This window comes from Siniperca chuatsi, linkage group LG18, assembly GCF_020085105.1.
Source record: "Siniperca chuatsi isolate FFG_IHB_CAS linkage group LG18, ASM2008510v1, whole genome shotgun sequence".
Taxonomy (NCBI): domain Eukaryota; kingdom Metazoa; phylum Chordata; class Actinopteri; order Centrarchiformes; family Sinipercidae; genus Siniperca; species Siniperca chuatsi.
The window spans coordinates 13,982,987-14,042,050 of record NC_058059.1 but is presented as its reverse complement, the minus strand read 5'-3'; the positions used below and the strand labels follow the sequence as shown (position 1 = coordinate 14,042,050).

General features: G+C 41.0%; 4 protein-coding genes across 6 annotated transcripts; all 4 read right to left on the bottom strand.

The window, feature by feature from the left end:
• Positions 1 to 696: 696 nt before the first annotated feature.
• Positions 697 to 6,429, bottom strand: LOC122866044 (protein-lysine 6-oxidase-like). The gene is made up of 7 exons (XM_044175167.1): positions 5,531 to 6,429; positions 5,114 to 5,222; positions 4,514 to 4,651; positions 3,095 to 3,251; positions 1,618 to 1,713; positions 1,314 to 1,429; positions 697 to 1,218 (listed from the first exon to the last, which is right to left on the bottom strand). Exons 1-7 carry the CDS (start codon positions 6,174 to 6,176, stop codon positions 1,212 to 1,214), a joined length of 1,269 nt encoding a protein of 422 aa, XP_044031102.1. The 5' UTR covers positions 6,177 to 6,429; the 3' UTR covers positions 697 to 1,211.
• A 9,695-nt stretch (positions 6,430 to 16,124) lies between these two features.
• On the bottom strand, positions 16,125 to 24,951 carry LOC122866042 (eosinophil peroxidase-like). The gene is made up of 16 exons (XM_044175163.1): positions 24,671 to 24,951; positions 24,486 to 24,551; positions 24,270 to 24,357; positions 23,884 to 24,059; positions 23,533 to 23,665; positions 23,078 to 23,207; positions 22,780 to 22,986; positions 22,325 to 22,688; positions 21,631 to 21,791; positions 21,261 to 21,519; positions 21,007 to 21,177; positions 20,670 to 20,907; positions 20,022 to 20,239; positions 19,825 to 19,862; positions 17,501 to 17,542; positions 16,125 to 17,044 (listed from the first exon to the last, which is right to left on the bottom strand). The coding sequence occupies exons 1-16, from the start codon at positions 24,741 to 24,743 to the stop codon at positions 17,036 to 17,038; spliced, it is 2,373 nt and encodes a 790-aa protein (XP_044031098.1). The 5' UTR covers positions 24,744 to 24,951; the 3' UTR covers positions 16,125 to 17,035.
• Positions 16,125 to 54,277, bottom strand: LOC122866043 (eosinophil peroxidase-like). Of its 3 annotated transcripts, none has more exons than XM_044175166.1 (14): positions 54,184 to 54,277; positions 53,999 to 54,064; positions 53,782 to 53,869; positions 53,396 to 53,571; positions 53,036 to 53,168; positions 52,682 to 52,811; positions 52,384 to 52,590; positions 51,929 to 52,292; positions 51,222 to 51,382; positions 50,852 to 51,110; positions 50,598 to 50,768; positions 50,258 to 50,495; positions 49,331 to 49,523; positions 16,125 to 17,044 (listed from the first exon to the last, which is right to left on the bottom strand). In XM_044175166.1, the coding sequence occupies exons 1-14, from the start codon at positions 54,254 to 54,256 to the stop codon at positions 17,036 to 17,038; spliced, it is 2,268 nt and encodes a 755-aa protein (XP_044031101.1). In that variant the 5' UTR covers positions 54,257 to 54,277; the 3' UTR covers positions 16,125 to 17,035. The 3 variants fall into 3 exon arrangements, with proteins under 3 accessions (XP_044031101.1, XP_044031100.1, XP_044031099.1); XM_044175165.1 differs by lacking the exon at positions 16,125 to 17,044 and adding an exon at positions 47,380 to 48,299 and having other exon boundaries at positions 54,184 to 54,276; XM_044175164.1 differs by lacking the exon at positions 16,125 to 17,044 and having other exon boundaries at positions 49,306 to 49,523; positions 54,184 to 54,276.
• Positions 26,403 to 32,336, bottom strand: LOC122866045 (protein-lysine 6-oxidase-like). Its single transcript, XM_044175169.1, has 4 exons — positions 31,438 to 32,336; positions 31,021 to 31,129; positions 30,419 to 30,556; positions 26,403 to 29,192 (listed from the first exon to the last, which is right to left on the bottom strand). Exons 1-4 carry the CDS (start codon positions 31,571 to 31,573, stop codon positions 28,961 to 28,963), a joined length of 615 nt encoding a protein of 204 aa, XP_044031104.1. The 5' UTR covers positions 31,574 to 32,336; the 3' UTR covers positions 26,403 to 28,960.
• Positions 54,278 to 59,064: the final 4,787 nt, after the last annotated feature.

The window sequence follows — 59,064 nt, the reverse complement described above, 5'->3', positions numbered from 1 at the left end:
TAGTTTGCTTCTTTTTCTCTGTTTTTAAATATTAATATGAAGAGGTAACCTTGGGCTCTGGGAACTTGAGATGGGAATTTCACTATTTTCTGACATTTTATCAACTAAACAATTAATGAATTCATCAAAAAAAATCATAATCTGTAAAGAAAATAATCAGTATCTTGCAGCTCTACTTTAACCCTTTTATATTCACCTTTTTTACATGGTGTGTGTGTCTGTGTTTGTAATTCAGTGTGTGTGTGTGTGTGTGTGTGTATGGAAAAGACAATAAGAAATTCTTTTAAGAAAAGGATTTATGGAGTACAAACTATTAGGGGTACATGTATTTTTCTTTTTATATACTATCATTTTCTTTATGTAGCCTAGATATATAAATCTGTGTATATGTTTAATTTGAAATGTATTTTTTTGACTACTATTTGACTGATGGCAATTTGCAACCGGTGTATATGTCACGTGTGTTTGTAATATAGATTATGTGTATTTAAGATGGTGACTCTGTATTTATCAAAAAATCTGGAGAAGAGCCTTATGCTCAAAATGTCACAGCAATTAAAAGCCTTTTGACAGGAGCTACTTGGTGTGTGGATCTATCTGTTTCAACTCTGGAAAAGACAATAACATAGAAAAAGTTCAGAAATACAGGCATGACAGAAAGGAAGCCACTTAAAACCGATCAGTCTAAAAATGTGATACAGTTTCGCAACGTTTAATTCAACTAAGTTTCACCAAAAGGAGTAAAAAGAATTTCTTCCGTTGCTTATAAATATAACAAATATATTTTTCTTTAAACAACTGGTTCATTTTAAAATTGTGATATAATTGATATTGACTTAACAATCAGGGCAAGCTGGTTTACGTTTGTACTTTGCTATTCTAAGCTTCTAAATTTCATTGATTTTATTCTTTAACTATCTTACAAGTGGTATGAAACGTAAGCATACAGTACAATGCAATAGAAGTAAGAAATTAAAAATATCCCAAAGAAAAGATGAAATAAGAATATACTGCTTCCCCACACAATCAGAGAAGAATTCCACATTATCTGGCATTATACTTCAGATGATTTTTCTTCTAAATTGTGAGTATTTTAAATTATAAAATGTATGTCTAACAATTTAAAATTAACTTCATGATGTTTTATGTTTTCATATGCAGTCCTTTTCATTGTCATTTACAGAACATCTTCGGTGAGTTGCTGTGATCTCTTAATACCTGAAGAAAAAGAAAAGAATAAAAACACCTTGAGGATTAATGGAGGACACGAGAAATATTAAAAACGTATTTGTCACTTGAGACATGATACTTACGTTGACATGTGGCAACCTGACAAGTAGGCGTAGTTGCCAGTGTAGCGAACATCACAACGCACGATGTTGTTGCTGTAGTCTGATTCTGGGACCTGATAGTACGGATTTACACTGATCTGTAGAGAACAACAAAATATATATATAAACATATAAGAATCATTAACACAGCAACAAAGATAAATAAACAGCATAGACTCTAATCAAATGTTCATGAATATAATGTGATTCCACACAAGTGTAACTCTTTTAAAAGGGTTTAGTGTCTGAAGAGGAAGCCAAATGTCATCTGGTATTTCTAACAAACCTTGAGGATATAGTTTCCAGGTTTCACATCTGTGATGTCAATCCACTGGCAGTCAATGTCTGCGTTGTAGGTATCATAACATCCTGGGCTCAGGCCCTGCACATTGGACAGCATCCACATTATATAAAACAAACTTCTTATTAAACAATATAACATACAGAACAGTAACTGTAACTTTAACAAAGATTTTAATGTTTAACTACTGTATAATATCTAATGGGAAGAATAAAAAGCTTATAATAAAATGAACAATAATTATAATTGTATTTTTGTTTAGATCTTAGTGGTGTTTTTGGATGCAATGTCAACAAAAAGAGATTGAGAGGAAAATAAAAAGAACGAGAAATAGAAATAGAAATATTTTTACAAAAACAAAGAAAACATGTGCTGAACAACTGAAACAACTGATCACAAACGTTCAGGCAGATTGGATCATCTCACAGGAGAAACAGGAAATCATTAAATCACCATCACCACTGGCTCATGCAAAAAGGAAATACTAAAGTTGTTCTCTAAAGGATGGCTGCCTCAGTAAAAAAGCACTTGTTTTTCTTAGCTCTACTCTCCTTTTTAGAAATGTATGAACCAAGATCCTACAACCAGGTCATTCAGTGAAAAGCAAGTCAAATGAAACCCAAATTAAATTAAATCATTACAGTGTGAATGTGCAACAACATATCATAGCAGTTTTTTTCCAAATAGACCTTTTTCACGGAAGACATTTTGAAGCACAGGTGTAAAAAATAAAATTAATGATGGCTGAATTCCATTTAGCTGCATCAGTTTCAGGGCCCTGGTATTTTGCACGCTGGCTCACTGTCACACTGTCATGGCTTACTGGGACACTGAATAAAACTGAGCCATCGGGTTAAGGCCAAAGACCAAAGCAGCAGCTACTTAGTTGATTAAAATTTACCCTGCCATTGTTGCTGCTTTAGCTAACAGGAGCTTACTAGCTAAATCTGGTAGTAGGCCTAGTTGTTGAGCTCACTTACTTAAACCTGCATTAACTGATTTTTTGGCCACATGGGGGCAGCTTAAACAAGCTGTAAATGGAAGACAAAAAGTTGCTTATTTGCATCTGGCCACCTCCTGAATGTAAGTCCAATATTCACTCTCATTTCGCTCTGTTTTTGGTCTCCACCAACTTCTGAGGGAAATATCTGCCTCTTTAGCCGCTAAATGCTCCACTATGTTAGCTAGTTGCTGATTTTGTCTGTTTGCAGTTTGGTGCTGAGCAGGTAGCTTACAGTGGGGTTATCAGAGGTTTTTGTTGTTGAAAATAGCTGGTTGCTGTTGCAGGACATGAGCAGATGAGAGCAGTGAGACTGAACCAACAGTGTTGACTGTGGGTATGTCAATATGAATGACCCCTTTCGCATACAAGTAGTCACGTGATCCATTGGTAATATAAAAATACTGATGAGAGCAGCTTTAAAGTCAGCAATAACAACATTTCAACAGGTATCTTTGAGACCTGGGTATGTGCGGTGCAGGCAAATCGCCTGTAGTAGCCGTAGTCACAGGAAGTGTCCTCCAGGCAGAAGCTGGCCTTGTGGCCCTCAGCCACCGAGTGCTGAGTGCTGGCATCCAGAAGTTCATAGTGGCTGAACTCATCCATGCTGTGGTAGTGCCTGTGGATCAGCAGCAGCAGTGTTCAACAACATCTTTAATCTAAACCGAGTGAGTTCCACATCAATCTGGGACTGTTTGTCATGTTGAGACCCACCAGGGACTGTTTTATGTTCCTGAGCCACATTTACATATTTACTGATTAACATCTAAATACATTTTGTTGGTCATTTGGAGTACATTTGGCAGAGATCCAATAAACTGTTGATGTGTTCATTCAAATGGTTGCAAGTCAGTGTGACTAAGAAACATCACAGGTGTTTATTTTATTTATCATGTACATGTAGAACTACAGTGAACCTTAATCTGCTTTCATTCCATTATCTTAAAGACAGAGTTTGTTTAATGAGACAGAAACAGTCTGGATTTTAACATCAGTTGACTTTCAAAACACTGACAAAAAATCTATACAGTCTACATCAACAGTTTATTAGACCTCTGCCAAATGTTCTCCATTTTGGGGATTAGCACAGTGAACTGGTTGTTTCACAACATAACTATGGACTGAGGTAGTTTCTGTGGAATCAAGGAAGACTAGGCACTTTTCCATAAGCTCAATAAAGGGACAAACATACCAGCTGTTTTCCTTTTTGGCTCATTATCCTCATCCCACAACTTTATTTTACAATGTCTGGCTTTGCAGTTGTAAATAAACTGAATTCAAAGGTCATATGAAGTTCAGTCATCATCATCTTTTGAAAGCCCGAAGCAGGTTTTTACTGTTTTTATGCTGAGATTGTAAAAATAGAAAATTACATCTTAAAAGCCTGAAGATATAAATAAAACTCATGTTAAGATGTCAGTCCTGATATCAAAATCTCTGCAAAGCAATAAAACAGCCAACAAAAACTATAAAGCAGCCAAAAGTAACACAACTATGGTTCAACAGGGGGTGCCATACCACAACTACAGACTGGAAAAGACAAATATTGTAGTGACAAATAGCATCTCTTTAAAACAATCAGTTGCTTACATTTGTAACTGATGAACAAAACAACTACACAGAGTTACAATGTGTGAAGAAAATAAAACGTGTGCAATATTTAAATGTTTTTGATCTATATCTGATTTAGATTCTCTCCAAAACCTCTCACCTCGCATTCAGAGCAGAATAGTCCAGATTTGGTATATGTATTCATGCATGAAATCTTCATGCAAATGACTCTAATTGATGCCAGCCTGCTGGCCAGTGAAAACAAAATGATGCAAGAGAGACTCTTTCTCTGTGTGAGGTGGTTCAGCACTGACATGACATTATACTCACTGGTGACAGCTGTGCCACTCCCAGGAGTAACGTGGCCTGCTGGGGAGGAAGTCTGCTGTCCCCTGGTTCTTGACTCTCTGAGGAAACCTCAGCAGCATACGGGTGTCATAGTCTCTAACACTGGATCTATAGGCTGAGCTGCAGGCACAAACCAAAGGATTAGTTTGCAGAGGAAAAAACAGAAAACACAGGTCATACTGTATATGGACACGATTACATCACTAAGATTGTTTTTCCTGATACATCCCCTCCTCTGAGTGGAGCAGATTGGAGTAAAGGCTGCCTATGTATAACTGGTGGGTGGAAAAATAATTTGGAGGCACGTAGTTGTTTGGGTTAGTTTTCAATAATGTGTTTACCATTCAGGCTTTCTCTCCTCCAGCAAACTATGATTAAACTTTACAGAAATCCACCACTCCACCCCTCTCCACCATCAGTGGCAGGATTCAGTTAAATTTACCTCATGGTTCCACTGGGCAGCCCTCACCCACAAACACTTTAGGTGGTTGTTATGGCTCAAAGCTCTCTGAATCACACTCAGACTTGGCTGTAAACCCTGTTTTTTTCTCTCCATGTGGATAAGTCCTGACTGCAGTCTACCTTGACAAACAGTTTTCCTCAGCTGCACATCTCAGGTTGTACATTGGGACTCTCTGGGCATAAGCAGAGGATTGAATGTAGTATGCATCAGGTACAAGATCAGGCAGACCTAAAACAACAAAACAGCATTATACTAGTGATAATAGCTGAATATGACTGTAAATAAAAGTGGTACATAAAACAAACTGATCAGTGAAAGTATATTTAGAAATTGACATAAATAACTGAATATGAATGAATATTTTTCACATACAAATTAACAAACACTTTAACAGATGGCGAATAATGGACACACTAACTGATTAATTCATTGATTGATTCACTAATTGCTTGCTCGATAGACCGGAAACATTCTTGGTCATTTCTATCTCATTAATGACTTTGTGGTTGTTTTGAGTACACTTTCCCCACTCTTACCGTACTGATGATAACCTGTACCATATCCGGGTCTCGATCTCTGCCTCGGTCTCTCGTAAACGTCATAATGATTGTAATATGGATTATCACTATCAGTGGACTTGTAGGGGTCGTAGGGATCATCGCCGACCATCATGTCTTCTCTCCTGGGCAGAGGCGGACCGACAGTGACCTTTTCCTGGGTCCCATTGCTGCTCCTCTGCGTCCCAGTGCGCTCACCGGGGCGGTCATGGTGATGCTGGCGGTGCTCGTGCCCTCTCACGAGCCTTTGGAGCGGAGGCGGGAGACCGCCGGGGCTGTGATGGTTTGACGCCGGCCGGGGAGGCTGCTGCTGCTGCTGGGCCACCGGCTGGTTCGAGGTGTCCGGATGTCTCACGTCCGCATCACGAATGATGGTGACAGGTCGCGCCTGCACTTGCTCCTGAGGTGCGCCCCTCCGCCTCGGTGGTTGATACTCCGAACCCTGGCTTAAAATGCTAAAAATCTTGCCGTTGTGTGACCATTGTAGCGTTTGCCGGAGAGCCGCTCTTTGGTTATCTCCTTGTTGTGTCCCCGGATCCCTCTGAGACTGGGCTTGCAGGATGAAAACAAAAAAATAGACGCACGTATATGCGTAAAGCGGCGTGCCAAATATGCGTAATCCCATTATGAACTGAAGTAAAGGAGATTTAATGTGACAAAGTTAATATTTCAAATGAGCCGGGTTGCCACCTGTCTTTAACTTAAATATCCTTCATCTCTATTTGAAGGCTATTCAGTGAGCAGAGAAGAAAAGCTAAGTTAAAATGTATCCGTGTGAACTCATATCGCTCTGCTCCTGGAGCCTGCAGATGCGCCCAGTGAGATGATGGTGAGGAGGAGGAGTTCAGCATTTCAAGCTGCTGAATCTGTTACACAAGTCTGCTGGTGCTGCTCATATAACCACTGAATGGATACGTGAGATCTGATCATGCCCAGCCAAGTGTGTTTAATAAATGGTCGGTCTGGCCCTTTGAAAGGTGGATAATGTGTGTTAGTGACAAGCAGTGACACTTTCCTCCTAATCACAAAGAACAGATGCATATTTTGAATCATAACAGTTATATAAAAAACACAAAAACAGATGCAAACTTTCTTGTGAAATTCATCCATAGTTATGATAGCATATGAATAATATGACCCATTTCCTAGAAACTACTGTACATTATCTTCATTTTTCTTTCTCTGCCAGATCAACAAAATGTCATGATAAATAGCTTTTCCCCTGACTGTTGGATGAACTCCCAACCAAATTACAACACACACTGCCAGAAGTCTCTACACTCCACTTTCTCAAAAGAGGATCTCAGAAACCTAAACATGAATCTTTGATAGCCCTGCAACATTTAAATGTTTTTCTGGGAAACCATCTCCCACAAACCCCCCTCCACCACAGCTGCGCTTCAGTCCTGACAACCTGAAGGCCTCATCACGTACATCTCACAGTAATCTTCTATAAGGTCATAATTAGTCTCTGAGCAATAAACAAGATGAGGCTTTGGTGATACTTGATATCTGCATTACTGTGTCTGGTGGCAGACTGGTGATCCCCATGCTCCTTTCTTGATAAATCTAAGTCATTGCTGCAGCCCAGTCAAATCACTGCCCTGCTGTTAACGCCAGAGGTATAATGCATAGCTTGAGAAACTTAACCCAAGGTTTTCATTTTCCTCTGTCTAGCAAACCATGACATTCTTTCAAGCATCTACACAATTGATCACAGGATGGTCACAAGGATTTTTACAGCTTCTCAAATCACAACGTTTTATGAGAGTAAAAAAGTAAGAAAAAATTGGACTATATGAGAAGAATTCCTTCCAACATCTACAATCAGAGATTAATTATGAGCTGTTATGTATCTTTAAAAAGTACTAGAAGTCCACAAGCAACAAGTAATATGTTTCACAGTCTTGATTCAAAATGGAGCTAAAAAGAAATGGAAAATAAAATGAAACAGACATGAAAAGACCCCAACTTTATATGACAGATGTAGGATAGACCCAGGACCAAATAAAATAAAGATCCCATGTGATCTACAGATCAATTACAGTGTCCTCATCTCCTGACACTAGGGGGCAGATGACTGCAATTCATATTGGAAAGCTGTATGTCATTTTGTTATCTGTACATGAGGGAGTTGTTTAGGAGGTGGTGGATTATGTTTTAGCCTTAGACAAACTCTGCAAATCCTACATTTTTATCTTGTTTCTTTATATGTAGTTTTTTGTGTGTGAATGAAGTAGTGTCTACAATGTTTTCTTTTTCAGGAATGTCCTGTTCACACTCACAGTTTACACCTGGGAACTGCCCAGTACTGTGATAGTCTGATCTGTTGGCCACTGAGCAGCAACAGCGGAGCAGCTGGGCGTTAAGGGCCTTGCTCAGGGGCACCTCAGTGGTTTTAATGAGGGAGGGGCCAGCTCTGGTTTTTCACTTTTGGTGCTCAAATTGATCCTGTCAGTCCTACGATTGAGCTGGCGACCGCCCAGTCACAAGCCTGCCTCTCTAACGTTTAAAGCAATAGTTCGACATTTTGGGAAATATGCTTATTTGCTTTCTGGTGGAAAGTTAGATGAAAAGATTGTTACCACTTTCATGTCTGTTAGCTTAGCACAAGACTGGAAATGGGCAAACAGCTAGGCTGACTCTGTCCAACACTAATAAAACCACAAATTGCCATTTTTACACTTTGGATTACACAAAAAAATATATTAAAAAAATAAAATAAAAAGATATGGCTGTTATGATCAGTCAAGCCGGGAAACAGGGAATGCCAAGGAACAGGACCCAAAAGCAGAGTAGCAGGTAGAGCTGGTGCTGATCAATAATTATATTAACAAAAAAGGCTTACACTGAATTGGTGGGCAAAAGCAACTCTCAACAGGTAAGCAGTCCAAAACAGAACAGAAACAAGTCCAACAGTGAGAGGGGCAAATCCACAGACAGGCGAGGTACAGGGGAAACAAAGACTCCAGAACAAACAGATGCAAGAAACTAGGGTGCTTGACAGAGATACAACGACGATCTGACACAGAACAAAGGAAGAATACAGACTAAATACACTCAGGTAGGGGAGACAATGAGACACAGCTGGAACTAATTGACACAGGTGAAAACAATGAAAGCAATCATAGACAGGAAGCAAAACTACCAGGCCAAGCGGAAGATCTCAGGTGGACGGCCCAAGGACAGAAGAGCAGAGCAGAGCAGGTCAGGGGGGTGCCCAGGAGGCAGGGCTGAAGGGCTGAGCTGGTCCGGGTGATGACCACATGTACGGAGCAACTCAGGAGGTCGGCGACGAAAGCAGAACCCTTCTGGAGGCGGGCAGCAGGACTGGAGGCTGATGACAGAGGGACTGGCAGAGGAGTCGGTGGAACTAGTGATGCCAGGGAACCAGGTGGCTGTCGCTCAGGTGGATCAGGAAATCACTGCTGTGATCCAGCAGTGGCAGGAGTGTGCTGCAGCTCAGGAGGATCATGTGACCGGTGCAGTACAGAGAGTTCAGGAGGTTGCGGCCCAACCGGAGCAAGACATGGCTGCTGCGATCCAGCAGAGGCAGAAGTGTGCTGCAGCCCATAGAGCCCAACAGAGAGTTTAGGGGGCAGGTGCAGCCCAACAGGGACTGAGACCTCCGCACTGCAGGAACTGGTGTCGGACAAGCTGCCGACTCGGGACCAGACAGGACCGGTGATGGCACTGGGCAGCGGTGAGGATGAGCAGCTGGGCAGCAGTGAGGCACAATGTCGGCGGGAGCCACACTTCCTTCTGGGGAGTTTTCCAGAAGGTGCCTCCAAGACAGGAACGGGCTGAGGTGCAGGATGGATGCTAGCTGGCTGGTTAGCAGGTTGGAGTGCATGCTGATGGCTGGTTGGTGGAGGACTGAGGGCCTGGGGCTGAGACTTGGGGGCATGGAGAAAGTCCTTGAGGAACTTGGGAAGAGTCCCTCAGCCAAGGCTGAGAGGACAATTTCCCATGGGCCAGGGCAAAGATTACTTCTCTGATAGTCCACGAATGCCTTCCTCCACATATCCCCAAGGCACTCCAAGTCACTGATCAGTTTAAAAAGGTCGGCAGACATTGTGTCTGCTGGGTCCATTATAGTCAGATTGTATGGTTAGGATCAGTCAAGCTGGGAAACAGGGAATGCCAGCGAACAGGACCCAAATGCAGAGTAGCAGGTAGAGCTGGTGCCGATCAATAATTTTATTAACAAAAAAGGCTTACACTGAATTGGTGGGCAAAAGCAACTCTCAACAGGTAAGCAGTCCAAAACAGAAACACAAGTCCAAGGGTGAGCTGGCAAGGTACAGGGGAAACAAAGACTCCAGAACAAACAGATAGAGGAAACAAGGGTGCTTGACAGAGATACGACGATCTGACACAGAAGAGGAAGGAAGAATACAGACTAAATACACTCAGGTAGGGGAGACAATGAGACACAGGTGGAACTAATTGACACAGGTGAAAACAATGAAAACAATCAAAGACAGGAAGCAAAACTACCAAGAGAGAGGGAGAATGTTATGAAATAACAGGACAAAAACCCCCAAACCATAACAATGGCATGTTAATTGGTGAGTATTAGAGATGGTGGTAGGCAGATTTTGTTACCTCTGAAAAGATCCAGGGTAGCTGTTTCCAGTCTTTATACTAAGCTAAGCTAATCAGCTGCTGAATGCCTTTGAGGACAGACTTTGAAAGTGTACGCCGTAAACCTCATTTGAACAATTATCGTGCCTCCCCTTTCTCTATAATGACAGGCTTTGTTCCAACTTTGACCAGAACAGCTTTGAACACTTTTCCTTCAGACGTGGTCGGACGACACGTCTGAAGACCACCACTTTCCCATATAAAGTACTCAGATCTTTTACTTGAGTAAAAGCGGTAATACCATAGTGCAGAAATACTTTGTTATAAGTAAAGGTCCTGCATTCAGAATCTACAGAATTTTTAAAATATATATTATATATATTATATATTTTATATATTTTCTGTTCAGAATATAATTTACATTTCACATGATAGATTTCTGGTTGTGCTGTTTTTTCTTTGCTCCTCTGACTGGTTTGAGGTAGGCGGGGCTAAAATGGAAAAAGGTGGTGTCATATACTTCTGTGCACCAATCAGAGTTTAGCAATATTTGAATCAAAACCGATGCTGCCATTATCATTCTGCCAGTTCTGATGAAGCAGATATTTTCAGTTTCTGAGTGTTAAACTCTTAATAAAAATTATAGGTGTTTTTTCAAAACTTTAAAGGTGCCCTGTGGAGTTTTCTTGTAAACAAAGTTATGCTTACAGTGTTACTCACCAAAATGTTTGTGTCCTTGAGGTCTGACAAATGTGTTAAGGCATTTCCTTCCTCATAAAACATTTGCAAAGCCATTTTTTATGAAACCTGCATGACTGACATCTATGTTTGCTTTTTAGAAGTCTTCTTTCTCCCTGCCTTTATTGGGCACATTGCTGCGTTTCTTGGCACGTTACCGCCACCTGAAAATGACCTGTAGATCAGTGTAGTAGTGTGAAACCATTGGCAGGAATGTGTATCGTGTCACATGTGCGTCCTTATGTGCGAGAACAAACAAAGCAGGGCCTCACTCATAAAAACATTGCTCCATAGCGCTACTAGTGGTCAAAAACTCCACAGGGTACCTTTAACCTTGATTGTTGCATATTTAGTTATGAATATTTAATGTTTTAGAGAAATACTTCAGATGAAACAAAGTTTTCAGGAGCTTTAAAAACACAGTGTGATGGTGATTTTTATATTAACACAAACATTTATGATTCCAGTGAGAATCTATTCTGCTCAAATAGTAGCTGAGAAAGAGATCAAGAACCAAGGGCAGACTAAAAATACTTTATAGTCTGAGAATAGGTTCTATTTAATGGTAGAGTACACTGATTAAATCATGCTGTAAATTACAGTTACAGTTGTATTGTTCTTGGATAACGGAGGGCACACATCATCTCACAGTCATGTGAGGTTACATTTTAAGCTTGTGTAAGCTGTGAGGGCCAATCAGAGCTGAGTGCAGTTATTTGAGCTCTTGAAAATGTATCCTCCCTGCAGACTTATTTGAGTTGTTTAAGAGTTAAAGATAAGTGGGACATGTTTGATACAGAAACAGGACGAGGATGTTAGTTGCTCACTAATCCAGATAAACTAGAAGATACATTTGTGAAATCAAGACACAATAATGGGTTCCTGAGGATTAAAAAGCAAAAAGACATGAATAAAAGAATTTACCACTCAAAAATCTTTCCAAACTGAATCACAGCAACATCAGCAATTAATGTGGCTGCTCTTTTGTAAATGTTTCCAGTTTTGTCTTCAGTGATGCCCTCTAGCAATTGTATTTTCATTCAACTGTGTAGGATTTGTTTCCACCATAAAACAGCTGTGGATGCAGTTTTTTTAACCAATATGTGATTGTATTTTTGCTTTGAGGATGACTAACATACACTCCTGTGATTCTGCATACCAACATTTCCTCCAGAGAGTGAAAACTATGTGCGCTGGGTTGCCTCCTTTCTCTTCCTGGAACACCAGACAGACAGTCAGAACCAGCTGTACTGGGTCGCTGATGTTTTTCGCTCGTAATTCATTGGACTGTCTCCATGCAGAGTCCTTTTTCTCTCCTCCAGAGGGCAGCACAGTGTTCCCTCACACAGTTCAGAGACACATCTGCAAGGAATTAGCCGAGTTCTTTTGTCCACGTTGCTGGAATTCGCCCCCATTCCTGCCTTTCTGGGCTCTCGATTGAGCTGAAAGAGGTTGAATAAATCCACATCTGAGTTGCAGAATAAAGAAGCAAAATAGTGACATGGCCTCTTGCATTAGCCCTTTCATTGAGCAAAGAGGAAGAAAAAAAAGATCATCCTTTCATGATGCTGATTTACCATAAAACCACCACCAATTATTCAGTACCATCACTGAGTCAACATCTGGCAGACATTTGCCACTTTGCTTGAGATGTGAAGCCTACATTTAAGCATTTACAACAGCCAGTGTCTAAATATTTTCTGAAATACGCTTTTATGAGCATGTAATTCATCACCGCTATGACATACATCGACCGACTTCTCTGCAACGTTCGTGGCTTTGTTTTCTCAAAGGAGTCCTTAAGTATTATTTTCTCCAGTTCTGACCCCCCACCCCATTTGCATTTAATTATTCATTTTCAAGTCATCATTATGATCTCATCACAGTGAAACTGGACCACACACATCTCTCAAAACATCCATGGCAAGGCCTACTTCCTCTAATCTATTCACTCTTCTATAACATCCCTCTACTTAAACCCCACGAGTCTCTGCTTCTGTTAATCTCATTTTACAGATTTTTACACTCTTAGATTTATACACTTTCATTTCCTTCTACTAGTAGATTTTATCTCCACCCATTTGCAAATAAGCCTATTCAAATAAGCTCAGGTTCAGCTCAGCTCAAAACTCTACGACAGAAACAATTCAGATATTTTCATAAATACTGGGTTTCCATTACTCTTGGAGCAGTCAGGGCTTGTACCGCACACACACTCAGGCACCACACACACACATACATACAGTCTGGTGGACTACGTGGCACTCTGCACATGCACTATAGCCTCTGCAACCAGGAGGAGGAGCACTTTATCAAGACACAGCCCAGAAAACTTTACATTGTGCGATGATTCATGCAGATGTCCTTTTCTTTATCACTCCCAGTATCTCTTATCATCCCACAACCACAGGGTTGCAGGAAGGAATACCAGTCAACCCAGTGGGAGATTTATTTGCGCTTCTTTAACTTGTGATGTTGTATTAATCATTTTCAGCAGTGATTTATATGTCTCTCTACTTGCCAATACAATAACAGAATAGACTATGGGGGTAACTAAAGACATAAATCAAACTACAAGTCAAGTGTTGTTTGGTGGAAGCCTTGAAACTTATGTTATGTGATTTTCTGTGAAATTTAAATCTGCAATAACAGATTTCTTTGGCCACTTGGCGGCAGCGGAAACAAGCTGCGAACACACTGACAAATTATCACCATTTAAAGGAATAGTATGACATTTTGGGAAACATGCTTATTGTCTTTCTGGGGGAGATTTAGATGAGAAGATCAAAAAACACTCTCATATGTGTCTGTTAAACATGGATCTACAGCCAGCAGCTAGTTAGCTTAGCTTAGCACAAAGACTGGAAGCAGGGGGAAACAACTAGCCTGGCTCTGTCAGAAGGTTAAAAATCCACCTACCAGCACCTCTTAAAGGGACAGACCACCCCCAAAATCAAAAATACATATTTTCCCTCTTCTTCTGTGAGCAGTTTCATGAAGGAACTATCAGTAGGAAAAGAAAATAGTTCCTACATGAAATTGAAAGTCTGTGGATTATCTTGAGTAACCGAGTCATTATTTCTGGAAAGAGACATTATTGTTGAGTTTTTCAAATGTATTTTTTGGCGCTTTGAGCACCACAAGCCATATAGTCCCATTATATCCGAGACAAAGACAAAGACAGACATCACTGTGGCTAATATCTCCAAAATTCAGTAACTCACACCGAAACAATCTAGATGGATAAATAGCACTACAGGTTTAAGCTCACTAATTAACATGTTGTATTTCCTTAAGATTACTTCTTGGCCAGGTACAGTAACGTCCTGGAGTCTCAGAGCCAAGAAAAAGTCCAGCACATAACACCCTGTAAAAAGGGCTCACAAGTTACTAGTGAGGTTTTTGTTTAGCAGTGAGCTTGAGAGGTGCTGGTAGGCCGATTATGTTACCATTGGAGAGAGCCAGGCTAGCTGTTTACAGTCTTTGTGCTATGCTAAGCTATCGGCTACTAGTTGTAGCTTCATATTTAACAGACAGACATGAGAGTGGTATCAATCATCTAATCTAACTCTCAGCCACAAAGTTAATAAAAGTGTGTTTCCTAAAATGTTGAACATTTGCTTTAAAGACAAGTTCAGTGGTTAACACTGTCTCCTCTCAGTAAGAAAGTCTCAGCCCCGCACCTTCCTGGATGAAATCTGCATGTTTCTACCTGGTCTTCACCTGTTTTCTCTGGACGCTCCAGTGTCCTTTTGCAGTGTGAACACGTACAGCCCAGGTGGGCTGGAGATTATTGTGTAAACTAACCACAAGTGTAAATGTTAGTTTGTCTATTCTTTCCCCATATTCAGCTCATGGTGGGTGGGTTTCGGCCTCCAGTGACCCTTAATTTCAACATGATTAAAATGGTATAGACAATAAATGTTAGTAAGTCATTTTTCCCTCTAAATCTTATGAATAAAGTTTGACATTTTGAAGATGTAGGTAAGCATATAAGTTTCTAACCCAGCAACAAAAATAGACTGAAGAAAACACTTATATTTAGCCAAATTGTCTCTTGATGTAGTTTGAAACTTACAACTTTGAAAAACAACTTTTGTGTTTTGTTGAGGTTGAGGAAGGTTGAGTGGTGGTTAAGAATTAATTACAGAGATGGAAATAGGACAAATGTGACTTTGATGGAAATATTATTTTTCAGATGCAGTGCTTTCAAGGCCTAGTTGTCAGAATGAAACGATTGTCACTACATGAATCTTTCATTTATTTTATTTACAAAAGAACGATGGCTCCATCTACAGGAGGCATTCAGTACATTAAAATTATTTTTACTTTGTTGTTCCATTTAGATTACTGAAGTCAGTATTAAAACGAAACTAACTGAGCTGTTTTGTTAAGTTTAATGTTACTGCTTGAAAGAAAAAATATTCTGTGTAGGTATCCAAGCTTGATCTACTTTTGGTTCAGACCAAGTGCAAAGTGAAAATACAGCACCCTCACTTGTGAGGATTCAACATGAAATAATTAATTAAAAACATAGAGAAGAGCACCAGTAGCAACACACATGGATTGTAGTTAAGAGAACTGTGTGCATTGTGCAGATTGTTATTGTTACAGACAGGCGGGGGACACCGAGGTAGACAGGAATGTTCTTTATTAAATGATAATCACCTATGAAGGGTATGGGGATACGGAGAGTCTGTATGAGGGAGATCACTGGAGGCAGGGAGGTCACTGGAGGTAATCAGAGAGATCACTGGATACGGACTAGAAAAACACTGATGAGCCACTGGAGACTGTAGAAACACGGGAGACTCGGGAAACTGAAATGAAACGTTCTATCAATGGTTTAGAGAGTCCTATGTCTGAACGAGGTCGGACACTGACTGAGGTGAGTAGTGTGCTTTAGTACCAGATGTGATTGGGACTGATGGGGAGCACTAGTGGGTGATTACTCGCTGTGAGGCCCGGCATATCTGCGACACAGATAACTCCAGGCTCATGTATCTTAATTTAACTTGATCATCAGCTCTGCAGCACAGGATGTTGTAGACAAACATGCAATTTCTATATTTTGAAATATTTCCCATTTTTTGCACTTGCACACCTTTTTGCTCACTACATTTCTCCTGTACTTTAACTGCGTTCAAACACTAAATAAGGCCAGTTTAATAGCAGTAAATACAATTTTGGGTAGTCTTATCCGATCTCTTTTTGTGATTCACATAAAACACAAGACATTTGACCAACGTTTGCTGCTGTTAGTTTATTTATTGAATGTAAAAATACAACAGATATGAAAGTTACAGTAAAACAAGCCTCCCAGACAAAGCACAACACACAGCATTTTCAAATCATGCTTTAATTTCATCAGTGCATAAAATATTCATAATAATACCAGTAAATCCCACCATCAAAATTGGCTAGTGACAAATTTCTGGTCCAGTAGACTGCATGCTGTAACAGAGTTTAACAAATGTAATGCAATCATATTTCATGTTCATTAGGTTGAAAATGTGTTCATTTTCTTAAAAAATGTGTAACATGTACAGTTGTATGGTGTGCCCCAGTCTGGTCCATTTGCCCAAAAGAAAAATAAGTAAATGATCAATAATAGATATTTGATAAATGACCTGATTAAAGTAAAGTTCAGTGCAGAGAGGGTGAGTTATTAAAACATATCCTAAAGCAGACAGACCACTGGTGTATTAGAGGGTGGCGGTTCAGTCTGGAGAAGCTGTTTGTGTCACACAGTGAAGAGCAGGTGTCCTGAGAAGAAGCTTTTGGTGTTCAGGCCGGTGGTCCTGTCACTGGTCTCCAGCCGAGCACTGATGTCCCCTGATGACAAGTGGCAACCTCCCTGATAAACCTTGATACTGTGCAGCACCAGCTCTTTGCCACAGGTCTACACTTCCTGCACTGATGAGGATGTGCAGGAATGTGTGAGGAAGCTGAACTGATAGAGACCGGGGATGACGCACGTAAACAGGCCCGCCTTAGTGCTGTAATGGTTCTGTTTGTTATAGATGACCTGACGGAAATGAACGATTCTCTTTGAGGATAGGTTATACTCGCCCAGGCGGACGGAGAAGGCACATTGTGGTTGTGAGGCATTGATGTTGAGTTCTGGCGGTCCAGGAGGTCCTCTCGGGACAGGGGGTCTTACTGGACCTGCAGAGAAACAAAAGTATAGATTACTTCAAAATGCTGTAAAAATACACAGCATATTGTGTACTTGTAATTATCCACATTGTCAGCTTTGAATCCACTTTGATAAAATAGATTTCTGATCAGCTGTGTTATGAATTATCCACAAGCTGATTTACTGAGAAAATATGTTTTCTGGGCCCTTTAAATGCAGTGGTGGAAAGTATATATACTCAATTACTGTACTCAAGTACACTTTTGAGATACTTGTACTTTACTTGAGTATTCCCTTTTTCTGCTACTTATACTAATATTATTATAATAACATTCTTTGTAAAATTGCTTGATAAATATGAAAATGGACTTGTTAAGTTGTCAGTATGTGTTAAAATTTTGTATTATTTAAACATTTTGAGCTATTTAGAAGCCTCTATATACAATGTACAAAAGGCTGAACAGACAGATAACTGAAAAAACTACCTCGTTGTCCTCGCGGCCCAGCGGGTCCAGCTGATCCACATTCTGCATATCAAGAAGATGTAGAAGTTAAATTTATTTAGCCTCGTAATTTAAGGCTTTTTTCAAAATGTGCTTGTATTAGTAAACCGTGACTGGTTTCTTTTGGAGTGAAGGCCACCTTCACCAAGATGACAAAATGTTAAGAACCACAGGTATTGTTATGCAGATGATACCCAATTATATCTATCAATCAAGCCAGATGAAACTAACCAGTTAGCTAAACTTCAAGCATGCCTTAAGGACATAAAAACCTGCATGCCCTGCAATTTTCTGATGCTAAACTCTGACAAAACTGAAGTTATTGTGCATGGCCCCAATCACCTCTGAGACACATTATCTAAAGAAATAGTTACTCTAGATGGCATTGCCCTGGCCTCCAGCTCCACTGTAAGGGACCTCTGAGTTATCTTTGATCAGGATTTATCCTTTAACTCCCACATGAAACAAATTTCAAGGACTGCCTTTTTTCACCTACGTAACATTGCAAAAATCAGGCAAATCCTGTCTCAAAATGATGCCAAAAAACTTGTCCATGCATTTGTTACTTCTAGGTTGGACTACTGCAGTTCCTTATTATCAGGCTGCCTGAATAGTCTCTTAAGACTCTCCAGTTGATCCAGAATGCTGCGGCATGTGTACTGACAAGAACTAGGAAAAGAGATAATATTTCTCCAATATTAGCTTCTCTGCACCAGCTTCCTGTAAAATCCAGAATGGCATTTAAAATCCTTCTCCTCACCTACAAAGCTCTTAATGGTCAGGCACCATCGTATCTTAAAGAGCTCATAATACCTTATTACCCGACTAAAACACTGCGCTCCCAGGCTGCAGGGTTACTTGTGGTTCCTAGAGACTCCAAAAGTAGAATGGGAGCCAGAGCCTTCAGTTATCAAGCTCCTCTCCTGTGGAATCAGGTCCCAATTTCCACATTTAAGAGTCGGCTTAACTCTTTCCTCTTTGATAAAGCTTATAGTTAGGGCTGGCTTGGGTGAGTCCTGAACCATCCCTTAGTTATGCTGCTACAGGCCTAGACTGCAGGGAGACTTCCCATGATGCACTGAGCTCCTCTCCCTCTCCATCTGTATGCATTTTTATCCCATTACTGCATGTTACTAACTTGACATCTTCTCTCTCCTGTAGTTTTGTGCTTTCCCATCTCTCCCCTCTCTCCTTCTGTCGCTTTCAGCTTTCGTATTTCTGCCTCCGGTGTCATAGTTTAAGGTTTTTTCACTTCCTGTCTTATTTTGTAGTGTGTTCCTTCCCTTGTGTGTCTTGTGGTTTTACTTCCTGTCTTTGTTTGTTTTCCCTCCAGTTTTGATTGTTGGCCCTTCCTTGATTGTTTGCACCTGTGTCTCGTTGTTTCACCTCCCCTAGGGTATTTAGTCTGGGTCTCTGTCTTTGTTCAGTGTTGGGTCATTGTTGTTCCTGTCTTATGAGTGTTCCTGACCTTTGGGTGTTTGGTGCACCTTTTGTTGTACCTGGTTCCAGTGCCCAGTTCCCTGGCATTTTTACAGTGAGTTCTGTTTTGGATTCTTTGTCTCCTGTGGACCTTGGTTGGATTCTGGATTTTGTAATTTGCCTGCTTCCTATTGAACTGTTTTGCCACCTTGGACTCACTTCCCTACTTCCACTACTGCCAGCCAGTAACCTATCTGCCTTTTGCCTGTTTGTTGAACTGTCTCCTACTGGTCTGTCTGCCTGTATATGCCTGAATACCACTTCACCCAATAAGCACTGTAGTCATCTGGCTACCTCATCCTCATACTGCTTCCTGATAATCTGCTTTTGGGTCCACATACCACTACACATCATACGACATCTGTGGTTGTGGGCCACCTGCTGCCCCTGTGTTCCTGCTCGTAGTAGTCTTATTTACTATCATTATTATTCCTATCACTATAATTACTATTATTACTTTATTAATATTACCACTACATTACTATTTTAAATTTCTAGGTGGAATTTTCTCGCACTCAAAGAAAACCTAACGTGGCAGATGGCTGTCCACCATTGAGCCTGGTTCTGCCTCTTAAAGAGTGTTTGTTGTTTTTTTTTTTTTGTTTTTTCTTGCTACTGTCGCCAAGTGCTTACTCATGGTGGGATTTGTTGGGTCTTTGTAAATAAAATAAAGAGTATAGTCTAGACCTGCTTTATACGAAAAGTGCAATGAAACTTCTATTATGAGTTGGCACCATATAAATAAATTGAAATGATTTGAAGGTGTAGCTTCATTGTGCTCTTAAAATGTGACTACTGCTGAAATTAAATGAATACTTAAAACCAACCTCTGTTCCACTGAATCGATAACAGCTATCACCCGGGCCTGCAAGATCAAATACCACATATGAAGAATGATTTTCAGGTGATTAGAGAAGAAATAAAAACACCAGTTTAAACTCTGAAATATAAAGTGGGTGACAAATGGTAGTGAATTTGGTGCTGAGAGTCTCCCCTGAGGTCAAAAAGTCCAGTGCTGTTTCACCTGAATTCTCTGAGCAGGATCTCTCCCTCCAGGCTGACAGGTTCAGTCTTGGGATGCTGTTGCAGGGCACGAGCCGGTTCCTGTTTGAGAGGATGCTGAAGGCGTCACTGGGGACAGACGTGATCCCGGTGTTGTCACAGATGATCCTAGAGATGGTGGCAGAGGACAGAGCGGCTCTCTGATTCGGGGTGAAGACGCCCGGGTTCTCATACCACAGCCTGATCATTTCAAACAAGAGGAGAAGGGAAAGAGATTAGTGTCAACAGAGACAGTATTTGAAATGCATTTATTTTTGAGATTGTGTTATCATGTATGTATCATTTTAAAGCAGTTATAAAAAGCAGAGGTAAAGAATTCAAGACTGTATTGCAGACTGCCACGATTGTAGCTGCTTGCAAACATTTAGATATTTAGCTGAAGTAGTGCAGGATGTTATAATGTGTAATAATCACTACAGCAAGTGATACATCAGACTCATTTTGAAACAACGATCATTACTACACCCCCAACTCTCCCTGCAACCCCCATGGATTCAAACAACTGCAGAGATGACTGCAGCTATTTTTCTAAAAACAAAAGCACATTATGCCTTCATAATCCTACACCCACATTATACATAGACATTACTGTATGTGTCCACACACTGACCTGTCACCCTGGCGGATCCTCTGGAACTGTGTTGCGATGAGGCAGGATAACAGAGGCCCCACACGGCCACCGCGGACGAACGGCTCTGCCACACCTCCCAGCCAGATGTCGATGTTGTCGGGCGTACCGTAGAGCTGCAGCAGCTTGCGGGCCAGGTCGTTGTTGTTCAGGACCTGAGCGAGCTCTGCCTGGTTCCTGGGCTGAGACAGGCCGCAGAACCTGCGCCAGGCGTTGTAGCCTAGAGAAGTAAACAACAAAAAAGCAAAGAGATGATGATCAAGAAAGAGATGAAACATTAGAAGGAAAATGGACATGAAAATCAGAGTGAGGGATGTACCAGGCAAGCCGTGATCACGTCCCCTCTGCATGTTGAGAGAGCCCAGGTCCAAAGCCAGATGCATCACAAACTGGAACAACCTCTCCCTAATAGCATCCACCATCATGTGATCCTGAGTGTTCAGTTTAGCGGGACGCCCGATCAAACCACGGAGCAGAGGGTCAACGCCACCTGGAGATGTAAAATAAAAATTAGGGTGACAGTTTAAGATAGAGTGACTGATAAGTTACTACACTTCTCTCTGCACAGCTCACCCTCAAAGACAATTCTCCAGGGGGTGAAGAAGGCCTTGAACAAAGGGACACTGGGGAACTGAGGGTTCTCCCTGTAGTTTGCATCCAGACGGGCTAAGACTGGCTGGATGGCCAAGTGGGCGAAGCGGTAAGCTGCTGTTGCAAAGACGTTTGCGACGCTGGGGTCGATGTTGGGATTGTAGCCGGGGTAACGGCCAAGCTGCGTACGCATCGCGTTGTCACCCACAATGTGTGGCAGATAGTCCCTGAACACAAACACCTGAGAGACACAGGGAGATTTATTTTGAGCGAAACAGTAGAGTATATGACACCTGCTTTGGAGATGTAAATACAGAATTATGAATGCTGACTGACTCTCAGGTTTAGTTACCTGTGTGTAAGCACCCATGATCTTGCGGGCCTCTTGGTAGAGGGTCTCGCTGTCCCATTGTGGGTTTAGGCTCTTCAGTTCACGAGCCAGGCGGTTATGCTCACGCATAAACAGTGTGTGGAGGGATGTCAGAGCGATGTTCTCGTCCACGCGTCCATCACCTTATAGGCAGAAATGCACACATCAAATAGTTTACATTAAATAAATGAATAAATAAACACACTATAATGTAGTTGTATAAGGTCATTTTAAGTGTTTATCAATGTGCAGTATTTCTTAACAATTGTAACTTCTAATATGAAGACATATTTTATGTTATATCATACTCATTCTTTCTCTTAACACACCAGTTGTGGATGTGTAATAGCAGTTATAGTTGTTGACAGACACATAACACTTAAAAATGTCCTTATAGCTGCTTACAACTACATCACAGTATGTTATGAACCATTTAATGTTTACATATTGCTTATAAATGCTAAATAGGGGGGGTTAAAATAAAGTGTTACCAGATAATTTAGACAGACAGCAGGTTAGAGACTAGAGCAGGATATACAACAGTTTTTCACAACCTGGCAACCCAAAATTCTTATTTCTACTCCTACAGCTTATTACTGATCTATAAAGAATTAATAAATTATTAATTAACCATTTATAAAGGTATTAGTCACAGTTGACTTGCAAGATGACTAACCTGCAATGAAACAGGGCACCTCTCTGGCGTTCGTGTCGTTGGTGACTCTTTTGCGAGTGGCACACATGTTCACCAGGAGAGGGTGGAAAGGCAGCAGCTCACGACTGTTGTCTCTGAACTCTGTATTGATGCGCAGCAGGCCGCCATCACTATCAGGGTCGCGAAGAAACAGGGCAAGCTTATCTTCAGAGCCGTACACCTGGCTGAGATCCAGGAAGGCTGTCAGGGCGTTGATCTGCTCTCTCTTGTTGGGATCTCCGCCGAAATTGTAGGCCGAGTATCCCGTTCCGCAAGCGGGGGCAGATCTGAACGCAGGGATGCAGCTGTCTGGGCGGGAGGGCAAGCGGGGGTCGCCGGGAGGAATCTGTTTGTAGGAAACATAGGCCAAAGGTTATAGAGAAAATCTTTTAGCGAAAACGACATCTCAGTGTTTGGGTTTGAGCTTTGACACCAACCGGGATGGGGATGCATGGCTCAGAATTCTCACAGCTCTCGTCACAGTTCAACCCGTTGCTGAAGGAGCGGATGCTGGGGGAGAAGGGCGTGAAGGTGAGATCGTGGTCATTCCACTGCCCAAACAAGGTCACCAGGTGAGTGTATTCTGAGTCGTTGACCACACCTGCGTCTGTTGTGCTTAGGATGTTGTTGGATACCTGTCGCACCTGAGAGTGGAGGAGAATTGTATAGTTTTCATTTGAAATCAGCATTTACGTATATTAATCAAAGCAAGTGTCTGGGATTACAAGGTCTTACCAGTGGGAGCAAGAAGTTGTTGAATGTTCGGTTTTTGTTGAAGCCTTTCGGTTGGGAGACGCCGTCGTCATATTCGGCTGGTAGCCAGCGGGTGAAGGGGGTGTTGGAGGCGCCGAGACGAGGATTCTTTCTAAAAGCAAACAAGAGACGTCCATGTTTGGAAATGCTGCTTGAGAAATCCCAGGGAAGTGTACACATCATCTGCGGTGTATGGCCTAAGATGTTTAGGTGTATTTCACAAGCATTTCCTCTGAATGAATCTCACAGAAAAGGACTTCAATTTGAGCTATCTTGAATCTAAATGTTAAGTGTCTGTAGTGCATGTAAAAGTGTATTTATGTTTTTCATGTCCAAGATGGTGTACAGAAGTCAATAGAAAAAATATAACTGTTACTTCAATTAAAAAAAAAAAAAATTTAAAACAATATTTTATCACACTTGAATGTTTCTCTTACAGGTTGTTGCAGACGCTGGTGATTGTTCGATACTTGTTAAGGTTTGGTGTGGTGAGGCATTTTGGGCGGCTGACTCGAGCACTACATCCAGTTATATTGGCAAGCTTTACCAGGTCCTCTTCAGAGAGCAAATCTGAAAAATGTAAACGACAAATTACATGGAGTCAATGTGTGTGCATGTCTCTCAACTTTATATGTATAGTCCTTAATTACAGCTTTAAAGTGCTTCACTATGCCCACATAACGAAACAGTGAACCCCAGACCGAGACCAGGAAAAGTTGTCACAAAGACAATGTGAGCGCTGTGTGTGTCTGTTTGTGTTGTCTTTGTTTGGGTGCTGCATGTCTGACCTGTTGCGTTGAGTGAACGTTTGTGCACACGATGCACCCTCTCCTGCAGCAGACGGAGGGTTTGCTCCATGTAGTCTGCAGATCTCACAGCTGAGCGTGTGTCACCACGAGGCTGCTTCAGGAGACGAAGGGTATCGTGAGGACTCACCGCCTCCTTGCGGACTCTTCTCAGACTCCTGGAGGAGAAGAAGCCACACAGTCGAACAATAAAGTCCAAATTGTGGTCTTTTTGGAGGTTGTGTAACTTTTTCTTATAATTACTGAAGGGCAGTTACTGTTATGAATGGCTTGCATGCCAAAGAAATAGCTTTCCAGCAAACATTTGAGCTAAATTAATTTGAAATAATTCTTATTATTTTATGAAATAACCCATAAGATGAACTCACTCTTCTCTGGAGTACTTGTACGCATCATCCACGAGTTTCTTTGCCTCCTCAAAGCAGTGTTGAAGGAGAGGACTGCCAAGATATTCTCCTGCAAAGAAACCACACACTCATCAAATGATTCACCAATTGTGACAAAATATATTTTAAACTTGACTGGTGATATAACTATCAAATTCAGGTATAAAGGGAATCAGAAATGTGAAGGATGCAGCCTACCTGCTGGTTTGGAGTGAGCAGGCACCAGGCAGACACCCAGCACAAGAAGGACAGAGAAAAGCATCTCTAAAACAAATAAACAAAAGTCAGTATAAGAACTAAATTCATTCTATTTGTCAAAAGGCACCATGCAACATACAAAATATCTAAGCATCCAAACGGACAGACAAAAAAAATCTCATTACCTGTATCTGAAGATACCAGTGAAGATTTCAGATGCTCTTGGAGATCTAGAGTTAATGGTGTTGTGTCTAACATTGTCACCTTTATATATTTAGTGTGGGGCCCTGAGGCCTCGCCCCCAGGGTTTGTCCAGGTGAAGCTACAGTAAAGAGCAGTTCCTTCTTCCTTGTCTCTCGGCTTCTTCTTATCAGTTATTGTTTCTGGCCAACTAATAGGATTTATGTTCTTATTTAGAAAACTATATAAGTAGCATAACAGCAGCTACTAGTGGCAGTAGTGATAGTGGTCATCATGGTAACAGTAACAGTCATTTTATACTAGCATTATCAGTATTTGCAGTTGGCTTTTTAGTATTTCACTATGAAGCTATTTGAATAAACTAAATAAAATACATTTTCTTATTCATTATTAGAATTTTTATATCGATGTGTTTCAGGAGCATTTCAGACAAATTGTAGACATATATTTGTCTTCTTTTTGACATTCTTCTTCAAGCCTGATCTTTGTGTATATCATACACACTGTGCTTTTTCACGACATTATCTGACATAACTGGATCCAGTCTTTTCTCACTGGGAAAATAGTTTTTAGCCCTGATTTTTGTAATAATGTTTGGGGTATTTTACTTCTTTATTGACAGCTGCCAGTAGACAGTTTTATTGTGTTCTTTTTTTTTTTTTACTAGTTTACTGATGTTGCCATGTTGTGGCTGATGGCCTACAGTGTTACCACACACGGATTAACTTGAGAAAGTCTTTGAAAAGAGGAAGGAATTCAAACTTTTTCCTAATGATGGAGAATCAAAACACTACGGTACGATACGGTCAAACATAAGTTTACCTTGAAACTGTATGTGTGTGTTTGGGTGGGGAGCCCTGTGGCTTTTTCACAGTTATCACGCAAAATTGTCACTGATAACAAAAAAAGGAACAGAGGTTTGAGAAAAAGCTGATTGTCACTGATACAGTGAATCAGATGCTCTTAGGCCCAAAACACACTAGAAGACCTTAAAAATTCTAATTGTCTATTAAAAAAAACAGCATCACATATCTAATGACAGATAACAGCTGTGGACTAAGACACTAACACACAGCTCAGACTAGAGGATCTTGTTGGATGTTGGATTTAATTATGACTCCTCCAACTGCATGTTTTGAATCAGGAGCTGAGAGGTCAGGAGGTCAGTCATCCCACTGACCAATCAACACATCCCCTTGGCAGCCGTTTCAACCAAGTGTGGTGTGAAAATTCTTTAAGTAAAAGAAAAAAGTAAATTTGCAAGCTCCCCAAAAATTTTTGCGATGTAACATTTTCACCTGCAAATTTCACAGTGTGGACAACCTCTCCTGCTTTTTTTGTCCCATACCTGTACCCAACTGGGGCTGGATGTGCACACTATGCCCCTTCTTTGCTTTAAAATGTTTTAAACATTTTAACCAGTATGGCTTCATTCCCTACAGCAGACATTGTTTAAAAGTTGAGGAATAGGTTGCACATCGTAGACTTATATTTCTATAATGCCATTATGTGCTTGCTTTTAAGGCTGCAGCTTATGTTTAAGCAAAGGTGCTGAAAGCTTTACAAAAAAGAACATTTCTACAAAGTTCTTGGACATCGTGATGTCTTATTGACAGGTTAGAAGGATGAAAAAAATATAGTGTGTGCAAGTGATTGACAATATATGGAATTCTTTGTTGCCTTAACATGTAAAGGAATTTTGAAATGAACACATAGTTTTCATGCAGAAGAACGAATATTTTTAATCACTTTTTTCTCATCACTTTCAATTAAAGTTCAGATTGTCTGCTTGTTACCAAATAAGGGGTCCCTTTTCTGTCAGCACATCATTGTTTGCAACATCCACAGGAAAGTTGCACTAATCATGTCCAATTCTCTCTTTGAAGGAAGTCAAAAAAGCAGAAATTAACAGCAATGGCTGAAACATCGTTAGTCAACCGCAGGGTTTAGCAAGAACATCACATTTTACTAGTTGGTTTCTTGTGTATTTGACGGGAGCGTGCTGTCTGGAAACTCTGCTTTTACAATCAAGCAACGAATCTGCACAGTTATAAGAATAAAAATTCATACTTAATAATAGATTCAAATTGAAAGCACCATGTTCTGTAGGCTTCAACAGTGCCACATAGTTCTCTTGGTGATTACTGTAATTCCCCATGGTCCAGGAAGCAGAGTTATTTTGGACAATGCATGAGTCATTTATGCCATTTATGATAACAATAACGTCGTATACAAAGTTGTGCAATACACACCTCCCCTTTGCTATCAACATAATAAGGAAGCAGCATCCTTGGTACTGGAGACAATAAAGTCAAGGCGTCAGACTGATTACACTAAAAGGAGTTTCTAACATGCAGGAAATCGTTTCCTACTATTAATGAGTTTGTCATCAGTCACATGCAAATTTTAACTCAATTTAGCTAAACCCCATTTCATGAATGCATATATAAGCTAGAAAACAAGTGTTAATTTATGTACAAAACGGAGGGCTTTGTGAACTCAGATGCAATTTGCACAAAGCAAATAAATAAGAAATTGTAGTAAACAACATCAGTTCTGCAGCAAACCTCCATGGATACAAAACATTAGACAGACTTGACAATAAAAAGGGCAGAGAAAAATGCAGATTTCTCATTTGATAGACAACCTGTCTGAGTTTGTCTTGCCACAGCAATGATTGAGGTTGCACTGGCTGGCACGAACAGTCGAGAAGTGTTTCAGTTTCATTATAAGAATACATGTCCTTGTTCTTAGGACTGGCAACGGGTTTAACATCAGCATTAAGAAATATTTGGGCCTTTTTATGCCATTAAATAAAACAGCTTTCAACATATATTTGACCTGAGTGTAAGCTCAACAACTGTGTTATTTTAGTTTTGTAAAGTCTTGCTAAACTAACAGTTTGAGGAACAAAAGCTCACATCTAGTTTTTTTTAATGGGTGTTTCCTTTTTTCACACAAAGATAAAAAAGTCATTTGAGAGAGAAATAAGTCTAATACATTGTACAGCATTCACACTCTAAAATGCTTCATTAAATTACAAATGTTTTTTTATAAATTACTAAATTACACTAAAAAAGAAAAACATATCTCATCTTAAACTTCCCTCAGTCCCACTTCACCAATGTGGTCCTGGTTACTGTATGTTCCTGCTCATGATTGTTGTTGTTACACACAAATACAGATATTTTCTTTCCGTCATCATATTTGTCTGTGTGACTAAACCAAGCTCTGAACTGAAGTTACGGGGGTCTTCTTCGCTTTGGGAAGATTTCATCCTTGACCAGCAGAGCTACACAAGGGTGATTGGGTTTTTGTTTCCTGATGAAAGAGCAGTGTGAATGTGCAACAATGTATCATAGCAGTTTTTTTTTTTAAAGAGACCTTTTTCGTGATAGACATTTTGAAGCACAGGTGTAAAAAATAAAGTTAATGATGGTTGAATTCCATTTAGCTGCATCAGTTTCAGGGCCCTGGTATTGTGCACGCTGGCTCACTGTCACACTGTCATGACTTACTGGGACACTTGAATAAAACTGAGCCATCTGGTTAAGGCCAAAGACCAGAGGGTCTGCTTTTTTGGCTAGTTAGATGCTACTGCGTCTGTGTACCTGTGTTTATTTACAGCAGCAGCTACTTAGTTGATTAAAATTTACCCTGCCATTGTTGCTGCTCTAGATAACAGGAGCTTACTAGCTAAATTTGGTAGTAGGCCTAGTTGTTGAGCTCACTTACTTAAACCTGCATTAACTGATTTTTTAGCCACATGGGGGCAGCTTAAACAAGCTGTAAATGGAAGACAAAAAGTTGCTTATTTGCATCTGGCCACCTCCTGAATGTAAGTCCAATATTCACTCTCATTTCGCTCTGTTTTTGGTCTCCACCAACTTCTGAGGGAAATATCTGCCTCTTTAGCCGCTAAATGCTCCACTATGTTAGCTAGTTGCTGATTTTGTCTGTCTGCAGTTTGGTGCTGAGCAGGTAGCTTACAGTGGGGTTATCAGAGGTTTTTGTTGTTGAAAATAGCTGGTTGCTGTTGCAGGACATGAGCAGATGAGAGCAGTGAGACTGAACCAACAATAAAGTAAAGTAAAAGCCCCTTGAGGCAAATTGTGATTTGTGATATTGAGCTATATAAATAAAATTGACTTGACTTGAAGTTGTGGGCCATAAAACCAAAACAATGAGCTGACAGAAGCTAAATGCAGAGCTGAGTCGGGTGATAATTTTCTGTGGGTATGTCAATATGAATGACCCCTTTCGCATACAAGTAGTCACGTGATCCATTGGTAATATAAAAATACTGATGAGAGCAGCTTTAAAGTCAGCAATAACAACATTTCAACAGGTATCTTTGAGACCTGGGTATGTGCGGTGCAGGCAAATCGCCTGTAGTAGCCGTAGTCACAGGAAGTGTCCTCCAGGCAGAAGCTGGCCTTGTGGCCCTCAGCCACCGAGTGCTCCAGAAGTTCATAGTGGCTGAACTCATCCATGCTGTGGTAGTGCCTGTGGATCAGCAGCAGCAGTGTTCAACAACATCTTTAATCTAAACCGAGTGAGTTCCACATCAATCTGGGACTGTTTGTCATGTTGAGACCCACCAGGGACTGTTTTATGTTCCTGAGCCACATTTACATATTTACTGATTAACATCTAAATACATTTTGTTGGTCATTTGGAGTACATTTGGCAGAGATCCAATAAACTGTTGATGTGTTCATTCAAATGGTTGCAAGTCAGTGTGACTAAGAAACATCACAGGTGTTTATTTTATTTATCATGTACATGTAGAACTACAGTGAACCTTAATCTGCTTTCATTCCATTATCTTAAAGACAGAGTTTGTTTAATGAGACAGAAACAGTCTGGATTTTAACATCAGTTGACTTTCAAAACACTGACAAAAAATCTATACAGTCTACATCAACAGTTTATTAGACCTCTGCCAAATGTTCTCCATTTTGGGGATTAGCACAGTGAACTGGTTGTTTCACAACATAACTATGGACTGAGGTAGTTTCTGTGGAATCAAGGAAGACTAGGCACTTTTCCATAAGCTCAATAAAGGGACAAACATACCAGCTATTTTCCTTTTTGGCTCATTATCCTCATCCCACAACTTTATTTTACAATGTCTGGCTTTGCAGTTGTAAATAAACTGAATTCAAAGGTCATATGAAGTTCAGTCATCATCATCTTTTGAAAGCCCGAAGCAGGTTTTTACTGTTTTTATGCTGAGATTGTAAAAATAGAAAATTACATCTTAAAAGCCTGAAGATATAAATAAAACTCATGTTAAGATGTCAGTCCTGATATCAAAATCTCTGCAAAGCAATAAAACAGCCAACAAAAACTATAAAGCAGCCAAAAGTAACACAACTATGGTTCAACAGGGGGTGCCATACCACAACTACAGACTGGAAAAGACAAATATTGTAGTGACAAATAGCATCTCTTTAAAACAATCAGTTGCTTACATTTGTAACTGATGAACAAAACAACTACACAGAGTTACAATGTGTGAAGAAAATAAAACGTGTGCAATATTTAAATGTTTCTCACCTCGCATTCAGAGCAGAATAGTCCAGATTTGGTATATGTATTCATGCATGAAATCTTCATGCAAATGACTCTAATTGATGCCAGCCTGCTGGCCAGTGAAAACAAAATGATGCAAGAGAGACTCTTTCTCTGTGTGAGGTGGTTCAGCACTGACATGACATTATACTCACTGGTGACAGCTGTGCCACTCCCAGGAGTAACGTGGCCTGCTGGGGAGGAAGTCTGCTGTCCCCTGGTTCTTGACTCTCTGAGGAAACCTCAGCAGCATACGGGTGTCATAGTCTCTAACACTGGATCTATAGGCTGAGCTGCAGGCACAAACCAAAGGATTAGTTTGCAGAGGAAAAAAACAGAAAACACAGGTCATACTGTATATGGACACGATTACATCACTAAGATTGTTTTTCCTGATACATCCCCTCCTCTGAGTGGAGCAGATTGGAGTAAAGGCTGCCTATGTATAACTGGTGGGTGGAAAAATAATTTGGAGGCACGTAGTTGTTTGGGTTAGTTTTCAATAATGTGTTTACCATTCAGGCTTTCTCTCCTCCAGCAAACTATGATTAAACTTTACAGAAATCCACCACTCCACCCCTCTCCACCATCAGTGGCAGGATTCAGTTAAATTTACCTCATGGTTCCACTGGGCAGCCCTCACCCACAAACACTTTAGGTGGTTGTTATGGCTCAAAGCTCTCTGAATCACACTCAGACTTAGCTGTAAACCCTGTTTTTTTTCTCTCCATGTGGATAAGTCCTGACTGCAGTCTACCTTGACAAACAGTTTTCCTCAGCTGCACATCTCAGGTTGTACATTGGGACTCTCTGGGCATAAGCAGAGGATTGAATGTAGTATGCATCAGGTACAAGATCAGGCAGACCTAAAACAACAAAACAGCATTATACTAGTGATAATAGCTGAATATGACTGTAAATAAAAGTGGTACATAAAACAAACTGATCAGTGAAAGTATATTTAGAAATTGACATAAATAACTGAATATGAATGAATATTTTTCACATACAAATTAACAAACACTTTAACAGATGGCGAATAATGGACACACTAACTGATTAATTCATTGATTGATTCACTAATTGCTTGCTCGATAGACCGGAAACATTCTTGGTCATTTCTATCTCATTAATGACTTTGTGGTTGTTTTGAGTACACTTTCCCCACTCTTACCGTACTGATGATAACCTGTACCATATCCGGGTCTCGATCTCTGCCTCGGTCTCTCGTAAACGTCATAATGATTGTAATATGGATTATCACTATCAGTGGACTTGTAGGGGTCGTAGGGATCATCGCCGACCATCATGTCTTCTCTCCTGGGCAGAGGCGGACCGACAGTGACCTTTTCCTGGGTCCCATTGCTGCTCCTCTGCGTCCCAGTGCGCTCACCGGGGCGGTCATGGTGATGCTGGCGGTGCTCGTGCCCTCTCACGAGCCTTTGGAGCGGAGGCGGGAGACCGCCGGGGCTGTGATGGTTTGACGCCGGCCGGGGAGGCTGCTGCTGCTGCTGGGCCACCGGCTGGTTCGAGGTGTCCGGATGTCTCACGTCCGCATCACGAATGATGGTGACAGGTCGCGCCTGCACTTGCTCCTGAGGTGCGCCCCTCCGCCTCGGTGGTTGATACTCCGAACCCTGGCTTAAAATGCTAAAAATCTTGCCGTTGTGTGACCATTGTAGCGTTTGCCGGAGAGCCGCTCTTTGGTTATCTCCTTGTTGTGTCCCCGGATCCCTCTGAGACTGGGCTTGCAGGATGAAAACAAAAAAATAGACGCACGTATATGCGTAAAGCGGCGTGCCAAATATGCGTAAAGCGGCGTGCCAAATATGCGTAATCCCATTATGAACTGAAGTAAAGGAGATTTAATGTGACAAAATTAATATTTCAAATGAGCCGGGTTGCCACCTGTCTTTAACTTAAATATCCTTCATCTCTATTTGAAGGCTATTCAGTGAGCAGAGAAGAAAAGCTAAGTTAAAATGTATCCGTGTGAACTCATATCGCTCTGCTCCTGGAGCCTGCAGATGCGCCCAGTGAGATGATGGTGAGGAGGAGGAGTTCAGCATTTCAAGCTGAATCTGGTGGTGCTGCTCATATAACCACTGAATGGATACGTGAGGTCTGATCACTGCCAGAAGTCTCTACACTCCACTTCTCAGGATCTCAGAAACCTAAACATGAATCTTTGATAGCCCTGCAACATTTTCATGTTTTCTCTCTGTGTTGGAGCTCTGCTGACAACCTGAAGGCCTCATCATGTGCATCTCACAGTAATCTTCTATAAGGTCATAATTAGTCTATTCTGAGCAATAAACAAGATGAGGCTTTGGTGATACTTGATATCTGCATTACTGTGTCTGGTGACAGACTGGTGATCCCCATGCTCCTCTCCTGATAAATCTAAGTCATTGCTGCAGCCCAGTAAAATCACCACCCTGCTGTTAACGCCAGAGGTATAATGCATAGCTTGAGAAACTTAACCCAAGGTTTTCATTTTCCTCTGTCTAGCAAACCATGACATTCTTTCAAGCATCTACACAATTGATCACAGGATGGTCACAAGGATTTTTACAGCTTCTCAAATCACAACGTTTTATGAGAGTAAAAAAGTAAGAAAAAATTGGACTATATGAGAAGAATTCCTTCCAACATCTACAATCAGAGATTAATTATGAGCTGTTATGTATCTTTAAAAAGTACTAGAAGTCCACAAGCAACAAGTAATATGTTTCACAGTCTTGATTCAAAATGGAGCTAAAAAGAAATGGAAAATAAAATGAAACAGACATGAAAAGACCCCAACTTTATATGACAGATGTAGGATAGACCCAGGACCAAATAAAATAAAGATCCCATGTGATCTACAGATCAATTACAGTGTCCTCATGTCCTGACACTAGGGGGCAGATGATGGATCGCAGCAGCCAGCACTCCCTGCCGGATCGCATCAGCCAGCACTACCTGCCTTTGCTGGATCACAGCAGCTCCCTGTCTCTGCTGGATCACAGCAGCCCCCAGTTCCTGGACTATTTTCTGGATCATAGCAGCCCCCAGTTCCTGGCAGCCCTACTGGATCGCAGCAGCCCCCCAGTTCCTGGCCGCCCTGCTGGATCACAGCAGCCCCCAGTTCCTGTGCTCCCTGCTGGATCGCAGCAGCCCCCAGTTCCTGGGCGCCCTGCTGGACCGCAGTGGCCTCCTGGACTCCCTGCTGGATCGCAGCAGCACCAATCCCTTGCCGCCGCTGGATTGCAGTCGCCTCCTTCCCTGGTTGGATCGCAGCAGCACCAATCCCTCGTTGCCGCTGGATTGCAGTCGCCTCCCTCCTGTACTTCTTGGTCCTGGTTAACAGCCTAGCAGCTTAGCTTTAGTACAGTCAGCAGTCATGTCAAAGTTTTTTGAGACAAGTGAACAGGCTGTTACAATAATCATTACAATAATCATTACAATAAGGCGTGAGGAGATAAAAGTTAAATAGTTTCTGCATCAGTTTCCATTTGGTGCACTTCTGGTTGTACCTGGTTCCTGTGCCCAGTTCCCTGGCATTCTTACCGTGAGTTCTGTCTTGGATTCTTTGTCTCACTTGGACCTGGATTCTGGATTTTGTACCTTGCCTGCTCCCAGTTGGACTGTTTAGCCACATTGGACTCACTTCCCTGTTTCCACCACTGCCAGCCGGTAACCTATCTGTCTGTTGCCTGTTTGTTGAACTGTCTGCCTGTACCTGCCTGCATACCACTTCACCCAATAAACACTGTAGTCATCCGGCTACCTCACTTATCCTGGTATTCTGCATTTGGGTCCACATACTACTACACGCCATATACGACAGAATGATCCAACCAGTCATGGACCCCGCAGAAGTCGACTCATGGGGGAGTTGAAGGAAGTGTTCTCCAAGCTAGAGACATTCCACCTCTCCATTCAGGACTCTGTGGATATCAAACGGAGGCATTTTGTATACTCCTTAATGGAGAGGACAATACTATCCAGACCCAAGCTGGCAACTCTTCCCATTATGGTAGAGAACCTTGCGGCAATCTCCAGCATGAGGCAAGACTTGCAGCCCTACCTCGATTCCCAGCCCGCCAGCAACCAGCCAGACTCCCGGCCCACCAGTCACCAGCCAGACTCCCGGCCCGCCAGTCACCAGCCAGACTTCCGGCCTGCCCACCCAGGATTCCCGGCATTCTTACCGTAACCGTTACCGTATCTGTTTTGGATTCTTTGTCTCCCTTGGACCGCTGGTCTCCAGAAGGTCTCAGTCTTCGCCGCCGGTCTCCAGAAGGTCTCAGTCTTCGCCGTCGGCCTCCAGTGACTCTCTGTCTTTGCCGCTGGCCTCCTGTGACTCTCCGTCTTCCCCGCCGGCCTCCTGTGACCTTCCTCCTGTGCCAGAGGCATTCCGCCAGGCCTCCAGATGGTGTTGATCTTCGTCACAGACCTTATGAGATCAGCTCTGCATATGTCCAGCTCCCGGGCCGGCCGCCCAAAGTCTCCCACCTGGCCCTTGAATCCCTCCTCTGGACCCCCTCCGCCTGCCCTGAATCTCTCCCCCAGACCCTCTCCACCCACCCAGGATCCCTCCTCCGGTCCCCCTCCGCCCACCAATCTAGTGCAGTGCCAGAAATACCCACCCAGTGCCTAAGTCTATCTAAAAGAATGCCATGATAAATTGTGTCAAAGGCAGCACATAAGTCCAGCAGGATAAGAATTGAACACATACCTTTCATAGCCACAAAGTAAGATTTAAAATAGATTGGATTTTTGCAATGTTTCTGAGGTGATAAAAACATGATTGGACAAGCTTAGTGATATGTTGCTCAAAACATAAATTGCTATCAAACAGGACACCAAGATTTCTTGCAACAGACGTGATATGTTGTGAGTGGTTACCAATTAATGGCAGTATTTGTTTAGTGATGTGTTGGGGCCCAGTAACAAAGATTTCAGTTTTATTTGAGTTGAGCTGAAGAAAATTTATCGACATCCAATTTTTTATGTCAGACAGTCAGTCCTGCAGAGAACTCAGCATACTAAGGTCAGTGGGTTTGACACAGAGGTACAACTGTGTGTCGTCCGCATATCAATGAAAAGAAACACCATGTCTACGGATGACAGCACCCAAGGGAAGCATGTATATGGAGAACAGTATTGGTCCCAGAACTGAACCTTGAGGCACACCGTAATTGATATGGGAAAAGGATGAAGTTATTAATGCTGACACAGAATTTCTATTGGACAGATAAGTGTCGTAGTTTAAAGTTTTGTCACTTCCTGTTTTATTTTGTAGTGTGTTCCTTCTCTTGTGTGTCTTGTGGTTTTACTTCCTGTCTTTGTTTGCTTTCCCTCCAGTTTTGATTGTTGGCCCTTCCTTGATTGTTTGCACCTGTGTCTCATTGTCTCACCTCCCCTAGGGTATATAGTCCGGGTCTCTGTCTTTGTTCAGTGTTGTATCATTGTTGTTTCTGCATGGTGTGATTCCTGTCTGGCGTTGTTCCTGTCTAGTGTGTGTCACCATTTGGTGCACTCTCGGCCCACCAGTCACCAGCCAGACTCCTGGCCTGCCAGTCACCAGTCAGACTTCCGGCCTGCCCACCCAGGATTCCCGGCATTCTTACCGTGAGTTCTGTTTTGGATTCTTTGTCTCCCTTGGACCGCCGGTCTCCAGAAGGTCTCAGTCTTTGCCGCCGGTCTCCAGAAGGTCTCAAACTTCGCCGCCAGCCTCCAGTGACTCTCTGTCTTCGCCATCTGCCTCCTGTGACTCTCTGTCTTCCCCGCCGGCCTCCTGTGACCTTCCTCCTGTGCCACTGGCATTCCGCCAGGCCTCCAGATGGTGTTGATCTTTGTCACAGACCTTATAAGACCAGCTCCCCACATGTCCAGTCCCCGGGCCGTCCGCCTGAGGTCCTCAGTTCCGCACTTGTCCAGCCCCTGGGCCATCTGCCCGAGGACCTCAGCTCCACACATGTCCAGCCCCCGGACAGTCCACCCAAAGTCTCCCACCTGGCCCTTGAGAGTGGGATAAGACAGTACTAGCAGCCTGTAATTCACAGTTAAAAACAATGCATAGGTGATCAGATACAATCATGTCCCTGATTTCCATAGATGGCGTTTTCAGGCCCAAAGTAAAGACTAGGTCTACGGTGTGGCCACGGGAATGAGTTTGGCCAGACACATGTTGTTGTAAGTTAAAAGAGTTAGTGATATTTAAAAAATCAGCAGCAAGGGCATTAGAGGAGTCATCAGCATGAATATTAAAATCACCACAAAGAACAATTCTATCATAATTTAAAACAAGACTGGATAAAAACTCAGGAAGTTCCAACAAGAAGGAGCCAGCTGGTTTAGGGGGGCGATAAATAATAGCAAATATGACTGGGAGGGGGCCACCAAGTTTAAACATGAGCACTTCAAAGGAGGAAAAATTATTGCAAGCTATGAGGTTACACTTTAAATGCTTCCTATAGAGAGTAACAAGGCCCTCACCTTGAGCACAAACCCTAGGGTGGCTAAAGCAGTAATAATCTGGAGGCCACAATTCAGCCAGCTGACTGTGATCACCAGGACGTAACCAGGATTCTGTTAAGAACATAAAATCTAAATCAGTAGAAGAGATAAAATCATTTAAAATAAACGTTTTGTTAGAGAGGGATCTTACATTGAGAAGAGCTATTATAAAAAGTCTGTGCTGGTTTGGATTTGAAGTTGAGAGAGGAGGTAGGGTTCTGGCCCAGATCTTTATCAAGTTATTATTAGTGCTGTGTCAGCTGTGTCTGTTTCATATTAAGGACCTATGCAAAATTACCACAGGAATTTTAAAAGTAACACTAGAGGGATCCAGGCTCCAAATAGCAGCACTATGATCAGTCCACAAGGGGGAGTGGCGTGGCTTGGCTGTTTTTGGTGGGCAGAGAAGAGGAAGAAGAAGAGCGAGGGGAAACAGGTGATGTAAACAGTCAACTACGTGAGGAGGACAGCACAGCGTGCTGCAGGTTAGCCGCCAGCATGCGATTACCTGACTTGTTTGGGTGAAGACCGTCTCGTGCAAACAAGGAAGAACAATCCTAGAATAAGTTAAAATTTTGAATAAAACCAACGTCATGGGTACTGCAGGCAGACTGGAGCCAGGTATGAAGGCTGAGGATCCTGCTAAAACGACCAATTCTACGACCCAGTGTAGGAATTGGACCCAAAATGAAAGCATGCTTTCCATTGCTGTTGAGCAGGTCAAAGAGGCAGATGAAGTCTGCTTTCATCAGCTCAGATTACCGATGGGTGGTGTCATTGGTGCCGACATGGACCATGATTTTCGTGAGTTAGTCCATGAGAGTGCTTCAAAGCTTAAAATCCACAGTAAAGTCCATAAAAGTAATAAAGAGCTTAAAATCCTTAATAATCAGAATCAGAAATACTTTATTGATCCCCGAAGGGAAACTCTTTGTTACAGCAGCTCACCTTTACATCAGTGCACACAGGAAAAAGTACTAGCAAAAAAATAAATAATAAAAATATAATACAATACACTATAATACAGGTCAGAAAATAAATTAAGTACCAGGTGGGTATAAGTATAAAATAAAATAATAATAATAATAAAAGTGACCGGTAAACCACGTTGAGTTGCAGCCAGCTTAAAATCACTTAAGATCCATACGTCTGATGACTGAAAACTTTTACCAAGTTAAAACATATAGGTAAAACAATGGCCAGGAAAACAGTGTAGCGTAGAAAACTTCGCTTAAAAACTTGATAAAATGTCAATTTATGATGGTTTAAGACGAAGCTTCTAGCGAAGGGTATGTGGAACAACTTCAACACAAAGCAACCACAAGCACTACCCAACCAAAATGGTGACATCTGGAGAACACATTTTGAAAATCTGCACAAAGATATACCAATAAATCAAATTAATTCAGATCAATGTATTATAAAAGAAAAACTCCAAACAACAAACTATTAAAGACAACCAAAACCCCCTTGATTTCCCAATTACTTGGGAAGAATTGTCTCTCCAGCCAAGAAAAGCTAATGGTCCTGACAGCATTAAAAATGAAATGCTCAAATGCAGCACTCCTGAGATGCAGGGTGCAGTGTTGAAGTTGTTCAATATCGTACTACAGTCAGGATGTTTTCGCCAAATCTGGTGCAAAGGGCTCATTTCACTCATTCGTACGCGTGGGAATAAATCAGACCCTTGTAACTACTGTGGTTTCTGTGTCAGCATTTGTCAAGGTAAACTATTCTGTGGTATTCTAAATAAAAGAATACTAGATTTCCTTGAAGTACACTCCATCTTGAGTAAAAATCAAAGAGAGAGAAGAGATGTTCGTCAGGGCTACAATTTAAGCCCAACTTTATTTATTTGTTTAAATAAACTTGCTGTACAGTTGGATCAATGTGCTGCTCCTGGCCTCTCCCACCTAAAAAGAGAGGTAAAGTCTCTGATTTACACTGATGACCTTGTTCTAGTGTCTCCTACTAAACAATGACTACAGCAACAGCTAGAAAAGTACATAGTAGAAAAGTACTGTCAGAAATGGGCACTGGAAGTAAAAATGTAGAAAACTAATGTCATGATTTTTCAAAAATGCCCCACATGCCAGGAGAACAAATACCAGTTTACCATTAATAATCATATCATTGAACACAGTATGAGTTATATCTACCTTTGTATAACGATAACAGCATCAGGGAGTTTCAACATGCACGTGAATGCACTAAAAGAAAAAGCTCGAAGAGCTCTAAATGCAATTAAGAGAAAATTGTATAATTTTCAAATTCCAATCAAAATTTGGCTTAAAACATTTGATAGTGTCATCCAGCCCATTGTGCTATATGGTAGTGAAGTATGGGGTCCACTCAGTCATCATAGCTATACCCGTTGGGACAAACATCCAACAGAATCTTTACATACAGAATTCTGCAGATATATTTTACATGTACACAGAAAAACACCAACAAATGCATGTAGAGCAGAATTAGGCAGATACACACTGATAATTAAGAGAGACACTTCAGAGACAAAGAGAGTACTCAAATGTTTTAATCACCTTAAATTCAGCCCTCTAGACACCCTCCATTCCAAAGCCCTTTAAACCCAAGAGCTGAGCCCAGAAAAAAGTCCCCTGTGTCAACTACTGCTGAGACTAACTGCCCTCCCTCAGACACACTCTGACCAGTCTCACAGCAACACTGCTTTCCAAACACCAATCAGAGTAAAACCAAACTATAACACAATGTAAAGAAACCTATCTGGAACAATGGAAAGAAGAAACTAAAAGCCAAAGTAGATCAGACTGTTATCTGGCCCTAAAAAGAAATTATGAATTGAGAGAATATCTCTCTACTGTCAGAGATAGAAAGCAGAGACAGATCCTAACCAAGTACAGGCTCAGTGACCACAAACTGGCAGTCGAAAAGGAAGACACAGAAAATCCTGGCAACCAAAAGAAAACAGGATATGTGGTCACTGTTCGACAGGTGAGGTTGAGACAGAGATGCATTTCCTCCTACAGTGTAAAACATTCAATGAAATAAGGAACATTTACTTTAACAAGTTCAACTCTGTAATCTCAGATTTCAAAGATCTAAAGCACCTCTCAAAATTAAAAATACTCCTAGGAGAAGGAGGCAGGGCAGATCTTGCTGCCCAATACAGTGGTGTGAAAAAGTATTTGCCCCCTTCCTGATTTCTTATTTTTTTGCATGTTTGTCACACTTTAATGTTTCAGATCATCAAACAAATTTAAATATTAGTCAAAGATAACTCAAGTAAACACAAATTGCAGTTTTTAAATGAAGGTTGTTATTGTTAAGGGAAAACAAATTCCAAACCTACATGGCCCTGTGTGAAAAAGTGATTGCCCCACCTGTTAAAACATAAGTTAAATGTGGTTTATCACACCTGAGTTTAATTTCTCTAGCCACACCCAGGCCTGATTACTGCCACACCTGTTCTCAATCCATAAATCACTTAAATAGGACCTGCCTGACAAAGTGAAGTAGACCAAAAGATCTTCAAAAGCTAGACATCATGCCTAGATCCAAAGAAATTCAGGAACAAATGAGAAAGCCATTTCTAAAGCTTTGGGACTCCAGCGAACCACAGTGAGAGCCATTATCCACAAATGGCGAAAACATGGAACAGTGGTGAACCTTCCCAGGAGTGGCGGGCCGACCAAAATTATCTCAAGAGCACAGCGACGACTCGATCCGAGAGGTCACAAAAGACCCCACAACAACATCCAAAGAACTGCAGGCCTCACTTGCCTCAGTTAAGGTCAGTGTTCATGACTCCACCATAAGAAAGAGACTGGGCAAAAATGGCCTGCATGGCAGAGTTCCAAGATAAAAGCTACTTCTGAGCAAAAAGAACATTAAGGCTCGTCTCATTTTTGCCAGAAAATATCTTGATGATCCCCAGGACTTTTGGGAAAATACTCTGTGGACTGACGAGACAAAAGTTGAACTTTTTGGAAGGTGTGTGTCCCATTACATCTGGCGTAAAAGTAACACTGCATTTCAGAAAAAGAACATCATACCAATAGTAACATATAGTGGTAGTGTAGTGTGATGGTCTGGGGCTGTTTTGCTGCTTCAGGACCTGAAAGACTTGCTGTGATAAATGGAACCATGAATTCTGCTGTCTACCAAAAACTCCTGAAGGAGAATGTCCGGCCATCTGTTCGTGACCTCAAACTGAAGTGAACTTGGGTTCTGCAGCAGTACAATGATCCAAAACAGACCAGCAAGTCCACCTCTGAATGGCTGAAGAAGAACAAAATGAAGACTTTGGAGTGGCCTAGTCAAAGTCCAGACTTGAATCCTATTGAGATGCTGTGTCATGACCTTAAAAAGGCAGTTCATGCTCAAAAACCCTCAAATGTGGCTGAATTACAACAATTCTGCAAAGATGAGTGGGCCAAAATTCCTCCACAGCGCTGTAAAAGACTCATTACAAGTTATCGCAAACGCTTGATTGCAGTTGTTGCTGCTAAGGGTGGCCCAACCAGTTATTAGGTTTAGGGGGCAATCACTATTTCACACAGGGCCATGTAGGTTTGGATTTTGTTTTCCCTTAATAATAACAACCTTCATTTAAAAACTGCATTTTGTGTTTACTTGTGTTATCTTCGACTAATATATAAATTTGTTTGATGATCTGAAACATTAAAGTGTGACAAACATGCAAAAAATTAAGAAATCAGGAAGGGGGCAAATACTTTTTCACACCACTGAATGCATGTGTGATGTATGAAGGAGAGTATAGTGGAAACGGATGGCAGCTCATTTATCGCGCTGTGATTGGCTGAGAAGATCGAAGTCGGGTCTGAGGGGAGGGGGCAAGGAGAGTGTGATTTACATCTGGTTCTTCCTGAAGCAGCCATCCCCTCATCCTCTCTAAGCCTCTGGCATCACCGCAAACCAACGGCAGAGAACCGGGCTGGGTTAAAGTTAACTTTTAAATGATGTTACACTGGTCTGGCAGAAGCCTGCTGGAACTAGCAATAACCATATGTGACAGCTAGCTAACGGTAGGCTCTATGTAAACAAACAACGGCAGAGAGAAACAGACTTACTTGCGGTATAGGAGTTCCAGGTGAACTCCTGAAAGCCATTGTCGCAGATGTGCGGTTTGTGGTGATGCCAGACGCTTGGAGTGGAGGCAGAAGATGGCTGCTTCAGGAAGAACCAGATGTGAATCACACTCTCCTTGCCCCCTCCCGTCAGACCCGACCCTGATCTTCTCAGCCAATCACAGCGTGATAAATGAGCTGCCATCATTGGCACTGCCACATTTTCTTCTTAGATACATATATTATATATAATATCAAATGTATACATTGACTGCATGTGCATGAGCATAAAGGTATGAATGTGTGAAAATATATGTATGTGAATAGAGAACGTATGTATGTGAGAGGGCCAGAATGTATTATGGCTTGTATGGCCCCTCATAAATTTGCATGCAAATTACATGAAAGCCAATTTTTTTTGTAAAATTATGAAACCTGCATTGTTGACATCCATGTTTGCTTGTTAGAAGTCTTCTTTCTCCCTGCCTTTATTGGGCTCATTGCTGCATTTCTTGGCACCTGTAGATGACCTGTAGATCAGTGAAGTAGTGTGGAACCATTGGCAGGAATGTGTATTGTGTCACCCGCTTGCTCATGCAAGTACATGTGTGTCCTCATGTGCAAGAACAAACAAAGCAGGGCCCCACTCATAAAAACATTGCTCCATAGCGCTACTAGTGGTCAAAAACTCCACAGGGTACCTTTAACCTTGATTGTTGCATATTTAGTTATGAATATTTAATGTTTTAGAGAAATACTTCAGATGAAACAAAGTTTTCAGGAGCTTTAAAAACACAGTGTGATGGTGATTTTTATATTAACACAAACATTTATGATTCCAGTGAGAATCTATTCTGCTCAAATAGTAGCTGAGAAAGAGATCAAGAACCAAGGGCAGACTAAAAATACTTTATAGTCTGAGAATAGGTTCTATTTAATGGTAGAGCACACATCATCTTGCAGTCATGTGAGGTTACATTTTAAGCTTGTGTAAGCTGTGAGGGCCAATCAGAGCTGAGTGCAGTTATTTGAGCTTTTGAAAATGTATCCTCCCTGTAGACTTATTTGAGTTGTTTAAGAGTTAAAGATAAGTGGGACATGTTTGATACAGAAACAGGACGAGGATGTTAGTTGCTCACTAATCCAGATAAACTAGAAGATACATTTGTGAAATCAAGACACAATAATGGGTTCCTGAGGAATTTACCACTCAAAAATCTTTCCAAACTGAATCACAGCAACATCAGCAATTAATGTGGCTGCTCTTTTGTAAATGTTTCCAGTTTTGTCTTCAGAGATGCCCTCTAGCAATTGTATTTTCATTCAACTGTGTAGGATTTGTTTCCACCATAAAACAGCTGTGGATGCAGTTTTTTTAACCAATATGTGATTGTATTTTTGCTTTGAGGATGACTAACATACACTCCTGTGATTCTGCATACCAACATTTCCTCCAGAGAGTGAAAACTATGTGCGCTGGGTTGCCTCCTTTCTCTTCCCTGGAACACCAGACAGACAGTCAGAACCAGCTGTACTGGGTCGCTGATGTTTTTCGCTCGTAATTCATTGGACTGTCTCCATGCAGAGTCCTTTTTCTCTCCAGCGAGGGCAGCACAGTGTTCCCTCACACAGTTCAGAGACACATCTGCAAGGAATTAGCCGAGTTCTTTTGTCCACGTTGCTGGAATTCGCCCCCATTCCTGCCTTTCTGGGCTCTCGATTGAGCTGAAAGAGGTTGAATAAATCCACATCTGAGTTGCAGAATAAAGAAGCAAAATAGTGACATGGCCTCTTGCATTAGCCCTTTCATTGAGCAAAGAGGAAGAAAAAAAAGATCATCCTTTCATGATGCTGATTTACCATAAAACCACCACCAATTATTCAGTACCATCACTGAGTCAACATCTGGCAGACATTTGCCACTTTGCTTGAGATGTGAAGCCTACATTTAAGCATTTACAACAGCCAGTGTCTAAATATTTTCTGAAATACGCTTTTATGAGCATGTAATTCATCACCGCTATGACATACATCGACCGACTTCTCTGCAACGTTCGTGGCTTTGTTTTCTCAAAGGAGTCCTTAAGTATTATTTTCTCCAGTTCTGACCCCCCACCCCATTTGCATTTAATTATTCATTTTCAAGTCATCATTATGATCTCATCACAGTGAAACTGGACCACACACATCTCTCAAAACATCCATGGCAAGGCCTACTTCCTCTAATCTATTCACTCTTCTATAACATCCCTCTACTTAAACCCCACGAGTCTCTGCTTCTGTTAATCTCATTTTACAGATTTTTACACTCTTAGATTTATACACTTTCATTTCCTTCTACTAGTAGATTTTATCTCCACCCATTTGCAAATAAGCCTATTCAAATAAGCTCAGGTTCAGCTCAGCTCAAAACTCTACGACAGAAACAATTCAGATATTTTCATAAATACTGGGTTTCCATTACTCTTGGAGCAGTCAGGGCTTGTACCGCACACACACTCAGGCACCACACACACACATACATACAGTCTAGTGGACTACGTGGCACTCTGCACATGCACTATAGCCTCTGCAACCAGGAGGAGGAGCACTTTATCAAGACACAGCCCAGAAAACTTTACATTGTGCGATGATTCATGCAGATGTCCTTTTCTTTATCACTCCCAGTATCTCTTATCATCCCACAACCACAGGGTTGCAGGAAGGAATACCAGTCAACCCAGTGGGAGATTTATTTGCGCTTCTTTAACTTGTGATGTTGTATTAATCATTTTCAGCAGTGATTTATATGTCTCTCTACTTGCCAATACAATAACAGAATAGACTATGGGGGTAACTAAAGACATAAATCAAACTACAAGTCAAGTGTTGTTTGGTGGAAGCCTTGAAACTTATGTTATGTGATTTTCTGTGAAATTTAAATCTGCAATAACAGATTTCTTTGGCCACTTGGCGGCAGCGGAAACAAGCTGCGAACACACTGACAAATTATCACCATTTAAAGGAATAGTATGACATTTTGGGAAACATGCTTATTATATTATATTGTCTTTCTGGGGGAGATTTAGATGAGAAGATCAAAAAACACTCTCATATGTGTCTGTTAAACATGGATCTACAGCCAGCAGCTAGTTAGCTTAGCTTAGCACAAAGACTGGAAGCAGGGGGAAACAACTAGCCTGGCTCTGTCAGAAGGTTAAAAATCCACCTACCAGCACCTCTTAAAGGGACAGACCACCCCCAAAATCAAAAATACATATTTTCCCTCTTCTTCTGTGAGCAGTTTCATGAAGGAACTATCAGTAGGAAAAGAAAATAGTTCCTACATGAAATTGAAAGTCTGTGGATTATCTTGAGTAACCGAATCATTATTTCTGGAAAGAGACATTATTGTTGAGTTTTTCAAATGTATTTTTTGGCGCTTTGAGCACCACAAGCCATATAGTCCCATTATATCCGAGACAAAGACAAAGACAGACATCACTGTGGCTAATATCTCCAAAATTCAGTAACTCACACCGAAACAATCTAGATGGATAAATAGCACTACAGGTTTAAGCTCACTAATTAACATGTTGTATTTCCTTAAGATTACTTCTTGGCCAGGTACAGTAACGTCCTGGAGTCTCAGAGCCAAGAAAAGTCCAGCACATAACACCCTGTAAAAAGGGCTCACAAGTTACTAGTGAGGTTTTTGTTTAGCAGTGAGCTTGAGAGGTGCTGGTAGGCCGATTATGTTACCATTGGAGAGAGCCAGGCTAGCTGTTTACAGTCTTTGTGCTATGCTAAGCTATCGGCTACTAGTTGTAGCTTCATATTTAACAGACAGACATGAGAGTGGTATCAATCATCTAATCTAACTCTCAGCCACAAAGTTAATAAAAGTGTGTTTCCTAAAATGTTGAACATTTGCTTTAAAGACAAGTTCAGTGGTTAACACTGTCTCCTCTCAGTAAGAAAGTCTCAGCCCCGCACCTTCCTGGATGAAATCTGCATGTTTCTACCTGGTCTTCACCTGTTTTCTCTGGACGCTCCAGTGTCCTTTTGCAGTGTGAACACGTACAGCCCAGGTGGGCTGGAGATTATTGTGTAAACTAACCACAAGTGTAAATGTTAGTTTGTCTATTCTTTCCCCATATTCAGCTCATGGTGGGTGGGTTTCGGCCTCCAGTGACCCTTAATTTCAACATGATTAAAATGGTATAGACAATAAATGTTAGTAAGTCATTTTTCCCTCTAAATCTTATGAATAAAGTTTGACATTTTGAAGATGTAGGTAAGCATATAAGTTTCTAACCCAGCAACAAAAATAGACTGAAGAAAACACTTATATTTAGCCAAATTGTCTCTTGATGTAGTTTGAAACTTACAACTTTGAAAAACAACTTTTGTGTTTTGTTGAGGTTGAGGAAGGTTGAGTGGTGGTTAAGAATTAATTACAGAGATGGAAATAGGACAAATGTGACTTTGATGGAAATATTATTTTTCAGATGCAGTGCTTTCAAGGCCTAGTTGTCAGAATGAAACGATTGTCACTACATGAATCTTTCATTTATTTTATTTACAAAAGAACGATGGCTCCATCTACAGGAGGCATTCAGTACATTAAAATTATTTTTACTTTGTTGTTCCATTTAGATTACTGAAGTCAGTATTAAAACGAAACTAACTGAGCTGTTTTGTTAAGTTTAATGTTACTGCTTGAAAGAAAAAATATTCTGTGTAGGTATCCAAGCTTGATCTACTTTTGGTTCAGACCAAGTGCAAAGTGAAAATACAGCATCCTCACTTGTGAGGATTCAACATGAAATAATTAATTAAAAACATAGAGAAGAGCACCAGTAGCAACACACATGGATTGTAGTTAAGAGAACTGTGTGCATTGTGCAGATTGTTATTGTTACAGACAGGCGGGGGACACCGAGGTAGACAGGAATGTTCTTTATTAAATGATAATCACCTATGAAGGGTATGGGGATACGGAGAGTCTGTATGAGGGAGATCACTGGAGGCAGGGAGGTCACTGGAGGTAATCAGAGAGATCACTGGATACGGACTAGAAAAACACTGATGAGCCACTGGAGACTGTAGAAACACGGGAGACTCGGGAAACTGAAATGAAACGTTCTATCAATGGTTTAGAGAGTCCTATGTCTGAACGAGGTCGGACACTGACTGAGGTGAGTAGTGTGCTTTAGTACCAGATGTGATTGGGACTGATGGGGAGCACTAGTGGGTGATTACTCGCTGTGAGGCCCGGCATATCTGCGACACAGATAACTCCAGGCTCATGTATCTTAATTTAACTTGATCATCAGCTCTGCAGCACAGGATGTTGTAGACAAACATGCAATTTCTATATTTTGAAATATTTCCCATTTTTTGCACTTGCACACCTTTTTGCTAACTACATTTCTCCTGTACTTTAACTGCGTTCAAACACTAAATAAGGCCAGTTTAATAGCAGTAAATACAATTTTGGGTAGTCTTATCCGATCTCTTTTTGTGATTCACATAAAACATAAGACATTTGACCAACATTTGCTGCTGTTAGTTTATTTATTGAATGTAAAAATACAACAGATATGAAAGTTACAGTAAAACAAGCCTCCCAGACAAAGCACAACACACAGCATTTTCAAATCATGCTTTAATTTCATCAGTGCATAAAATATTCATAATAATACCAGTAAATCCCACCATCAAAATTGGCTAGTGACAAATTTCTGGTCCAGTAGACTGCATGCTGTAACAGAGTTTAACAAATGTAATGCAATCATATTTCATGTTCATTAGGTTGAAAATGTGTTCATTTTCTTAAAAAATGTGTAACATGTACAGTTGTATGGTGTGCCCCAGTCTGGTCCATTGGCCCAAAAGAAAAGTAAGTAAATTATCAGTAACAGATATTTGATAAATGACCTGATTAATGTAAAGTTCAGTGCAGAGAGGGTGAGTTATGAAAACATATCCTAAAGCAGACAGACCACTGGTGTATTAGAGGATGGCGGTTCAGTCTGGAGAAGCTGTTTGTGTCACACAGTGAAGAGCAGGTGTCCCGAGAAGAAGCTTTTGGTGTTCAGGCCGGTGGTCCTGTCACTGGTCTCCAGCTGGAGCACCGTGTCCCCTGATGACAAGTGGCGACCTCCCTGATAAACCTTGATACTGTGCAGCACCAGCTCTTTGCCACAGGTCTACACTTCCTGCACTGATGAGGATGTGCAGGAATGTGTGAGGAAGCTGAACTGATAGAGACCGGGGATGACGCACGTAAACAGGCCTGTCTTAGTGCTGTAATGGTTCTGTTTGTTATAGATGACCTGACGGAAATGAATGATTCTCTTTGAGGATAGGTTATACTCGCCCAGGCGGACGGAGAAGGCACATTGTGGTTGTGAGGCATTGATGTTGAGTGCTGGCGGTCCAGGAGGTCCTCTCGGGACAGGGGGTCTTACTGGACCTGGAGAGAAACAAAAGTATAGATTACTTCAAAATGCTGTAAAAATACACAGCATATTGTGTACTTGTAATTATCCACATTGTCAGCTTTGAATCCACTTCGATAAAATACATTTCTGATTCGCTGCTATGTTATGAATTATCCACAAGCTGATTTACTGAGAAAATATGTTTTCTGGGCCTTTAAATGCAGTGGTGGAAAGTATATATACTCAATTACTGTACTCAAGTACACTTTTGAGATACTTGTACTTTACTTGAGTTGTTCCTTTTTTTACTACTTCTACTTCTAGTCCACTACATTTTAGATGGTAATATTTTACTTCACTCAGAGTTAGATAGACTAGATATTTTGCTGATTATTTTTCATACAAAATGTATGATAATTTTCTAAAACATGATGCATTGTTCAGTTAAGAGAATCTCTCTCTTATCAAGGCACTTCAGTCTGTAATTGAGTCCTCGGATTTCTTATAAAAAGTGGAAAAACATCTGCCCGTGTAGTCGAAATATTTCAACCTGATTTTAAGGTAAATCATCTTGCTTCAAGATTTTTTTTTAAACCACTGTTTTCAAACTCACACATTAATGCATCATGTATGTATGCATGTAATAATAATCCTATACTATATGTAATATATGAATGGTTTCTTTTGGAGTGAGGACCTCCTTCACCAAGATGACAAAAAGTTAAGAACACCAGGTATTAAATGATTTGAATGTGCACTATTTCAGAAGGTGTGGCTTTATTGTACTCTTGAAATGTGACTACCACTCAAATTAAATTAAATGAATACAAATAGACCTCTGTTCCACTGATTTGATAACAGCTAATACCCGGGCCTGCAAGATCAAACACCACTTATGAAGAACGATTTTCAGGTGATTAGAGAAGAAATAAACACACCAGGTTACACTCTGAAAAATATAGTGGGTGACAAATGATAGTGAATTTAGTGCTGAGAGTCTCCCCTGAGGTCAAAAAGTTTAGTCCAGTGCTGTTTCACCTGAGTTCTCTGTTCAGGATCTCACCCTCCAGGCTGACAGGTTCAGTCTTGGGATGCTGTTGCAGGGGACGAGCCGGTTCCTGTTTGAGAGGACGGTGAAGACGTCACTGGGGACAGACGTGATCCCGGTGTTGTCACAGATGATCCTGGAGATGGTGGCAGAGGACAGAGCGGCTCTCTGACTCGGGGTGAAGACGCCCGGGATCTCATACCACAGCCTGATCATTTCAAACAAGAGGAGGAGGGAAAGAGATTAGTGTCAACAGAGACAGTATTTGAAATGCATTTATTTTTGAGATTGTGTTATCAGTCTGCAGCTGACATATTTATATATGATATAAACTAATAAAATAATTGACTATGTCAGACAAAAAAAAAATATATATATATGCTGGAAAATGAGTGTTAGTTGTACTGAATTTCACTTTTAGCTATAATAGAAGATTGTCAGGAGGGAAAGGCAGCAACCAGCTGTGGCCGAATGCATTAAACCATTGCTAGAAATATAGTATCAAAACATGCGGACCACAACCCAGTTAACATTTATATTGTGTCTAACTGTTTGCAGTAGGTTGCAGAGAGGGCTGAAAACATTTTGCTGCCATGCAAACAGGAAGTACCATTTTAAAGCAGTTATAAAAAGCAGAGGTAAAAAATTCAAGACTGTATTGCAGACTGCCACGATTGTAGCTGCTTGCAAACATTTAGATATTTAGCTGAAGTAGTGCAGGATGTTATAATGTGTAATAATCACTACAGCAAGTGATACATCACAGACTCATTTTGAAACAACGATCATTACTACACCCCTAACTCTCCCTGCAAACCCCATGGATTCAAACAACTGCAGAGATGACTGCAGCTATTTTTCTAAAAACAAAAGCACATTATACCTTCATAATCCTACACCCACATTATACATAGACATTACTGTATGTGTCCACACACTGACCTGTCACCCTGGCGGATCCTCTGGAACTGTGTTGCGATGAGGCAGGAGAACAGAGGCCCCACACGGCCACCGCGGACGAACGGCTCTGCCACACCTCCCAGCCAGACGTCGATGTTGTCGGGCGTACCGTAGAGCTGCAGCAGCCTGCCGGCCAGGTCGTTGTTGTTCAGGACCTGAGCGAGCTCTGCCTGGTTACTGGGCTGAGACAGGCCGCAGAACCTGCGCCAGGCGTTGTAGCCTAGAGAAGTAAACAACAAAAAAGCAAAGAGATGATGAGGACGATTAAGAAAGAGATGAAACATTAGAAGGAAAATGGACAAGATCAGAGTGAGGGATGTACCAGGCAAGCCGTGATCACGTCCCCTCTGCATGTTGAGAGAGCCCAGGTCCAAAGCCAGACGCCTCACAAACTGGAACAACCTATCCCTAATAGCATCCACCATCATGTGATCCTGAGTGTTCAGTTTAGCGGGACGCCCGATCAAACCACGGAGCAGAGGGTCAACGCCACCTGGAGATGTAAAATAAAAATTAGGGTGACAGTTTAAGATAGAGTGACTGATAAGTTACTACACTTCTCTCTGCACAGCTCACCCTCAAAGACAATTCTCCAGGGGGTGAAGAAGGCCTTGAACAAAGGGACACTGGGGAACTGAGGGTTCTCTCTGTAGTTTTCATCCAGACGGGCTAAGACTGGCTGGAGGGTCAAGTGGGCGAAGCGGTAAGCTGCTGTTGCAAAGACGTTGGCAACGCTGGGGTCAATGTTGGGATTGTAGCCAGGGTAACGGCCAAGCTGCGTACGCATCGCGTTGTCACCCACAATGTGTGGCAGATAGTCCCTGAACACAAACACCTGAGAGACACAGGGAGATTTATTTTGAGCGAAACAGTAGAGTATATGACACCTGCTTTGGAGATGTAAATACAGAATTATGAATGCTGACTGACTCTCAGGTTTAGTTACCTGTGTGTAAGCACCCATGATCTTGCGGGCCTCTTGGTAGAGGGTCTCGCTGTCCCATTGTGGGTTTAGGCTCTTCAGTTCACGAGCCAGGCGGTTATGCTCACGCAGAAACAGTGTGTGGAGGGATGTCAGAGCGACGTTCTCGTCCACACGTCCATCACCTTATAGGCAGAAATGCACACATCAAATAGTTTATCAGAGGTGTTCATTCCATCTTTAGATTCATATGTTTGGCACCTCTTTCTATTAGGAGTTTATGGGTTGTAAATAACGGTAAATTATTTATTATGCTATATAGCTCAGTAATAAGACATTAATAAGACATTTGAGTTGCTAAATGTTCTCTAGCAAACTTCTATTTTTAATTAGCTTGGTTAATATACCTTTAATGTAAATGTTAGTAAATCATCAATAAAGGGTCCTGGTTTTCTCACTTTTTAACAAGTGATAAAGATAATTGGTAACGCTTTACTATTTACCCCCCTATTTAGCATTTAGAAGTAGAATATAAACATTAAATAAATGAATAAATAAACACACTATAATGTAGTTGTATATACAGGATATACAACAGTTTTTCACAAACTGGCAACCCAAAATTCTTATTTCTACTCCTACAGCTTATTACTGATCTATAAAGAATTAATAAATTATTAATTAACAATTTATAAAGGTATTAGTCACAGTTGACTTGCAAGATGACTAACCTGCAATGAAACAGGGCACCTCTCTGGCGTTCGTGTCGTTGGTGACTCTTTTGCGAGTGGCACACAAGTTCACCTGGAGAGGGTGGAAAGGCAGCAGCTCACGACTGTTGTCTCTGAACTCTGCATTGATGCGCAGCAGGCCGCCATCACTATCAGGGTCGCGAAGAAACAGGGCAAGCTTATCTTCAGAGCCGTACACCTGGCTGATATCCAGGAAGGCTGTCAGGGCGTTGATCTGCTCTCTCTTGTTGGGATCTCCGCCGAAATTGTAGGCCGAGTATCCCGTTCCGCAAGCGGCGGCGGTTCTGAACGCAGGGATGCAGCTGTCTGGGCGGGAGGGCAAGCGGGGGTCGCCGGGAGGAATCTGTTTGTAGGAAACATAGGCCAAAGGTTGTAGAGAAAATCTTTTAGTGAAAACAACATCTCAGTGTTTGGGCTTGAGCTTTGACACCAACCGGGATGGGGATGCATGGGTCAGAATTCTCACAGCTCTGGTCACAGTTCAACCCGTTGCTGAAGGAGCGGATGCTGGGGGAGAAGGGCGTGAAGCTGATGTCGTGGTCATTCCACTGCCCAAACAAGGTCACCATGTGAGTGAATTCTGAGTCGTTGACCACACCTGCGTCTGTTGTGCTTAGGATGTTGTTGGATACCTGTCGCACCTGAGAGTGGAGGAGAATTGTATAGTTTTCATTTGAAATCAGCATTTACGTATATTAATCAAAGCAAGTGTCTGGGATTACAAGGTCTTACCAGTGGGAGCAAGAAGTTGTTGAATGTTCGGTTTTTGTTGAAGCCTTTCGGTTGGGAGACGCCGTCGTCATATTCGGCTGGTAGCCAGCGGGTGAAGGGGGTGTTGGAGGCGCCGAGACGAGGGCTATTTCTAAAAGCAAACAAGAGGTGTATTTCACAAGCATTTCCTCTGAATGGAAGCACCATTCAATCTCACAGAAAAGGACTTCAATTTGAGGTATCTTAAAAAATGTTTGCATGTAAAAGTGTATCTATGTTTTTCATGTCCAAGATGGTGTACAGAAGTAAACAGAAAAAAATAAGTGTTACTTAAATATATATTTTTTTTTTATCACACTTGAATGTTTCTCTTACAGGTTGTTGCAGACACCGGTGATTGTTCGATACTTGTTGAGGTTTGGTGTGGTGAGGCATTGTGGACGGCTGACTCGAGCACTACATCCAGTTATCCTGACAAGACTTGCCAGATCCTCTTCAGAGAGCAAATCTGAAAAATGTAAACGACAAATTACATGGAATCACAATGTGTGTGCATGTCTCTCAACTTTATATGTATAGTCCTTAATTACAGCTTTAAAGTGCTTCACTATGCCCACATAACGAAACAGTGAACCCCAGACCCTCAACCGAGACCAAGAAAAGTTGTCACAAAGACAATGTGAGCGCTGTGTGTGTCTGTTTGTGTTGTCTTTGTTTGGGTGCTGCATGTCTGACCTGTTGCGTTGACTGAACGTTTGTGCACACGATGCACCCTCTCCTGCAGCAGACGGAGGGTTTGCTCCATGTAGTCTGCAGATCTCACAGCTGAGCGTGTGTCACCACGAGGCTGCTTCAGGAGACGAAGGGTATCGTGAGGACTCACCGCCTCCTTGCGGACTCTTCTCAGACTCCTGGAGGAGAAGAAGCCACACAGTCGAACAATAAAGTCCAAATTGTGGTCTTTTTGGAGGTTGTGTAACTTTTTCTTATAATTACTGAGGGGCAGTTACTGTTATGAATGGCTTGCATGCCACAGAAATAGTTTTCCAGCAAACATTTGAGCTAAATTAATTTGAAATAATTCTTATTATTTTATGAAATAACCCATAAGATGAACTCACTCTTCTCTGGAGTACTTGTACGCATCATCCACGAGTTTCTTTGCCTCCTCAAAGCAGTGTTGAAGGAGAGGACTGCCAAGATATTCTCCTGCAAAGAAACAACACACTCATCAAATGATTCACCAATTGTGACAAAATATATTTTAAACTTGACTGGTGATATAACTATCAAATTCAGGTATAAAAGGGAATCAGAAATGTGAAGGATGCAGCCTACCTGCTGGTTTGGAGTGAGCAGGCACCAGGCAGACACCCAGCACAAGAAGGACAGAGAAAAGCATCTCTAAAACAAATAAACAAAAGTCAGTATAAGAACTAAATTCATTCTATTTGTCAAAAGGCACCATGCAACATACAAAATATCTAAGCATCCAAACGGACAGACAAAAAAAATCTCATTACCTGTATCTGAAGATACCAGTGAAGATTTCAGATGCTCTTGGAGATCTAGAGTTAATGGTGTTGTGTCTAACATTGTCACCTTTATATATTTAGTGTGGGGCCCTGAGGCCTCGCCCCCAGGGTTTGTCCAGGTGAAGCTACAGTAAAGAGCAGTTCCTTCTTCCTTGTCTCTCGGCTTCTTCTTATCAGTTATTGTTTCTGGCCAACTAATAGGATTTATGTTCTTATTTAGAAAACTATATAAGTAGCATAACAGCAGCTACTAGTGACAGTAGTGATAGTGGTCATCATGGTAACAGTAACAGTCATTTTATACTAGCATTATCAGTATTTGCAGTTGGCTTTTTAGTATTTCACTATGAAGCTATTTGAATAAACTAAATAAAATACATTTTCTTATTCATTCATTTTTTAAATAATGTTTAGGGTATTTTACTTCTTTATTGACAGCTGCCAGTAGACAGTTTTATTGTGTTGTTCTTTTTTTTTTTTTACTAGTTTACTGATGTTGCCATGTTGTGGCTGATGGCCTACAGTGTTACCACACACGGATTAACTTGAGAAAGTCTTTGAAAGAGCACAGAGCAACACAAGTAAATAAGTAGCAGGTTGTATTTGTGAGACATGGTTGTGCAATGAGGAAAAGGAAAGACAGATATACGGTCAAACATAAGTTTACCTTGAAACTGTATGTGTGTGTTTGGGTGGGGAGCCCTGTGGCTTTTTCACAGTTATCACACAAAATTGTCACTGATAACAAAAAAAGGAACAGAGGTTTGAGAAAAAGCTGATTGTCACTGATACAGTGAATCAGATGCTCTTAGGCCCAAAACACACTAGAAGACCTTAAAAATTCTAATTGTCTATGAAAAAAAACAGCATCACATATCTAATGACAGATAACAGCTGTGGACTAAGACACTAACACACAGCTCAGACTAGAGGATCTTGTTGGATGTTGGATTTAATTATGACTCCTCCAACTGCATGTTTTGAATCAGGAGCTGAGAGGTCAGGAGGTCAGTCATCCCACTGACCAATCAACACATCCCCTTGGCAGCCGTTTCAACCAAGTGAGGTGTGAAAATTCTTTAAGTAAAAGAAAAAAAGTAAATTTGCAAGCTCCCCAAAAATTTTGCGATGTAACATTTTCACCTGCAAATTTCACAGTGTGGACAACCTCTCCTGCTTTTTTTGTGCCATACCTGTACCCAACTGGGGCTGGATGTGCACACTATGCCCCTTCTTTGCTTTAAAATGTTTTAAACATTTTAACCAGTATGGCTTCATTCCCTACAGCAGACATTGTTTAAAAGTTGAGGAATAGGTTGCACATCGTAGACTTATATTTCTATAATGCCATTATGTGCTTGCTTTTAAGACTGCAGCTTATGTTTAAGCAAAGGTGCTGAAAGCTTTACAAAAAAGAACATTTCTACAAAGTTCTTGGACATCGTGATGTCTTATTGACAGGTTAGAAGGATGAAAAAAATATAGTGTGTGCAAGTGATTGACAATATATGGAATTCTTTGTTGCCTTAACATGTAAAGGAATTTTGAAATGAACGAATATTTTTAATCACTTTTTTCTCATCACTTTCAATTAAAGTTCAGATTGTCTGCTTGTTACCAAATAAGGGGTCCCTTTTCTGTCAGCACATCATTGTTTCACAGGAAGGTTGTGTGTATTTGACAGGAGCATGCTGTTGGGAAACTTTTACAATCAAGCAACGAATCTGCACAGTTATAAGAACAAAAATGTCATACTTAATAATAGATTCAAATTGAAAGCACCATGTTCTGTAGGCTTCAACAGTGCCACATAGTTCTCTTGGTGATTACTGTAATTCCCCATGGTCCAGGAAGCAGAGTTATTTTGGACAATGCATGAGTCATTTATGATAACAATAACGTTGTATACAAAGTTGTGCAATACACACCTCCCCTTTGCTATCAACATAATAAGGAAGCAGCATCCTTGGTACTGGAGACAATAAAGTCAAGGCGTCAGACTGATTACACTAAAAGGAGTTTCTAACATGCAGGAAATCGTTTCCTACTATTAATGAGTTTGTCATCAGTCACATGCAAATTTGAACTCAATTTAGCTAAACCCCATTTCATGAATGCATATATAAGCTAGAAAACAAGTGCAGGAGCTTATGTGTTAATTTATGTACAAAACGGAGGGCTTTGTGAACTCAGATGCAATTTGCACAAAGCAAATAAATAAGAAACTGTAGTAAACAACATCAGTTCTGCAAACCTCCATGGATACAAAACATTAGACAGACTTGACAATAAAAAGGGCAGAAAAAAATGCAGATTTCTCATTTGACAGACAACCTGTCTGAGTTTGTCTTGCCACAGCAATGATTGAGGTTGCACTGGCTGGCACGAACAGTCGAGAAGTGTTTCAGTTTCATTATAAGAATACATGTCCTTGTTCTTAGGACTGGCAACGGGTTTAACATCAGCATTAAGAAACATTTGGGCCTTTTTATGCCATTAAATAAAACAGCTTTCAACATATATTTGACCTGAGTGTAAGCTCAACAACTGTGTTATTTTAGTTTTGTAAAGTCTTGCTAAACTAACAGTTTGAGGAACAAAAGGTCACATCTAGTTTTTTTTAATGGGTGTTTCCTTTTTTCACACAAAGATAAAAAAGTCATTTGAGAGAGGAATAAGTCTAATACATTGTACAGCATTCACACTCTAAAATGCTTCATTAAATTACAAATGTTTTTTATAAATTACTAAATTACACTAAAAAAGAAAAACATATCTCATCTTAAACTTCCCTCAGTCCCACTTCACCAATGTGGTCCTGGTTACTGTATGTTCCTGCTCATGATTGTTGTTGTTACACACAAATACAGATATTTTCTTTCCGTCATCATATTTGTCTGTGTGACTAAACCAAGCTCTGAACTGAAGTTACGGGGGTCTTCTTCGCTTTGGGAAGATTTCATCCTTGACCAGCAGAGCTACACAAGGGTGATTGGTTTTTTGTTTCCTGATGAAAGAGCAGAAATGTCATGTGAATTTACACTTATCGGGCCTAAACTTTAATACTACAGAGGTAAAAGCAAATAGCTTCAATATTTGTGTACATATTTAACTAAACTATTTATTTAAGTGTCTTATGATCTCTGTGGATAAATTGGATTGTTGCAACAATAAGAGTAGTACATATACAAATAGTATTATTAGACATAAATTGTAATTAGACATTTGTAGCCCAATGAGACAGTGTATGTGTACAGCTTCTTATAAAATACACAGTCAGTTTGCAAGTATAATACCATAATACCAGATTTAGATTGGGTGGGTTACGTTTGGGGTGGTGGTGGCTTGTTCCTTATTTTTGTATCAAAGCACTACTTCCATGTGTTTCGTTATTTCTACAGGTGTTTTTCGTCTTTAAAAATAAGGACAATTATTACTAAAGCCTTGATACATGTGTCTGGAACTGTGGGAAATACTTTACTGCTCATGGCCTTCACCCTAGAGTATATTACTCTCAGTGACAGAGCAGATGTTCCAGTAAGCTTGTCCACATGCTTTATAACTGAAACTGAACTTTATTTGTTAATGGTTTCAATGAGGTCTGCTTTCCAACATCACAGACACACAGAAGTTTGGTTGAATCTCAGAAATATGTGTTGATTATGTACATAAACACCTGCAGTATAAGATTTGATAGATACATCAAGTAAATTAATTATTAATGTTTGGTTTACATTTTGTGGTGATTGTTGTCCTCAGCTCAGTCTAAAACGGCACAGACAAAAAGGCCTCAGCATCTTCTTGTTGTAGGTGAATTACATTTGGCAAAGAACAGCCCATTGTTCACCTTGAGCTTGCTCTTAAACTGTCAAATTCTGTCGCAAATCCTGAGCCAGGAGGAAGAAGTGATGTGCAGAATGCCAAAATAATTTCACAAGCTAAACTAATAAGAAAAAGTACCAACTTGGAAAGGAAGAAGGAAGAAACTGAGAGAGGAACAAAAATGTTGTCATGGAATCCTGCCCACTATTATTCCCATACAACTATTGTCACGCCAGGTAGCCACTCTTGGATCACTCAACAGTACATGAACACAACTTTCAACTTTATATTATTAGTCTCTTTCAGCACCTCTTGAGTCTATTTTACTTGCCCTTAAAGTGTTAAAGGGCACCTGCCTCACAATATGCTCAACAACAAGTATAATTCAACTTTGTAAAAGTGCTCAAATAACCAACATCAAAGTAGCAATACAATGATCAATCTTTTTTTCTTCACTTTAAGCTGGTTTATATTACTGTATGGTATACAATTCCAGATAAGCACACACACCTGAGACTTACTGTAGATTTTTGAATTGCTGGAATGTCAGCTAGTGTTTGCTGTGTTTCAGACAGTTTTTAGACAACACATCAACATATCAACATAAAAAACTACAGTCAGGCTGCAGTCGTCTGAGGCCGTACCGCTCATTACGCACAATAATGCTGTTAGAGGGATGAAAGAAAAATGCAGACAGCTTTGTTATTCTTAGACCCTTACCATGTGGGCAAGATACGTAAGGTTTAGCCTGAGGGTGGCGCCAGAGAAAGCAGCCATGTTGTTACACATCACATTACACATTTAAAGCTGTACTAGTGAACGATTTAATATCAGAGTATCATATTGACTTATTTATTTATTTATTTATCCTTTATCTCCCATATGAAACAAACTTCAAGGACTGCCTTTTTTCACCTATGCTGCCCCCGTGTTCCTGCTCGACAACTGCTACTACAATTGTTGTTATTGACTCTGTTACTCATACTGACATTATTTTTCCTATAGCTGTCATTCCTATTATTATTAATTTACTAATATTAACACTAC

Excerpts from the sequence above, each read along its gene's own strand:
- LOC122866044 (XM_044175167.1), bottom strand. The coding sequence starts at position 6,176 with ATGGGATTACGCATATTTGGCACGCCGCTTTACGCATATACGTGCGTC. Across the intron at positions 1,714-3,094 it reads CCTGCACCGCACATACCCAG|GGCCTGAGCCCAGGATGTTA; the intron begins GTCTCAAAGATA and ends TCCAATGTGCAG. Across the intron at positions 1,430-1,617 it reads CTGGAAACTATATCCTCAAG|ATCAGTGTAAATCCGTACTA; the intron begins GTTTGTTAGAAA and ends TGTTCTCTACAG.
- LOC122866042 (XM_044175163.1), bottom strand. The coding sequence starts at position 24,743 with ATGTTAGACACAACACCATTAACTCTAGATCTCCAAGAGCATCTGAAA. Across the intron at positions 23,666-23,883 it reads ACGTTCACTCAACGCAACAG|ATTTGCTCTCTGAAGAGGAC; the intron begins GTCAGACATGCA and ends TACATTTTTCAG. Across the intron at positions 17,543-19,824 it reads ATCGATTCAGTGGAACAGAG|AATGTGGATCAGCTGGACCC; the intron begins GTTGGTTTTAAG and ends CTTGATATGCAG.
- LOC122866045 (XM_044175169.1), bottom strand. The coding sequence starts at position 31,573 with ATGATGGTCGGCGATGATCCCTACGACCCCTACAAGTCCACTGATAGT. Across the intron at positions 30,557-31,020 it reads GAGGAAAACTGTTTGTCAAG|CTCAGCCTATAGATCCAGTG; the intron begins GTAGACTGCAGT and ends TTGTGCCTGCAG. Across the intron at positions 29,193-30,418 it reads GAGTGGCACAGCTGTCACCA|GCACTACCACAGCATGGATG; the intron begins GTGAGTATAATG and ends GCTGATCCACAG.
- LOC122866043 (XM_044175164.1), bottom strand. The coding sequence starts at position 54,256 with ATGTTAGACACAACACCATTAACTCTAGATCTCCAAGAGCATCTGAAA. Across the intron at positions 52,591-52,681 it reads ACAACTTCTTGCTCCCACTG|GTGCGACAGGTATCCAACAA; the intron begins GTAAGACCTTGT and ends CTCCACTCTCAG. Across the intron at positions 51,383-51,928 it reads GGTGCCCTGTTTCATTGCAG|GTGATGGACGTGTGGACGAG; the intron begins GTTAGTCATCTT and ends TCTGCCTATAAG.